The sequence below is a fragment of the Rana temporaria genome, chromosome 12 (genome assembly GCF_905171775.1).
Source record: "Rana temporaria chromosome 12, aRanTem1.1, whole genome shotgun sequence".
Taxonomy (NCBI): Eukaryota; Metazoa; Chordata; class Amphibia; order Anura; family Ranidae; genus Rana; species Rana temporaria.
In genome coordinates this window covers 139,407,655-139,479,743 of record NC_053500.1, presented here as the reverse complement: position 1 = coordinate 139,479,743, position 72,089 = coordinate 139,407,655, and the positions used below count along the sequence as shown (strand labels likewise).

Here is a 72,089-nt window from a genome sequence, read left to right as displayed (position 1 = left end):
ACCCACCTTCATTATAAATGACCGTACCTTGGACATTGGTACAGCAGGAATGCACAAGGACCAAAGTTTATTGGGCGGGGGGTGAGTTACTACAAACCCCAACACAGGGGTCCTCCTGTCGAGGCTCCAACTCTTCTACAAAATCAATTGTACAAGACATTTTTTTCCTTTCAACGTAAATTTGCTAATTTTTTTCTACCAACATGCACTGGACTCCACGGAGGGCTATATCCTTTGTATCTTCTTCAGCAAGATTTCAGTATGACGCTAATTTAAGCTGCTTCTATTGGACGGTCACTGACCAATGCTGGGTGTTAGGGGGTTGCTTTATATATAAGTTCCCTCCTCCCCCCCCATCTTTTCTTTTGCTGTGGCCTCTGCGCCATTTATGTGGCAGGGAGTGAATATACGAGAGACTCACTAAAGGGACCATTTAATTGGCATTAAATGGAGATTAATTTAAATTACATTCAATTAAATTAAAGAATGAGACAGAGATTAGTTTAAAATAAATTCGATTTAATAAAGAATTAAATAGAGATTTAGAGTGACCTAAAAAAAATGGACTACTTGGCAGCCTGCAAAAGACCAATTCTCAAGGGATATCCAACAAATTTTATTTTTGATATAACAGGAAAGGAGTTTTTTTTGCTGGCGGTGTCCCCATTGGTAAGATTTCTCAATTAATTTTTCCTGGTGGCTGCTGTGAAAGGAATGAGAAATCCAAAATGATGTGGTTGTCACCAGAACAAGCGCTGAGGATGGGAAATGGTGGTGAGGATAGACTATCCAATGGGAAATAATGGTGAGGTCAGATTATACAATGGGAACCAGTGATCAGGATAATTTATCCAGTGGTGACTCACTGGTGAGGATAGACTATCCTCACCACTATTCTCCATTGGATAAGCTATCCTCACCACTGGTTCCCACTGGATAAATTATCCTCACCACTGGTTCCCATTGGATAATCTATCCGTACCACCATTTCCCAGTTGATAGATTATCCAATGGAAACCAGTGGTGAACATAATTTATCTAATGGGAAATGGTGGCGAGGATAGATTTTCCAATGGGAACTGGTGGTGAGGATAATTTATCCAATGGGAAGCAGTGGTGAGGATTGATTATCCAATTGAAAATAGTGGTGCGGATAGATTATCCAATGGGAACCAGTGGTGAGGATAGATTATCCAATGGAAACCATTGGTGAGCATAATTTATTTAATGGGGACCGGTGGTGAGGATAATTTATCCAGTGGTGACTCACTGGTGTGGATAGATTATCCAATGGGAAATGGTGGCGAGGATAGATTTTCCAATGGGAACTGGTGGTGAGGATAATTTATCCAATGGGAAGCAGTGGTGAGGATAATTTATCCAATGGGAAGCAGTGGTGAGGATAGATTATCCAATGGGAAATGGTGGTGAGGATAGATTATCCAATGTGAACTAGTGGTGAGGATAATTTATCCAATGGGAACTGGTGGCGAGGATAGACTGTCCAATGGAAACCAGTGGTGAGGATAGATTATCCAATGAGAAATGGTGGTGAGGATAGATTATCCAATGGGAAAAGGTGGTGAGGATAGATTATCCAATGGGAAATGGTGGTGAGGATAGATTATCCAATGAGAAATGGTGGTGAGGATAGATTATCCAATGAGAAATGGTGGTGAGGATAGATTGTCCAATGGGAACTGGTGGTGAGGATAATTTATCCAATGGGAAGCAGTGGTGAGGATAGATTATCCAATGGGAAATGGTGGTGAGGATAGATTATCCAATGTGAACCAGTGTTAAGGATAATTTATCCAATGGGAACTGGTGGCCAGGATAGACTGTCCAATGGAAACCAGTGGTGAGGATAGATTATCCATTGGAAACTGGTGGTGAGGATAGACTATCCAATGGGAAATAGTGGCGAGGATAGATTATCCAATGGGAAATGGTGGTAAGGATAGATTATCCATTGGAAACCAGTGGTGAGGATAGACTATCCAATGGGAAATAGTTAAAAAAAAACTGTTTAGGCTGCCGGTCTGCATACCTTCTATTGCGATGTCCATAGATGCACATCGTTGGTGTTAGGGGGCGGGGGCCCGCAGCGGAACAGGTCCTACCTCTGTATCATTGAACGACAAAACAGCCACGACACACAATGCAGTTTGACCCAACGCTGGCCCCCATCTCTATATTCTCTGTATTCTTCCACTAGTGACATCAGTATCTGCAACACAGGAATTGACCTCTAACCTTCAGTGCAGGCACTTCTATAGGCGCCAATTCAAAAGTGATCTCATAATGTGTTTTGTAATCTAAGTGCTGATTTCTACTCTGAAAATCAATCCCCTTTTAAATATCAGATATGCAATGAGCGGGGGCTGGGGGGGCTGGATACTGACTGAGACTTTTGCAATCCTTGAACTCTGATCTACAATCCGGGGAGCTGCTGGGTTGACAAATGCCTTTGGAGGGTCTATTATACTGTTAGGCTGGGCGCACGGTCGTTCGCAGCCCCGCCTCTCCTTCGCCATGTTTTATTTTATTTTTTAAGGAGACGGATCAGAAGCTGGACAGAAGACAGAATTATTTATCTCTGTAGAAACATATTTTTCACTGTCTCTGTGTGCAAACCAGGGCTGGATCGGATGTGGGGGGTGCAGTACAAAATGTGAGGTGGGCAGAGGATGGGGGGTCAGCAGGGCAGTGTACAGGGGGGTCAGCAGGGAAAGGGATAGGGTCAGTGGTCTGAAAAGCAGTGTACAGAGACCATTGGTTGTCTGGAAATGTACAGGGGTCAGAAGGAGTGTGTATGGGGTCAGCAGGGCACTGTACAGGGAACCCCAGGACAGAAGACAGGGGCCAGCAGGGCTGTATACAGGGAACCACAGGGCGGCATTCAGGGGCAGCAGGGTGGTGTACAGGGGTCAGAAGAACAATGTATGGGGTCAGCAGGGCACTGTACAGGGAACCCCAGGACAGAAGACAGGGGCCAGCAGGGCTGTATACAGGGAACCACAGGGCGGCATTCAGGGGCAGCAGGGTGGTGTACAGGGGTCAGAAGAACAATGTATGGGGTCAGCATGGCAGTGTACAGTCTAGGGTGACCACATCTCCAAACTACCATTCAGGGACACCCTCCTTCCCAAAAATCAGCTTGTGCTGTAACGAATCACAGCACAGTGATTGGACACAAGAGGCGGGATTTATGATTTCGCCAGTCACAGGCAGGGGGCGGGGATTGTGCTCCTCCAGACAATCCCGGCCAGGAAAAGTACTGTCAGTAAGTAAAGTGGTGATGTGGCGTCCTATTTCGGGGGCATCAGATCTGCCCAGGGGGGGGGGGGGGTGGTTGTGTTAGTTTAATTCCGGGATACTGTATTGTCCAGCAATAAAGATACCCGGGACAGACCTGCAAAATGCGGGACTGTGCCGGGCAATCCGGGTCACGTTGGCTCCCTAGTGTACAGGGATCCCCAGGACAGAAGACAGTAGCGAGCAGGGCAGTGTACTCGGAACCAAAGAACAGATGAAAGGGGTCAGCAGGGCAGAGCAAAGGGTTCAGAAGGGCGGTATATGGGGTCGCAGGGCGGAGGAAAGGAGCCAGCAGGGCAGTGTACAGGGTTCTGCCTGGCAGAGGACACGAGTCCTCAGGGAGCGGGGAAAAACAAGGGTCTTCTGTACAGGGATCGGCAGGGTGGAGGACAGGGGGTCTTTGCTAACAGGGCGGAGAAAATGGTACAGAAGGGCACTTTACTCTGCAGGGTGGAGGAAAGAAGTCAGCAGGGTAGTGTACATGGTTCTGCAGGGCAGAGGACAGTAGTCATCAGGGAGTGGGGGAAAACAGGGGTCAGCAGGGCAGTGTACAGGGGTCAGCAGGGTGGAGGACAGGTGTCACTGCTAACAGGGCAGAGAAAAGGGTACCGAAAGGCACTATATGGGCTCTGTAGAGTGGAGGAAAGGAGTCAGCAGGGCAGTGTACATGGTTCTGCAGGGCAGAGGACAGGAACACAGGGGTCAGCAGCGTAATGTAAAAGGGTCAGTAGGGCGGGAGGACAGGGGCCACTGCTCACAGGGCAGGAGGCAGGGGTCACGGCAGAAGGCAGGGGTCACTTATGGCAGAGCGGAGGACAGGGGTTCTGCTGGCAGGCAGAGGTGGAGCACAACTGAAATCTTGGGGGGGAGCACCTACCCGAGCACCCCCCTAATCCGGCCATGGTGCAAACGAGGGATGGAGAAAGTATTTTTTTGGGGTGTCTGTGCTGTTTAAAAGATGACTACATTTTTGTCTAATTAGGTCCCCCCCCCCTCCAAAATAACTATGCAAATGTCTCTACTACCCGCCTTCCTTTTTAATTTTTAAAATGACTCGGGAGAGTTGACCCTGCGGACCACCGTGCGCACAAGCCCTCTTTTTTTTTTTTCTTACTATGCAACGATTTTACTGTGAATATCTGTGACCAGCATCTCAGAATGCGCGAATGGTTATTAGAGTCACGGAATGTGACCAGTCCCCCTGCACAAAGAGAGAAAGCTCAGAGCTGCGGTTGGTGTCTAGCAGACTCCACCCACTGCAGGCTTCCTGCAGGAAACTACAGGAGGGGGCGGAGGCTGTGGGAGGAGCCCAGCAGACTCCACTCACTACAGGCTTCCTGAAGGAAACTACAGGAGGGGGCAGAGACAAGACCAGTCCCCCTGCACAAGGAGAGAGAGCTCAGAGCTGCGGGTGGGGCCCAGCAGGCTCCACCCTCTGCAGGCTTCCTGCAGGAAACTACAGGAGGGAGCGGAGACTAGACCAGTCCCGCTGCACAAGGAGAGAGAAAGCAGAGCTGTAGGAGGGGCCCAGCAGGCTCCACCCACTGCAGGAAACTACAGGAGGGGGCGGAGACTAGACCAGTCCCCCTGCACAAGAAGAGAGAAAGCAGAGCTGCGGGAGGGTCCTAGCTGGCTCCACCCACTGCAGGCTTCCTGCACGAAACTACAGGAGGGGGCGGAGACTAGACCAGTCCCCCTGCACAAGGAGAGAGAGCTCAGAGCTGCGGGTGGAGCCCAGCAGGCTCCACCCACTGCAGGCTTCCTGCAGGAAACTACAGGAGGGAGCGGAGACTAGACCAGTCCCGCTGCACAAGGAGAGAGAAAGCAGAGCTGCAGGAGGGGCCCAGCAGGCTCCACCCACTGCAGGAAACTACAGGAGGGGGCGGAGACTAGACCAGTCCCCCTGCACAAGAAGAGAGAAAGCAGAGCTGCGGGAGGGTCCTAGCTGGCTCCACCCACTACAGGATTCCTGCAGGAAACTACAGGAGGGGGCGGAGAGAAGGGGCAGGCAAAACTTTTAAGAATTGCGCCAAACCCGTTGCGGTTTGGTGGCCGCGAATACGTTGTGTTTGCGGTGCCGTTAATTCACAGCACCCGTGCACGTTTAGCAAGGGCAGCACAATCCCGTGCTTCTTCCCGCTCCGCGATCCGGTGTGAACGGTCCCTGAATAACACGCTCATTGGACACATTATTTCATATCACCACGGCGCACTTTTGTTGAGGAAATCGCACCGTTTATTAGACAAAAGCCATGTGTTACAAATCACTTTTTCTTACACCTCATCTTAGAATTAGAATGTACATTAACCGGCACTGAGAGACTCGTCAGAACGAGCACTTGTATTGCGCCCCCTATCCCCGGGGAGGCATCACTGAATCTGTATTTCGGATCATTGGATGTCTGGTGTCTCAATTCACTTTGTATGTTTTGTATTAATCTTTTATTTTATTTTTCCTGTCCGCTGTCTTTTTATATAAATGAATTGAAATAAAGTAATTTTTGGTGATTCTTCTGGATGGAGGATTGTGGGAGTTTTGGAGTGAAAAATGTCTGCTAACTCCCTCATCGGATGTGGGATGTCAACTCACTTCCTGTCCCGGTGACACCCACAGGAAGGGAGAGGAAATCCAAGGTACTGGCTTTATCAAGCAAAAAGCATTGTATGGCTGAGGGGACTTTAAAGCTGAACTCCAGCTCCATATACAGCGCCTTGAAAAAGTATTCGTACCCCTTGAAATTTTTACACATTTCACCATGTTGCAACCAAAAAACGTAAATGTATTTTATTGGGATTTTATGTGAGGGACCAACACAAAGTGTCACATAATTGTGAAGTGGAAGGAAAATGATAAATGATTTTCAATTTTTTTTTACAAATAAATCTGTGAAAAGTGGGGGGGGGGGGGGGCATTTGTATGGCGCCCCCCGGAGTCAATACTTTGTAGAATCGCCTTTCTCTGCCATTAAAGCTGCAAGTATTTTTGGGGGCGTCTCTACCAGCTTTGCACATCTAGAGAGGGACATTTCTGCCCATTCTTCTTTGTAAAATATCTCAAGCTCTGTCAGAGTGTCCCCTTACATCAGGGTCCCCATCAGAAGAGGAGACCAAATGTTGCCTCTGCTCTGCTTAATCCTCAATCAGTGCACATACAAGAAACTCTAATGCCTTGTACACCCCCATCAGAGTTTTCCCTTACATCAGGTCACCATCAGACTTCCCTCCTACATCAGGGTCCTCACCAGGTTATCCCCACCTGAGTCCCCTCTTATATCAGATTCCCCATTGGAGTCCTCCCTTACATCAGGTTCCCCATCAGAGTCCTCCCTTACATCAGGTTCCCCATCAGAGTCCTCCCTTACATCAGGTTCCCCATCAGAGTCCTCCCTTACATCAGGTTCCCCATCAGAGTCCTCCCTTACATCAGGTTCCCCATCAGAGTCCTCCCTTACATCAGGTTCCCCATCAGAGTCCTCCCTTACATCAGGCTCCCCATCAGATTCGTCCCTGACATCAGGTTCCCCATCAGAGTCCTCCCTTACATCAGGCTCCCCATCAGATTCGTCCCTGACATCAGGTTCCCCATCAGAGTCCTCCCTTACATTAGGGTCCCCATTATAGTCCTCCATTACATCAGAAGAGGAGACCAAATGTTGCCTCTGCTCTGCTTAATCCTCAATCAGTGCACATCCAAGAAACTCTAATGCCCCGTACACACGATCGGAATTTCCGATGGAAAAAGTCAGACTGACCGTTTCCATCAGAAAATTCTGATTCATGTTTTTTACTAAACTGGTCGTCTCCTGGGAAGCATCCCGGAACCTATACTGTGCCCTCCTGATCCCAGTGTTGTGCCCTTCTTTATCCCCCCGTACTGTGCCCTTTGTGTTGACTAGTCTTTTATGGATTTTTTTCCTTTGTAAAATCAATTTTATTGAAAGTACTAATGAATATATGTTTAATTGTATCAACTATTTATACTTTATTTCTTGAAAGTAGGTGTGTAAATTGGGGTAAGCTGGTGAGGGCCCCAGTGCATTACTCTGCCCAGGGGCCCATGATGCTATTAAGATGGTCCTGCCAGTCACGGTTGGAGTCCTGAAATAAATCCAATTTTGTTTCCAATTTTGGCAATTTTTCAAATTCTCCTCAAGATTTTTTTGTGTAGAGAGCTGAAGAACGGTATAATTTTAGGAGTTCAGCAATGGCCGCCCCCATACTTCTATCATGACAGGTTGAGGTAGGTATTCTAAAAGAATGGACGACCCCTGAAGAAGCAGCCTTGATGAGTTTTCTTCCAACAGAGCTGTTGGTCCCTATTATGATGTTTGGGCGGAGTCTATTACCCAATGGCTCTGGTGAGGCAACTTGGGAACTTGAAGGCCCCTTAAGAAAAGACTGACACCAATGATGGGACACTATTCCTTTCACTGACACCAATGATGAGCACTATTCCTCCCACTAACACCAATGATGGGACACTATTCCTCCCACTAACACCAATGATGGGGCACTATTCCTTTCACTGACACCAATGATGGGATACTATTCCTCCCACTAACACCAATGATGGGGCACATTTCCTTCCATTGACACCAATGATGGGACACAATTTCTTCCATTGACACCAATGATGGGGCAATATTCTTCCCACTGACACAAAATATGGGGCACATTTTCTCCCACTGACATCAATGATGGGGCACTATTCCTTCCAATGACACCAATTATGGGCACTATTCCTCCTCCTATAGGTCACAGACACGGTGTATTTTCTTTTTTTACTTTTACCAATCACCAGGAATTTTTTACTCACACTGGCCACAGTTCAGTCCTTCTATAGTCTGAAGGACAATAAACTGGGCCTTGGTGTAAAAAGTTTGGAGACCCCTGGCTTAAAGTGACGAGTTTAGGATGAGAAGAGGGAACTTGAAGGAGTTTGGTGAATTGTGGAGAACAGTGGCCTATTCTTCTAAAGCCGGCTTGAGCCGTCGATCATGGTGACCGATCCTCGGATTGCATTGGCTTGGCATTCCAGATTTTTATAATGAAACTCTGATCTAGTCCAGACTCTAAAACCCATTTCAGTAGACAGTTGAAGATCTGTAGATCCTTTTATTGCTACACGGTGGTCAAACAAACTCTCTGTGTGGCTTGCCTAGCAATTCTAGATCTCCGCCACGCCGGTAGATTTAAGTACCATAATGGCGGCCATATGGCAAGGTTAGGCGGCTTTGCAACCCCCCCGGGTCTGTATCACTTGGCCTTGATGAGGGAATGGTAGATGGGCTTGATGATGACGTGGAGATGCAGAGAGTTGTCAATCAGATATTCTGAAGTGCGTTTCTGCAGGTCGGCGTGGGCCAGGAAGTCCGACACTTCGTCGGTGCTCTGGTGGACACTGTACACGTGCTTCACAAACACCTTGCCAAGCTGTCTCTTCACTCCAACAAGCACGGTTTTCTGGAACGTAACCCCGGCAAAATCTAGACCGCTCATGGCCGAAGTCACCACCAGCCGCGGTTTTCCTTCTTCGAGGCGGTTGGATTGGGAAGAGCTGGACACGGACTCTGAGTAGACTGGTCGAAGGCTGACGGGAAGCCAGCGTGGAGAAAAAAGCGCGTTCCAAGTGATTTTCTTGCTGGAGTCATGGTTGCTTGGCCCTAGTTGTGTCTGAAAGCTAAAGCTTCGGTCATCCCTGGCTGGATTGTTGATGATCCACTGGGAACCCCAAGAGGAAGACAGGTAATTCCGAGGAATGAACATGCTGCAGTTCACATCGAAATACTTTGCGAAATGTAGCGGAGACGAGGAATGGAACTGGAAGGCTTGAAAGAGAAGATCCTGGATCAAGCTCTGGTAGGTGGCCAGCAGGCCCGACTGTCTCTGCATCTGGAAGAGTTGGTTTGGCGGGATCATCGGATACCTGATGGACCTCAGAACCTTCTCGATAATGGAAGCGTTTGGGTTGCTCTTGGTGATCCACTCTTCCACAGCGCTGAACAGTTCTAGCTCACTCTGCAGAACCAGGTCGGAGCGCTTCACCAGGGACACCATGAGGTTGTCGCTCACCGTCGTCCACTCGCTGCTGCTCATCGCCGTGGAAAGGTTCCAGGCCAGAAACTTCAGGCAGCTCTCCTGAAGTATCTCATCGCTCATGGTTACTGCGTAATGGTACCAACTCACCACGTGGCCCTGGGAGGACTCGCTCGCTAGGTGGCTCTTCATATACTCCGTGACACCTCTCTGAAGAGCGGCAACGCGGTACTTACTGGCCAGCCGATGCAGCGCGATGGCTTGACTTAACTGGATGGAGATTTCCCCACAGTAAAAATACCTAAAAAAAGGACAAAGATAGATTACTGCATGAAGATCGAAAAAGAAAAGTTAGAACTGTATCTCATCAAATCAAAATTCACCACGATAATGTCAAGACAAATCCAAGATGGGCTCTGCTTGGTCGCTGTGGGTTAAAGTCAAGGCTGGTGCAAGGATTTTTGACACCCAAGGCGAAACCTAATTTTGCCGCACCCCTGACCCCACCCCTGACTCCATCCCCTTTGTCCTGCCCATATATACCCCATGAAGCACCCATCAAATGCAGCCTCGCCAGCGCCCATCAAATGCAGCCTCGCCAGCGCCCATCAAATGCAGCCTCGCCAGCGCCCATCAAATGCAGCCTCGCCAGCGCCCATCAAATGCAGCCTCGCCAGCGCCCATCAAATGTAGCCTCACCAGCGCCCATCAAATGCAGCCTCACCAGCGCCCATCAGATGCAGCCTCACCAGCGCCCATCAGATGCAGCCTCACCAGCGCCCATCAGATGCAGCCTCACCAGCGCCCATCAGATGCAGCCTCACCAGCGCCCATCAGATGCAGCCTCACCAGCGCCCATCAGATGCAGCCTCACCAGCGCCCATCAAATGCAGCATCCTCTAGCCCATCAATGAATGTTTGCTTCCTTCCATTCATTCAGGAGTCGGGACACAGACACAGCTCTCTGCCAGCAGCCAAATGGTCCGGGGGGCTGAAGTGGTAAAAAAATCTGGAAATTTACCTTATAAATTTCTCGAAGAGTACGGCGCAGTCAGCCGGCTCCTGCAGGGTCACCGCGCTCTGGTTGGCTAAGAGTCCCTCAAAGACGTCACTCTGCAGGGTGAGGAGCAGCTGGTGGGCTTGTATGACCTTCACCTCGTCGGAGCCGGGGGTGCGGATCCGGAGGGTGGCGTCGGTGGAGTTCCCATACTGCAGCAGTTCTTGCAGGCGTTGGATGAGCATGGAGGAGTGATTGAGGAGGGTGCTGGAGACGTCACTCCCCGCATCCGACTTGTGAGCTGCAGAAGGAAGAAGATATCAGTTGTTTGTCAATCTAAGTATTTTTACCAAAAGGAGGTAGTCACCAATGGTGGGGCACTATTCCTCCCACTGACACCAATGATGGGACGCTATTCCTCCCACTGACATTAATGATGGGGCACTATTCCTCTCACTGACACCAAAGATGGGACACTATTCCTCCCACTGACACAAACGATGGGGCACTTTTTTTTGGGCCACATTCATAGCTATACAAACCTGACCGGGGTGCCAGCCCTGCCCCACTTCATCCAATTTTTTTTTAAATGAGCTTTAGATACACTTTAGTTATTTGTTTTGTTTATAGCGGATTCCCCCTCCGGGGACGCGGCGGCGCCTCTCTCGGGATGTTTCCAGGACTGTTTGGTGTTATTTTGATGCGCAGACAATACGCCGGCCACACAAATCTCCTCCTAATCGTCTTTTAGAATCTCATTTGCGTCTTGTCAGTGACAACATGAAAAAGGCTTCACAGCCCAGCAACCGATGGCATTCAATGGCGGCCTTTCAGAGAAGACGGGACCCCCCGCCCCCGTCCCCCTCCTGCGCTGTTCCGCTCGCCTACAGTCTGCCTTTAGAAGTCAACTGGAGAACCTGACAAAGGCCCATTGAAGGTCTCATCCCGGGGAGGCAGCGAAACAAAACCCAAAGAGACGCACCGAACCCGTTCCAGGTCCTTTCACAACTCATTGAAACTGTTGGCAATACAACACAATGAGCTGATTGGCTAATCTCATCCCGGGGGAAACTCAGGCGGAAAGATGTAAAAAAAGAATAAAAAAATAAAAAAACTGCTACTGTGTGCTTCTGATAGAATTACATCTCCTTCATTCAGCTTGCTAAAGGACTTTGTATGACAACTGACAATTGTTTGTAATTAAAATTTGTGTTAGACTGCATGGTGAGATATACAGAACACCACTAGGGGGTGCAACTATACCGCCTGCCTTTATTTTGGAAGAAGAAGAAAGGAGGAAGAAGAAAGAACAAAGAAGAAAGGAGAAAAAGGAAGAAGGAAAAGGAAGAAAGGAGGAAAAAGAAAGAAGGAAGGGAGGAAGAAGAAGAAGAAGGAAGGAAGGGAGGAAGAAGAAAAACGGAAGAAAAAAGCAGGAAGGAGGAAGAATAAGGAAGAAGAAAGGAGGAATAAGAAGGAAGGAGGAAAAATAAGAAGGAAGGAGGAAGAAGGAGAAAGAAGGAAGGAGGAAGGTGGAAGAAGGAGAAAGAAGGAAGGAGGAAGGAGGAAGAAGGAGGAAGAAGGAGAAAGAAGGAAGGAGGAAGAAAGGAGAAAAAAGAAGAAGGAAGGAAAAAGAAGAAAGGAGGAAAAAGAAACAAGGAAGGAGAAAGAAGAAGGACAGAGGAAGAAGAAGGAAGGGAGGAAGGAGGAAGAAGAAAAACTGAAGAAGAAAGAAGAAAGAAAGGAAGGAGGAAGAAAAATAAGGAAGGAGGAAGAATAAGGAAGAAAAGAGGAATAAGAAGGAAGGAGGAAAAATAAGAAGGAAGGAGGAAGAAGGAGAAAGAAGGAAGGAGGAAGAAGGAGAAAGAAGGAAGGAGAAAAAAGAAGAAGAAGGAAGGAAAAAGAAGAAAGGAGGAAAAAGAAACAAGGAAGGAGAAAGAAGAAGGACAGAGGAAGAAGAAGGAAGGGAGGAAGGAGGAAGAAGAAAAACTGAAGAAGAAAGAAGGAAGGAAGAAGGAAGGAGGAAGAAAAATAAGGAAGGAGGAAGAATAAGGAAGAAGAAAGGAGGAATAAGAAGGAAGGAGGAAAAATAAGAAGGAAGGAGGAAGAAGGAGAAAGAAGGAAGGAGGAAGAAGGAGAAAGAAGGAAGGAGAAAAAAGAAGGAGAAGGAAGGAAAAAGAAGAAAGGAGGAAAAAGAAACAAGGAAGGAGAAAGAAGAAGGACGAAGGAAGAAGGAAGGGAGGAAGAAGAAAGGAGGAAGAAGAAAAAAGGAAGAAGAAAGAAGGAAGGAGAATGAAGGAAGGAGGAAAAGGAGGAAGGAAGGAGGAAGAAAAAGAAGGAAGGAGGAAGAATAAGGAAGAAGAAAGGAAGAATAAGAAAGGAGAAGGAAGGAGGAAAATAAGAAGGAATGAGAAAGAAGGAAGGAGGAAGAAGGAGAAAGAAGGAAGGAAGAAGGAAGAAAAAGAAAGGAGGAAGAATAAGGAAGAAGAAAAAAGAACAGAGGAGGAAGAAGGAAGGATGAAGAATAAGGAAGAAGGAAGAAGAAAGGAGGAATGAGAAAGAAGAAGAAAGAAGGAAGGAAGGAGAACGAAGAAAGGAGAAAGAGGAAATAAGAAAAGAGGAAATCAGAAAGAAGGAAGAAGAAAAAAGGAAGGAAGAAGAAAAAAGGAAGGAAGAAGAAAGAAGGAAGTAGAAAAAAAGAAGGAAGAAGAAAAAAGGAAGAAGGAAGGAGGAAGGAAGGAAGAAGGACACTGAAGAACACTCTGCACTTCTGCTGCTGGATCATATGTTATAAAGACATATTGTGATGTCATACCACACACACAGGGCAAAAAAATTATATTTCAAGTGTATTTTTTTTTTTTACATTTATTGGACTGTATTTAAAAAAGAAAATGAAAATAAGCCTTTGCAGTAACAAGATCATTTTGTACCAATACTCCTAAAATGACAGAGGACACTTCACATGCGTTTGTGAAAGCGAGGTGCTTTCTTGCTCCTTCAGGCTGGGTGACACAATCCCTCCCACTGACACCAATGATGGGGCACTAGTCCTTTTAATGACAACAATGATGGGGCACTATTCCTCCCACTGACACCAATGATGGGACACTATTCCTCCCACTGACACCAATGATGGGGCACTATTCCTCCCACTGACGTCAATGATGGGACACTATTCCTTCCACTGACACCAATGATGGGGCACCATTCCTCCCACTGACACCAATGATGGGACACTATTCCTCCCACTGACATCAATGATGGGGCACTATTCCTCCCACTGACACCAATGATGGGACACTATTCCTCCCACTGACACCAATGATGAGGCACTATTCCTCCCACTGACACCAATGATGGGGCACTATTCCTCCCACTGACACCAATGATGGGACACTATTCCTCCCAATGACACCAATGATGGGGCACTATTCCTCCCACTGACACCAATGATGGGACACTATTCCTCCCACTGACACCAATGATGAGACACTATTCCTCCCACTGACACCAATGATGGGACACTATTCCTCCCACTGACACCAATGATGGGACACTATTCCTCCCACTGACACCAATGATGGGACACTATTCCTTCCACTGACACCAATGATGGGACACTATTCCTCCCACTGATACCAATGATGGGACACTATTCCTCCCACTGACACCAATGATGGGATACTATTCCTCCCACTGACACCAGTGCTGGGGGATTTTTGTACTCCTGGTGGCCACAGTCCGGCCCCCTTAAAAGTCTGAAGGACAGTAAGCTTGCCTTTTGTTTAGAAAGTTTGGAGACCCCTGGGATAAAGCTAAAAAAAAAAAAAAAAATTGAGAAAAAAATACTGGAAAATATTTGCATCTCTTTATTTTTGTTGGCATTACAATTTTAAATAAAAAAGAGAAACATTTAAAAAAAAAAAAAGTAAAAAAGTACACATAATGCACATATATAAACATAATCTAGAATATCAAAACATATATCAATTGCATCAAATATCCACAAAAGTGTATATATATATATATATATTTGATGCAATTGATACAGTATATGTGTTTGATATTCTACATTATGTTTATGTATTTGATGTAATTTTTCATATGAGATTAGCACTAAGATTGAATATCGGGTAGCGCTCTTTATACATATGCTCTTTGCAGCAACCCCATTTGCGCTATATATTTGTTTTAAAAAAATGATTTACATAATTTTAATTCATCACTCAACCTAAACACGGGAATATATATATTGGTACAACAATCTATCTATCTATCTATCTATCTATCTATCTATCTATCTATCTATCTATCTATCTATCTATCTATATATATCTATATCTATATCTATATATATATATATATATATATATATATATATATATATATATCTCAATCAATATATAGCACTGCACCTCAAGGAAAAAGAAAATTACTGGAAAACATTTTATCTCCTTTCTTTTCTTTTTTTGTGGGCATTGCAATTTTAAATAAAAGAAAAGACGACAAGTAAAAAAACAAAAACAGAAAAAAAAAAAAAGGAGAAAATGCACATAATGCACATAGAGCACCTCCAAGGAAAAGAATTTGAGGAAAAAAATGACTGTAAGATTTAAATTTTTGTTGTGGGTATTGAATAAAAATAAATAAAAAGCTAAAAAAAAATTCTATATTTTTATAACAATAATATTAATACAAATAATAATAAATTATAATAAACTCTCAGAAAATATTGCCATGCCTTGTAGTGTTTTTTTTTTTTTTTTGTTATTCCTCTGGATAGAGGATATGGGTAGGTATAGGATTCTGTATATGGAAGTGTCATTTTTATATATATACACATTTTTTTTAAATAAATGGAATACATTTGTATTGGTTAAATTACATGGATTTGTGTTTTTTTTTTCACACTATGTAATAGAGCAGGGGTCTCCAAACTGTGGCCCGGGGGCCAGATGCGGCCCCTTGCTTGCTTTTATCTGGCCCTTGGGGCAATATTTCATCTTCTGACACCAACAAAGAGGCACAATTTCTCCCAATGACACCAACAAAGAGGCACAATTTCTCCCAATGACACCAACAAAGGGGCACAATTCCTCCCAATGACACCAACGATGGGTCACTACTCCTCTCACTGACACCAAAGATGGGGCATTGTTTACTACTGCTGATTCTGGGACATTTTTCTATTTCCAGTGGCCACAGTCCGGCCCCCCCCTAAAGTCTGAAGGACAGTAAACTGGCCCTTCATTTAGAAAGTTTGGAGACCCCTGTAATAGAGTGATAGGCAATCTGCAGACTATACAGTGTAGAACTAAAGTGCTCAGCACCACCACACTTGTAGGGTGCAAGCAATGAGCGATCCGTGCCAACCAATCAGAAGTTATCTTCTGACAGTTTTAAACTGAGAAGAATAGTTGCTAGAGGCTACTGCAGTTAGACTCAATATCAATCCCCCACTCTTGCACTAGTCCAGTCCACTTACCTGCTTGCACAGTGATGATCACAATGGTGAGTAAGGCCAGGCATTGCCTTCCCCAGCCAGGGCGAGGTCGGTGGGTCCTCTCCATCTTTCAGGGTGCACTCTGCACATTTTCTGATCGGGGGGGCTCAGGCTCCTCTCTTTATATTCAGGGGTCTGGTCCTCCCGGGCTGTCGCTGTTTGCTGATTGGTGCATCTGGAAAAGAGCCATTGCCATTGGAGACGGTGTTTATCCCCCCAGGACGCCACAAAGGTTGCATTGTCACCGCTGTTGGGACACAAGGAACAAATTAATGGAGTGGAAACATTTACACCCTCCGAGGAGATTAACACTCATCTGCATTAAAGAGACACACACATTGGCTGGAGGAATCAGTCAGACCGGTGAAACCCCGAAATCCTCGCAAACGCCACAATTTTCTTTTTTTTTTTAATTTCATTATTTTTATTATTTGTAGTACTAGTAGAAATAGTTGAATTAATTATTTTACATATTTTTTTTTTTTTAATAGTATAAAGAGTTGTATCGATAATAATGATTATTATTTTCAACACATTATTTGTAGTAGTGGTGGAAATAATAATTATTATGTATATATAATTTTTTAATAGTAAAAGAGTTGTATAGTAAATAATTATTCTTTTTAATATATTCATTGTAGTGGTGGAAATAATAATAATTATTATGTATATATATATATATATATATTTTTTTAATAGTATAAAGAGTTGTATCGTAAATAATGATCATTATTTTTAATATATTCATTGTAGTGGTGGGAATAGTTGAATGAATTAGTAGTATTGTTATTTGATTTATTTATTATCAATATACTGTATCGGGGGGGGGGGGGGGAGAGACAATTTTTGAGGGGTGGAGATCTACCTGAACAACATAAAAGAGATCAAAGATCACCGGAGGGCAGCCTCCCTGTTTTATTATAAGGAAATTACATAGCAAGACCTAATAGTAGGGAACATTTAGAAAAATATAATAAAACAAATGCCGCTGTAAAGATTATAAACTTAACACTACCTTAAAAGTGGATAGTGTAAGTGGGGAACAGGACGGTGTCAGTTGAACAGTGGATGGTGTCAGTAGAGAAGTGGACGGTGTCAGTAGAGCAGTGGACGGTGTCAGTAGAGCAGTGGACGGTGTCAGTAGAGCAGTGGACGGTGTCAGTAGAGCAGTGGATGGTGTCAGTAGAGTAGTGGATGGTATCAGTAGAGCAGTGGATGGTGTCAGTAGAGTAGTGGATGGTATCAGTAGAGCAGTGGACGGTGTCAGTAGAGTAGTGGACGGTGTCAGTAGAGCAGTGGACGGTGTCAGTAGAGCAGTGGACGGTGTCAGTAGAGTAGTGGACGGTGTCAGTAGAGCAGTGGACGGTGTCAGTAGAGTAGTGGACGGTGTCAGTAGAGTAGAGGATGGTGTCAGTAGAGCAGTGGACGGTGTCAGTAGAGCAGTGGACGGTGTCAGTAGAGTAGTGGACGGTGTCAGTAGAGCAGTGGACGGTGTCAGTAGAGTAGTGGACGGTTATTTCTAAACTCCACCGGAAAAAAGTCAGATGGGGCGCACACACACGGTCGGATTAACCCGGTGAAAAAATTCCGCCTGACTTTTTTCATCGGAAATTCCGATGGTGTGTACGCAGCATAACCGGTTATTTCTGTATTTTTGTGCTGACTAGCGGCGGCGGGAGGGCGGGGGGGGGTAGGTTTGCATTTCTCAGTGTGGCGTCCTGCCATTCGTTGGTTGCGATCGATCCGCGCCACTGGCGCTCGTTGCGCTGGCAGGAGATAAGTGGGTCACACAGCAATGGAGGAATAAAACGTATTGGTATTCTGATTGGTAAAACACCCCATAGGGCTCCTCCACAGGGGGTGGGGGGGCTCAGCTGGGGCCCCTGCAGACGGGACACATTAGCAGATGGAGAGCGGAGCCCCGGGGGTGGGTGGGGGAGGGGTCGGGTCACATCAGGGTTGGACTGAGACTGGAGCATAGTGTGGCCCCCGGGGGTGACGTCCATGTCCCTGGCTGGGGGCAAAGTCAAGCTCCTGCCATCAATTCCTTCTCCAGCAAGGCATGAAAATCCAATCCGATGTTCTCCGCACCATCACCCCCGACTGACAGACAACCCCCCCTCCCCCCACCGACATACATCCGTATGTGAGAAACCCCAGAAATCCCCATTGTACAGCCAGACCCGGAACTGGACCCCCCCCCCCCCCCCCAATAGGTAATAACCTAAAGAGGACCTGTCACAATACACAGTAACAGGATCATTCTTCAGAGAAATCTCCACCTTTTATCATTACAAAGCCGTTCCTGAGCTCCACCCAGTGACTTCACCTAAACTGAGATGATGTCATCAGTCTGCTGCAGGCAGGAGGAAGCATTTCCTCAGTCTCCCCTCCCCCCAGTGATCAGTGATCACAGGTGTCAAACACAAGGCCGAATCCGACCCTCCAGGCCATTTCATGTGGCCGTCGCACCTCTCCTGCAGCTGCAGGAGAGCTCCAGCCCTCCTCTGGTCCTCCTCCAGAGCCTGTACTTTCTGCTTTCAAACAATCCCCGCCCCCTGCTTGTGATTGGAGAAATCATAAATCCCGCCTCTTGTGTCCAATCACTGTGCTGTGATTCGTTACAGCACAAGCTGATTTTTGGGAAGGGGGGGTGTCCCTGAATGGTAGTTTGGGAATGTGGTCACCCTAGTGAGAAGCTCACAGTGTGCAGTGAATTCAGAGGAAGCCGTTTCAGCCCAGGAGGAGGAGCCGCGACAACTGCGCAAGAGTGAAGAGGGGGGTAGGGAGGGGGCACGGAGGATTTAAAGGCTGAAATGCACCCAAAATCCTTCCTGTTGCGATATTCTGCACACACTGGCCCAGATTCAAGAAGCAATTGCGCCTGTGTAACCATAGTTACGCAGCGCAATTGCTTACTTGCCCCGGCGTAACGAGTGCTCCTGATTCAGGAACCTCGTTACGCCGACTGCAGCCCAAGATCTGCGCGGCATAAGGCTCTTATGCCCGCATATCTTAGGCTGCATTCTTGCGATGGCCGCTAGGTGGAGTTCCCGTTGTGCTCAGCTTATAGTATGCAAATTGCATACTAACACCGATTCACAATGTTGCGCGAGCCCTGCGTACGCAGTTTACTTCGTTTCCGTACGGCGGTTTTCGCGTAAGGCTGCCCCTGCTATTAGCAGGCGCAGCCAATGTTACGTATACCCGTCGTTCCCGCGTCGCAAAATTAGAAATTTACGTACTTTGCGTAAGTGATTCGTGAATGGCGCTGGACGCCATTCACGTTCACTTTGAAGCAAATGACGTCCTTGCGACGTCATTTGCCGCAATGCACGTCGGGAAAGTTTCCCGACGGAGCATGCGCTCTACGATCGGCGCGGGAACGCGCCTAATTTAAATGTTTCCCGCCCCCTACGGGATCATTTAAATTGTGCGCGCTTACGCCGGGCATTTTGCCGGCGCGCCCGCGCAATTTACGAAGCTTCTGCTCCGTGAATCGAGGGCAGCGCAAAAAAATTGCGGGGGCGCAGGGCAAAAACGTTGCCCTGCGCCTCCGTAAAAAAAGCGCAATTGTTACTGAATCCGGGCCACTGTGTGTGTTGGTGCAACGCAGCTGCCTTCTGGACATGCGTTGGGCGGCCATTTAATAGAACTGGCATTGCAACACACGCATGCGCGGTACTCTGCTGCGTGTTGCAGTGACACACACGAGTCTAATGTGGATGAGCCCCAGACAAGCAATACGGCCGATTTCCACATCTTCAGCTACAGACCTTTAAGCACACGAAGAGTTAATTGTCCTCCGCTGTCCTCTGTCTGGCATGTAAGCTCCCCGATCGATCGGGGGACCGTCAGCTGTGCCAGCTGCAACCCGGAGCAGACAGCTGATCCCATCCTCTGCCTATAGGGGGAGCCCACACAGCCTCACACCCTCTCCCTGTTCTTACATATGACAGAGGTAAAGGAACATGCTTCCTGCCCGCTATAATCACATGTCCTTGCGTGACCTCAAAACGGAAAGATCGGCGTTGCCAACAGCGACCGCGTTCCTGCCGGCAATTTCAGTGACCACCGCTGGGGCCCCAAAACACTTTGGCCCAGATTCTCAAAGGGCTTACGACGGTGCAGCGCCATGTGCGCCGTTGTAAGTCCTAATCTGGGCCGTCGTATCTATGCGCCTGATTCTTAGAATCAGTTATGCATAGATATCCATTATATCCGACCGGCGTAAGGCTCTTACGCCGTCGGATCTTAAATGCAATATTTTTTTTGTCCGCTAGGTGTTGCCTCCGTCGTTTTCCCCGTCGAGTATGCAAATTAGCTAGATACGCGAATTCCCGAACGTACGCGCAGTCAACGCAGTGAAGTTACGACGTTTACGTTAGCCTTGTCCCGGCGTAAAGTTGCCCCTGCTATATGAGGGACAACCAATGTTAAGTATGGCCGTCGTTCCCGCGGCGAAATTTAAAAATTTACGTTGTTTGCGTAAGTCGTCCGCCATTTACGTTCACGTCGAAACCAATGACGTCCTTGCGACGTCATTTGGAGCAATGCACCCTAGGATATTTTTTACGGATGGCGCATTCGCAGTACGTTCGGCGCGGGAACGCGCTTAATTTAAATACTACACGCCCCCTACCCGCCGAATTTGAATTAGGCGGGCTTGCGCCGGGTGATTTACTCTACGCCGCCGCAACTTTACACGCAATTGCTTTGTGAATAAAGCACTTGCCTGGAAAACTTGCGGCGGCGTAACGTAAAGGACATACGTTACGCCGCCGCAGTTTTACGCCCATCTACGAGAATCTGGGCCTTAGTGCATGACGTGCAACAGGAAAGCTCAGTCCATATTACACAACACGGCAAATTCTTCTGCCTCTCCGCCTGATCGTGTGCCGGTCTGTCCCGGGGGCATTCATTCCAGGACAACACAGTGTCCCGGAATGAAACTGACACAGACACTCCCCCGGGCAGGGCCGCCATCAGGGGGGTACAGGCAGTACACCTGTAAGGGCCCCAGAGGGCAACCCCCCCCCCTTTTTTTTTTTTTTTATATATATATATTTTTATATATATATATATATATATATATTTATTATATAATTATTATTATTAAAGGGCCCAGAGGTCCCCAGGGCCCCGGATGGCAGCCACCCCCCCTTTTTTTTATAAAAAAATTTAATTTTTTATTTTATTTTTATTTTTTTTAATTACATTTTTTTATATATATAAAAAAATGTAATTAAAAAAAATAAAAATAAAATAAAAAAATTCAATATATATATATTTCTTTCAGCCTGCTGGGTTGAAAAAAACCTCCCTGTCTGTACCCGGAAATTCCTTTCTGTCGCCATCAGATCAATTTATTCCTTATCTCTGTCATTGTGATAAAAGAGAGCGCAATGCCAAGCGCTGGAGTGCAGTCTTCTTCCAGGTCACCTCTAGATGGCGCTATCTCCTTGTAAAACAAAAATCATCACCCTGCAGGAACAACCCTCTGCAGAGGTCATTCGTGTAAATCCAGATTTGCGCTTTCCATTTAGAAGTAAAATCTTAAAAGTGAAAGTAACCACCACGACGGACATTGTTGAAGGGGTTGTAACCCCTCGTGTTTTTTTCACCTTAACCACTTAAAGGACCCCCTACCGACGATATACATCGGCAGAATGGCACGGCTGGGCACAATCACGTACCTGTACGTGTCTCTTTAAGGCCCAGCCGTGAGGTCGCGAGCGCGCCGGTCCGAAAGCTCCGTGACCGCCCCCGTAGGACCCGCGGACCCGATCGCCGCCGGTGTCCCGTAATCGGTCACAGGAGCTGAAGAACGGGGAGAGGTGAGTGTAAACACACCTTCTCCGTTCTTCATTGTGGCGCCGTCATTGATCGTCTGTTCCCTGATATAGGGAACGACGATCACTGACGTCACACGTCCAGCCCCGACCCCTACAGTTAGAAACACAGATGAGGTCACACTTAACCCCTTCAGCGCCCCCTAGTGGTTAACTCGCAAACTGCAATTGTCATTTTCACAGTAAACAGTGCATTCTTATAGCACTTTTTGCTGTGAAAATGACAATGGTCCCAAAAAATTAAATGCGTCAAAATTGTCCGCCATAATGTCGCAGTCACGAGAAAAAAAAAATCGCTGATTGCCGCCATTAGTAGTCAAAATAAAAATTTGCAATAAAACTATCCCCTATTTTGTAAACGCTATAAATTTTGCGCAAACCAATCGATAAACGCTTATTGCAATTTTGTTTATACCAAAAATAGGTAGAAGAATACGTATCGGCCTAAACTGAGGGAGAAAAAACGATTTTTTTAAATATATTTTTTGGGGAATATTTATTATAGCAAAAAGTAAAAAATATTGAATTTTTTTCAAAATTGTCGCTCTATTTTTGTTTACAACGCAAAAAATAAAAACCGCAGAGGTGATCAAATACCACCAAAATAAAGCTCTGTTTGTGTGGGAAAAAAAAGAATGCCAATTTTGTTTGGGAGCCACGTCGCACGACCGCGCAATTGTCAGTTAAAGCGACGCAGTGGCCTGGTCCTTTAGCTACAAAATGGTCCGGGGCTGAAGTGGTTATTGCAGGGATCCTCAAACTACGGCCCTCCAGCTGTTGCAGAACTACACATCCCATGAGGCCCCATTGTAACACACTGACATTCACAGACATGACTAGGCATGATGGGAATTGTAGTTCCTGAACCGTAGTTTGAAGACCCATGGGTTAAGGTGTCAGCACACCAGGACATTTTGGACAATTTCATGCTCCCTACTTTGTTCATAGGTCCATAAAGACATGGATGAGCGAGTTTGGGGTGGAGGAACTTGGCTTGGCCTGCACAGAGTCCTGAACTCAACCCGATAGAACACCCTTGGGATGAATTACAGCGCACACAGGCTTTCTGAAAAATAAAAACACTACAGGTAAGAATAAAAAAAAAAAAAAAAAAATAATAATTTTCTGTTTTGGCTGCAATTTTGTAACATTTTGTTACAATTTTTTTGTCATTGTGTCTCGCTGGGCTCTGGACGGAGGGTGGACGGAGGGTGGACTGAGGGTGGACGGAGGGTGGACGGAGGGTGGACGGAGGGTGGACGGAGGGTGGACGGAGGGTGGACGGAGGGTGGACGAAGGGTGGACGGAGGGTGGACGGAGGGTGGACGGAGGGTGGACGGAGGGTGGACGGAGGGTGGACGGAGGGTGGACGGAGGGTGGACGAAGGGTGGACGGAGGGTGGACGGAGGGTGGACGAAGGGTGGACGGAGGGTGGACGGAGGGTGGACGGAGGGTGGACGAAGGGTGGACGGAGGGTGGACGGAGGGTGGACGGAGGGTGGACGGAGGGTGGACGGAGGGTGGACGGAGGGTGGACGGAGGGTGGACGGAGGGTGGACGGAGGGTGGACGAAGGGTGGACGGAGGGTGGACGGAGGGTGGACGGAGGGTGGACGAAGGGTGGACGGAGGGTGGACGAAGGGTGGACGGAGGGTGGACGGAGGGTGGACGGAGGGTGGACGGAGGGTGGACGGAGGGTGGACGGAGGGTGGACGAAGGGTGGACGGAGGGTGGACGGAGGGTGGACGAAGGGTGGACGGAGGGTGGACGGAGGGTGGACGAAGGGTGGACGGAGGGTGGACGAAGGGTGGACGGAGGGTGGACGGAGGGTGGACGGAGGGTGGACGAAGGGTGGACGGAGGGTGGACGAAGGGTGGACGGAGGGTGGACGGAGGGTGGACGGAGGGTGGACGGAGGGTGGACGGAGGGTGGACGGAGGAGAGCAGATTTAAAGTGGAGGATCCCTTTAAAATGCATTTATTCCTCTGCAGAGCCGTGGATTGGCTGTCAGTCTTCGCTGTATCTGCCCCCCTCAGGCAGGAAATGTGAACAGCCAAATTCCCGGCAAGGGACTGGCCACAGGTGCAGCTGCATCCCATCTGCGGTGTGCGTCTGAAGAGCGCGCATATTCCACAGTTGGCGATGGTGAAGTCGGCAGGCCAGATGCGCTCTGATTTGCTCGGAGCCACGTCAGGCGTATATACAGTATATATCTGGTGCCAGCCGGGTCTCTTATTGAACACCAAACTGATGGAAATGGCCGAGAGTTCCCGTTGCCTGAAATGGTCAATTTATTTATTGCGAATGGCGCCCCAACGCGCCGCACAGTGGCAGCTAATGCACAAAAAAGGGAGTCATTCACACAGGTGTATATATGTACATTCACGTCGGCCCCTCGCATCCCATCAGAGGTCCCCCTGTCCCATCAGAGGTCCTCCTATCACATCAGAGGTCCCCCCCATCACATCAGAGGTCCTCCCATCCCATCAGAGGTCCCCCCATCCCATCAGAGGTCCCCCCATCCCATCAGAGGTCCCCCATCCCATCAGAGGTCCTCCCATCACATCAGAGGTCCCCCCATCACATCAGAGGTCCTCCCATCACATCAGAGGTCCTCCCCATCACATCAGAGGTCCCCCCATCACATCAGAGGTCCCCCCATCCCATCAGAGGTCCTCCCATCACATCAGAGGTCCCCCCATCACATCAGAGGTCCTCCCATCAGAGGTCCCCCCATCCCATCAGAGGTCCCCCATCCCATCAGAGGTCCCCCCCATCCCATCAGAGGTCCCCCCCATCACATCAGAGATCCCCCCATCACATCAGAGGTCCCCCCATCACATCAGAGGTCCCCTCCCATCACATCAGAGGTCCCCCCATCACATCAGAGATCCCCCATCACATCAGAGGTCCCCCATCACATCAGAGGTCCCCTCCCATCACATCAGAGGTCCCCCCATCACATCAGAGATCCCCCCATCACATCAGAGGTCCCCCCATCACATCAGAGGTCCTCCAATTACATCAGAGGTCCCCCCATCACATCAGATGTCCCCCATCCCATCAGAGGTCCCCCCATCACATCAGAGGTCCTCCCATCACATCAGAGGTCCCCCCATCACATCAGAGGTCCCCCCATCACATCAGAGGTCCCCTCCCATCCCATCAGAGGTCCCCCATCCCATCAGAGGTCCCCCCATCACATCAGAGGTCCTCCCCATCACATCAGATGTCCTCCCATCCCATCAGAGGTCCCCCCATCACATCAGAGGTCCTCCCCATCACATCAGAGGTCCCCCCATCACATCAGAGGCCCCCTTCCATCCCATCAGAGGTCCCCCATCCCATCAGAGGTCCCCCCATCACATCAGAGGTCCTCCCCATCACATCAGAGGTCCCTCATTACATCAGAGATCCTCCTGTCCCATCAGAGGTCCCCCATCCCATCAGAGGTCCCCCCATCACATCAGATGTCCTCCCATCCCATCAGAGGTCCTCCCATCACATCAGAGATCCTCCTGTCCCATCAGAGGTCCTCCCATCCCATCAGAGGTCCCCCCATCACATCAGAGGTCCCCCCCCCCTGATATCAGAGGTCCACCATCACATCTGAGGTTCCCCTTCACGTCAAAGTCCCCTCCCCTTTACAATTTTTTCGAATTTATTAATTGCAATCATAAGGAATTTCCCCAAAAAATAAAATCCCGAGTTTTGTACGATCTTACCCTTTAAAAAGTTTGCTGCGCTGATCCCTCGTGCTGGAAAACATTCGCTATTCCTTTGCTGCTGGACCTTATCCTAAGGGTCAAAGTTGGGCCCCGCCCCCAAAGAGAGCTTTAGCTAACATGTGTCCATTGACTTGCAGATTCTCTCTGGAGACTTGTTGTGGCCAATCACGACTGATGTCCAACTCGAAAAAAAAAAAAACCCCAAAACAATCAAATCGAACGTCGAGCAAGCGAGAAAAAAGTGACAGATAGTGACGGCTTCGATCCACCCAATTTGATTGGTTGTGGCAGAAAATAATTGATCACACAGGATCGGGTGATGGTGTTTGTTTAATGGTCTTGGAGGGTGTGGGGGGGGGGGGGAGGGGGTATTTAATTACACATGGATCAATCAAAGGTAATTCACACGGGGGAGACACAAACACCATTGATTAGCCTTGTGAGATTGTTTTCTCTCACAACTGATTGAGTTGGGATGATTGATCCCGTCGTTATCTATCGATCATCGCTCAGCTGTGCCATCCCGCCTGATTGATGCCCAATTTGATCGTTTTGTCAGTCCATGTTTGTTAAGGATAAACCCCTCCCCCCTCCGGGTGATCTCTGCACATTGCAGGGATTGTAACAAACTTTCTAGCAGATTCCCCCCCCCCCCCCCACCACCCCAAATTTCCCCTCCTAGAACAATTCGTACCCCCTGTTACCCCCCAAATTCCCATCTCCTCACAGTGCCCCCCCTCACATCATACCACAGTGCCCAGGGCAGCTGTCCCTCCTGCCCACCCCTTGTTCTGGCACCTGAAGAATCCCCCCCCCCCAATAATAATAATATTAACACTGCTAATACTTCTACTACTAATAATAATAAAAATTATAATAACAACAACAATATTAACACTACTTCTACTACTACTACTACTAATAATATTAACACTACTTCTACTACTAATAATAATCATAATAATAATAATAACAATATTAACACTACTTCTACTACTACTAATAATAATAATAATAATAATAATAATAATAACACTACTACTAATAATAATAATATTAACACTACTACTACTACTACTACTACTAATAATAATAAACAATATTAACACTACTTCTACTACTACTACTACTAATAATAATAATAATAATAATAATAATAATAATAATAATATTAACACTACTACTACTACTACTACTACTACTACTACTACTACTACTACTACTAATAATAATAATAATAATAATAATAACACTACTACTACTACTAATAATAATAATATTAACACTACTACTACTACTACTACTAATAATAATAAACAATATTAACACTACTTCTACTACTACTACTACTAATAATAATAATAATAATAATAATAATAATATTAACACTACTTCTACTACTACTACTACTAATAATAATAATATTAACACTACTACTACTACTACTACTACTACTACTACTACTACTACTACTACTACTACTACTACTACTACTACTACTACTAATAATAATAATAATATTAACACTACTACTACTAATAATAATGATAATAATAATAATAATAATAATAATAATAATAATATAATAATATTAACACTACTTCTACTACTACTACTAATAATAATAATGATAATAATAATGATAATAATAATAATAATAATAATAATAATAATAATAATAACACTACTTCTACTACTACTACTACTACTACTACTAATAATAATAATAATAATATTTACACTACTTCTACTACTACTACTACTAATAATAATAATAATATTAACATTAACACTACTTCTACTACTACTACTACTACTACTAATAATAATAATAATAATAATAATATTAACACTACTACTACTAATAATAATATTAACACTACTACTACTACTAATAATAATAATAATAATATTAACACTACTACTACTACTAATAATAATAATAATAATATTAACACTACTACTACTACTACTACTACTACTACTAATAATAATAATAATAATAATAATAATAATAATAATATTTACACTACTTCTACTACTACTACTACTAATAATAATAATAATAATAATAATATTTACACTACTTCTACTACTACTACTACTACTAATAATAATAATAATAATATTAACATTAACACTACTTCTACTACTACTACTACTACTACTACTAATAATAATAATAATAATAATATTAACACTACTACTACTAATAATAATATTAACACTACTACTACTAATAATAATAATAATAATATTAACACTACTACTACTACTAATAATAATAATAATATTAACACTACTACTACTACTACTACTACTACTACTACTACTACTACTACTACTACTACTACTACTAATAATAATAATATTAACACTACTTCTACTACTACTACTACTACTTCTACTACTAATAATAATAATAATAATAATAATAATATTAACACTACTTCTACTACTACTACTACTACTTCTACTACTACTACTAATAATAATAATAATAATAATAACACTACTACTAATAATAATAATAATATTAACACTACTTCTACTACTACTACTAATAATAATAATAATAATAATATTAACACTACTACTACTACTACTAATAATAATAATATTAACAACACTACTACTACTACTACTAATAATAATAATAATATTAACACTACTACTACTACTAATAATAATATTAACACTACTACTACTACTACTACTAATAATAATATTAACACTACTTCTACTACTTCTACTACTAATAATAATAATAACAATAATAACACTACTTCTACTCCTACTAATAATAATAATAATAATAATAATAAATAATAATAACACTACTTCTAATCCTACTAATAATAATAATAATAATAATAATAATAATAATAATAATAAATAATATTAACACTACTACTACTACTACTACTAATAATAATATTAACACTACTTCTACTACTACTAATACTAATAATAATAACTACTACTACTGCGCTCTTGCTCTGGTTTCGCAGCGCGGCGGGTCGCTGGCAGCCATACAAGTAACCTGCAATCTGCGGCTCCCACCTGCCGTTACGCCGATGTCACCGCGGGGAGTTATTACTTTAATTAAAGTCCAGGCAGCTGAGAGGAAGAAAAATCGCACCCAGGAGCCGAACGGAGGGGAGATCTGGCACAGGGGCTCCGAAAACCAATCATTGCAGAAAACTGTCCGCCTGCGCACAGCACAGCCCGTGGGTGCGTCCCGCGCGTTTCGAGCTGCCGCTGCCCACATGTTAAATCTCGAATTATTATACATAACGCGGCTCTCCAGAAAGTGTCAGATTCTGGATTACTGTTACAATGTAACAATATGTATATATATGTGTATATGTGTATGTTCGAGGAGCGTGCTTCCGATCGACCACAAGTCGTGAGATCTTTCTGCGGCGAGGAGAACGGGCGCGTATGCAAATGAGGGGTTCACGCTACAGATATTAGCTACAACTCTGGGCACAATGAGCCCTTCAAGTCCGAAGTCTACAGGCCCCCCCATACATAAAAATGCATGAGGTGTCCCCCAAATTCTATGCCAGACCCTGAAATGGATTTTTAGGGAAAATCCTATTAAAAAATTAAATAAAAAAAATGCATGACCCCCCCCCCCCAGCAAAAAGGGGAACCCAACAATAAATGCATGAGTTCCCCCAAATGCTATACCGGACCCCTCGGGTCTAGTATGGATTTTAACCGCTTGCCGACCGGCAATATACGTCGGCAGAATGGCACGGCAGCGCAAAGCAATGTACGGCTTTGAATTTTCCCGCCGAGCGGGTGTGCGCGCTCTCTGCCCGTGCCCGCGGGACCCGCAGACTCAATGTCCGCCGGTGTCCCGCGATCGCGTCACGGAGCGACAGAACGGGGAGGTGCCCTTGTAAACAAGGCATCTCCCTGTTCTGCCTAGTGACAGGACAGTGAGCTACTACTCCCTGTCATCGGGAGCGGTGATCCGTGACGTGTGTCACAGTAAGCCCCGCCCCCCACACAGTTAGAATCACTCCCTAGGACACACTTAAAGGGGATTGTAAAGGTAAAATTTTCTCCTGTAGTCCAAGGGAGGGAGGCGAGCACGACGCTCCACACCAGGGAGAAAGCCTCGCATTACTGTGTGGAGTTACAGACAGAAGAACAGGAAGTGAGGATTTCTCAGAAGAAATAAGGACATTTAAAAGCAAAATGGAAGGATGAGGTAAGTGAAGGAGGACTGCACTGAGGTAAAGGAAGCTATTTAGGGGAAAAAAATTGTACCTTTACAACCCCCTTTATCGCCCCCTAGTGGATAACCCCTTCCCTGCCAGTGTCATTTACACAGTAATCAGTGCATTTTTATAGCACTGGTCGCTGTATAAATGACAATTGTCCCAAAACAGTGTCAAAAGTGTCCGATGTGTCCGCCGCAATGTCGCAGTCTCGATAAAAATCGAAGATCGCTGCCATTACTATTAAAAAAAATAAAATGCCATAAAATTATCCCCTATTTTGTAGAAGCTATGGGCCAGATTCACGAAAAATTACGGCGGCATAACGTATGTCCTTTACGTTACTCCGCCGCAAGTTTTCATCGTAAGTGCTTGATTCACAAAGCACTTGCGTGTAAACTTGCGGCGGCGTAGCGTTAAGCCGTCCGGCGCAAGCCTAATTCAAATGGGGCGGGGACCATTTAAATTAGGCGCGTCCCCGCGCTGGACATACTGCGCATGCTCCGTTTTGAAATTTCCCGCCGTGCTTTGCGTGAAATTACCGCGCCCCGACGTGATTTTTTGAACGTCGACGTGAGTTACGTCCTTTCCTATTCACGGACGGCTTACGCACAAAAAAAAATTTAAATTTCGACGCGGAAACGACGGCCATACTTTAACATGGGCTGTCTATTGTTACACCACCTAAATAGCAGCCATAACTTTGCGACGCGAAAAGCCGACTAGCGACGACGTAAGAGAATGCGACGAACGCGCGTACCTTCGTGGATCGCCGTAAACAGCTAATTAGCATACCCGACGCGGAAAACGACGCGATCTCCACCCAGTGGCCGCCGAAGTATTGCATCGTAAGATCCGAAGGCGTACGCCTGTCGGATCTTAGCCAAAAGCCGTCGTATCTTGGTTTGTGAATTACAAATAAAGATACGACGCGGCAAATTTGAAAGTACGCTGGAGTATCTGCAGATACTCCGGCGTACTTATTCTGTGAATCTGGCCCTATAACTTTTGCGCAAAACGATCAATAAACGCTTATTGCATTTTTTTTTTTTTTTACCAAAAATATGTAGAAGAATACGCATCGGCTTAAATGCATATTTTCAGGGGGGGAAAATGGTAAAAAATGATAGATTAGGTTGCGTCGAGTAAATAGATACTAAACATGTCAGATTTTAAAATTGTTACAACCAAAAAACATAAATGTATTTTATTGGGATTTTATTTTACATCGGAGCCACTTCCGGGAAAAGCCGCTCTCCCTGTGTAACCCGCGGCTTTGATAGATCACATGACCCGTCCCCATTCCTTGACCGGCTACATCTTCCTTCTGCTGCAAAGTGACAGTTTAAAAAAAAAAAAAAATCGTCGCGCCCCCGCGCCTGCAGCTTGCTAATAATAGAACGTGTTTACTCCACCGTAAAATCCGCCTCCAAAACATCTGTTTGCCGTAACGCGATTACATGGCCGACTGCCTTCAGCGAGCTAATGGAAGCCCGGCGTGTGGAAAGCGGGCGATTGTGTTTTCTGCGCAGATGGAGAAAGATAACGCTAAGTGCTGGACTTCAGCCGCCATCAGACGCCGATATCGTCGTCCAGGGGTTGCTCCGCCCCCATCAGCTGATCGACTAATGGTCCTGAGTCTGAGCCCTCAGCTGACGCTGACATGTGACTGCGACTTATATGTGGAGACAAAGACCGCCGGATGGGGCACCCCTTATACACTCTATAGTCAAAAGTATTGGGACACCCCTCCAAAATCATTGGATTCAGGCGTTCCAATCACCTCCGAGTAAAATAGAAAGGTAAAAACTACGCTAAGGCTCCATTCACGCTAAGGCTCCATTCACGCTAAGGCTCCATTCACGCTAAGGCTCCATTCACGCTAAGGCTCCATTCACGCTAAGGCTCCATTCACGCTAAAGCTCCATTCAGGCTAAAGCTCCATTCACGCTAAGGCTCCATTCACGCTAAGGCTCCATTCACGCTAAGGCTCCATTCACGCCAAGGCTTCATTCACGCTAAGGCTCCATTCACGCTAAGGCTCCATTTACGCTAAAGCTCCATTCACGCTAAGGCTCCATTCACGCTAAGGCTCCATTGACGCTAAGGCTTCATTGACGCTAAGGCTCCATTCACGCTAAAGCTCCATTCGCGCTAAGGCTCCATTCGCGCTAAGGCTCCATTCGCGCTAAGGCTCCATTCACGCTAAGGCTCCATTCACGCTAAGGCTCCATTCACCCTAAGGCACCATTCACGCCAAGGCTCCATTCACGCCAAGGCTCCATTCACGCTAATGCTCCATTTACAAATGCGTTTTTTGATGCATTTTGCAGAAATGCAGGGAATTTTTTTAACATGGTTTCCTATGGAACATGTTCACATCAATGCTTTTTTGTGCCTCTGCGTTTTTGGAAAGGGTCGGGGACTTTTTTCTCCGCAAAAAACAGCGTTTCGCATGTAATATAATTCAATGGACCCGCATCCAAAACATTTTGGCGCGATTTGCAATTTGCGTTTTTTTTTCTTTAACCTGTTTATAGCTGGTTGTTAAAGGAAATGAAAAAATGAAATAAATGCCGGCCAAAAAAAAAAAAAAATAATAAAAAAAAGATGCAAATCGCGGTAAAAACGTGTGTCGAAAAACGCAGCAAGCACGGCAAAAAGCGCTGCAAAAACGCTCAAAAGCAACATGCATAGGTGTGAATCGAGCTTCGACACCCGTTTTTACCGCGATTTTTCGTGTTTTTTTTTATTATTTTTTAGCCAGCAATTTTTATTTTTTTACATTTTCTTTAACAACCAGCTATAAGCAGTTAAAAAAAAAACGCAAATCACGGTAGAAGCGCGGTAAAAACGTGTGTCGAAAAATAAAGATTGGCGGCTAAAAAAAAACAATTAATAAAAAATATGTAATGTGTTTAATGTGTATTTCCTATGATCATTAGCACCATCTAGGGACTATAATGTGGTATTTTCCTGGTTGAGGTATTTAAGAAAAATACTGAATTGTGGCCACTAGATGGAGATGATGATCATAGAAAATACACATAGTAGGCACACTATGGGGATTATTGCAATGTTTCAGGAAAATACTGCATTATGGCCGCTAGATGGAGCTGATAATCATAGAAAATACACATATTAGACACATTGCAGTGTTTCAGGAAAATACTGCATTATGGCCACTAGATGGAGCTGATAATCATAGAAAATACACATATTAGACACATTGCAGTGTTTCAGGAAAATACTGCATTATGGCCACTAGATGGAGCTGATAATCATAGAAAATACACATATTAGACACATTGCAGTGTTTCAGGAAAATACTGCATTATGGCCACTAGATGGAGCTGCCCCACCTTTGGAGAACAAGCAAACATACTCTTAAAAATGATGCATGAGAAATCGTGGCGTTTTATTGATATAAACATAAAATAAAATAAAGAGTTCCGGGGTGAGCTACATGCAGAGTTCCGGGGTGAGCTACATGCAGAGTTCCGGGGTGCGCTTGGTACAGAGTTTCGGGGTGCGCTACGTGCAGAGTTCCGGGGTGCGCTTGGCACATAGTACAGAGTTTAGGGGTGAGCTATGTGCAGAGTTCTTGGGTGTGCGTGGCACATAGTACTGGGGTGCGCTTGGTACATAGTACAGAGTTCAGGGGTGCGCTATGTGCAGAGTTATGGGGTGCGCTTGGCACATAGTACAGAGTTTAGGGGTGCGCTATGTGCAGAGTTATGGGGTGCGCTTGGTACATAGTACATAGTTTAGGGGTGCGCTACAGAGATCTGGGGTGCGCTTGGTACATAGTACATAGTTTAGGGGTGCGCTACGTGCAGAGTTCCAGGGTGCGCTTGGCACATAGTACAGAGTTTAGGGGTGAGCTATGTGCAGAGTCCTTGGCTGCTCTTGGCACATAGTACAGAGTTTAGGGGTGCGCTATGTGCAGAGTTCTTGGGTGTGCGCTATGTGCAGAGTTCCGGGGTGCGCTTGGTACATAGTGCAGAATTTAGGGGTGCGCTATGTGCAGAGTTCCGGGGTGCGCTTGGTACATAGTACAGAGTTAAGCGGTGCGCTATGTGCAGAGTTCTTGGGTGTGCGTGGCACATAGTACAGAGTTCAGGGGTGCGCTATGTGCCACGCACACCCAAGAACTCTGCACATAGCGCACCGCTTAACTCTGTACTATGTGCAGAGTTCCAGGGTGCGCTTGGTACATAGTACAGAGTTTAGGGGTGCGCTATGTGCAGAGTTCTTGGGTGTGCGTGGCACATAGTACAGAGTTTAGGGGTGCGCTATGTGCAGAGTTCCGGGGTGCGCTTGGTACATAGTACAGAGTTTAGGGGTGCGCTATGTGCAGAGTTCTGGGGTGCGCTTGGCACATAGAACAGAGTTTAGGGGTGCGCTATGTGCAGAGTTCCGGGGGGGGGGGGGGTTGGTACATAGTGCAGAGTTTAGGAGTGCGCTATGTGCAGAGTTCGGGGGTGTGCTATGTACGAAGTGCAGAGTTCAGGGATGTGCTACCTGAACCAGAGGTGGTGGAACTGAGTGCCTTCCAGCTAGAATAAAAGCCCTGCTGTTGGGGTATTAGATTGTGACCTCTTGTGCTCAGGGGCCATTGAAAGTGCTGACTATGCAGAACTTGCTGCTGCTTCAGTAGAACGGTCTTCTGGTCGCCGGGGTTACGTTTTCCTCCTGGTGATCAATATAGAGTAGAAGGAAGATTGGGATAATATCCTGATTGTGGCGCCCCCTTCCCCGGTGAGTGATCAGATCTCTATGGAGCGTGCACAGAGCCCCATACACAAGCAGAGAGAGATAAGCAGCACACCTCCCTCGTCAGGCTCTCCGTCCTCCTCCTGATCCTGGCTCTCCTTCACATCTCGCCTGCTCTGGCAGTATCCTTGGAAATGCTCGGCACGCAGTCCTCCTCCAGAACTGGCACCCACCACCGATGTGACGCCGGGAAGGACTACAAGAGGTAAGCTCCATCCTCCAGTACCGTTATTTTTCCTTCCAATCTCCGCAGGATCACCGAAAAAACTGCGCCAAGGTCAGCAAACCCGGCGTCGGCGTCGAGTTAACCGATTTACAAATCAGCCAAATCGACCAATTGTTTTATAATTCACCGGGAGGTCTGTGTAACGAACGTTATGGGGTCCTGGAAATTACACTATCTTCGCGGCAGGGAACGTTATGGGATCCGGAACTGCGCCGTCTTCGCGGCGAGGAAAGTTATAGGATCCGGAACTGCGCCGTCTTCATTCTATGGGATCTGGAACTGCGCCGTCTTCGTGGTGAGGGACGTTATGGGTTTGGGAATTGCGCCGTCTTCGTGGCGAGGAATGTTATGGAATCGGGAATTGAGCCACCTTCGCGGCGAGGAACGTTGTGGGATCTGCAACTGCGCCGTCTTCGCGGTGAGGAACGTTATGGGATCCGGAACTGCGCCGTCTTCGCGGCAAGGAACGTTATGGCATCGGGAATTGCTCCGTCTTTGCGGCGAGGAACGTTATGGGATCCGGAATTGCGCCGTCTTCGCGGCGAGGAACGTTATGGGATCTGGAACTGCGCCGTCTTCGCGGCGAGGAACGTTATGGTATCTGGAACTGCGCCGTCTTCGTGGCGAGGAACGTTATGGGATCTGGAACTGCGCCGTCTTCGCGGCGAGGAACGTTATGGGATCCGGAATTGCGCCGTCTTCGCAGCGATGGGTTGCCACCTTGGCGAATAAGCATAGGGTTTGGTGTTTGCCCGCTTTACTCTTGGTCTAAGGGCAGGCTCCAAAATTTCCAATCGATGAGAATAATTTAAGGGTTATTCCCGATAGTCGGACGCTGACCAGAGGCGTTGCTAGGGGGGTGCGGTCCCCACCGGGTGAGACCCGCTAGAGGGGTGACACCATCCGTTTTTTTTTTTTTTAGCTGACATGCCCAGCCTGCCCTGTGCAATCCCAGCCTGCCCTGTACCACCCCAGCCTGCCCTGTACCACCCCAGCCTGCCCTGTATCACCCCAGCCTGCCCTGTATCACCCAGCCTACCCTGTATCACCCCAGCCTGCCCTGTACCACCCCAAACAGCCCTATACCACCCCAGCCAGCCCTGTACCCCCCAAACAGCCCTGTACCACCCCAGCCTGCCCTGTACCACCCCAGCCTGCCCTGTACCACCCAGCCTGCCCTGTGCTACCACAGCCTGCCCAGTAACACCCCAAACTTTCCCATGCCACCCCAACTTGCCCTGTGCCACCCTAACTTGCCCTGTGCCACCCCAATCTTCCCTATGCCACCATAACTTGCCCTATACCACCCCAACCTGCCCAATGCCACCCTAACTTGCCCTGTACCACCCCAACCTTTCCCATGCCATCCCAACATGCCCTATACCACCTTAACCTGTCCTATACCACCCCACTACACCAACCTGCCACTATACCACTCTATACTACCCTAACCTGCCACTATACTGCCCTATACTATCATTTACAGGGGATGGTTTGGGGTGTGCCCATGCGCTGCCTGCTTGGAGCTGGGCAGCCTAGGCAGAGGGGGGTGACACCATGTTTTACCGCACCGGGTGACACCAACCCTAGTGACGCCACTGACGCTGCCTAATTGGCGGACAAGAATTGACGCGCTCCTCGCAACATTTGACGCATGGCTCAAGGAACCAAACCATATGACTCTCTATTGATCCAGAGACCTCCCGGTGTGTTGGGTAATCTGAAGGATTGCCAATCGTTCCCTTTCTGACATAAACGTTCGTTGGGCCATGTGCGCAGTGCGGCTGAAAGACCGCAGCCGTCTTCGGTGGTGCCGCAATCGTCAGGTTGGTAGAAGGGACCCCCCCGTCTGATAATCTTAGGCGTGCTTAAAGTGAACTGGTCAGGGGGGGGGGGGGGCGTTCGTTTCCAATGTTTTTTTTTGGAAGCACAGGATAGAGCCAGAGGCTCTAATAGGCTTCGAAAAAGGGTGGGCTATTGTGTAACAATAGCGAATGAATATTCGCTATTATCCTCCTGATTCTCCTCCCGGCCAATCAGGAAGCGGGTCCTGAGACTCGTCACCCGATTGGCTGAGGAGAAGCAATCCTTTTCTCTCTACCCTTTTTTCTCCTCTTTCCCCCTCTCCCCCCCTCCCATTTTTTTCTTTCCTCTTTTCTTTCCCTCTTTTTCTCTCCCTCGTTTTCTCTCTCTCCCTTTTCATTATTTTCTTCTTCCTCCCTCTCTCCCTCTTTTTTCTCTTCTTTCTCTCTCTCCCCCCCTTTTTTTCTTCCCCACTTTTCTCTCCCTCTTTTTCTCTCTCTCCCTTTTCATTATCTTCTTACTCCCTCTCTCTCTCTTTCTCTCCCCCTCTCTCTTGCTCTCCTCTATCCCTCTATTCTCTCTCTCCTTTTCTGTCTCCCCCTTTTCCCTCTCTCCTCCCCCCCCCTTTTTCTCTCTCCCCTCTTTCTTTCTCTCTCTTTTCTCTCTCCCTCTTTTTTCTCTTCTTCTTTCTCTCTCCCCCCCCCCCCTTTTTTTCTTTCCCACTTTTCTCTCTCTCCCTTTTCTCTCTGTCTCTCTCCCTTTTCATTATCTTCTTACTCTCTCTCTCTCTCTCTCTCTCTCTTTCTCTCCCCCTCTCTCTTGCTCTCCTCTATCCCTCTATTCTCTCTCTCTCCTTTTCGGTCCCCCCCTTTTCCCTCTCCCCCCCCTTTTTCTCTCTCCCCTCTTTCTCTCTTTTCTCTTTCTATTTTCTCTTTCTCTCTCTCTCCCCCCCTTTTTTTCTTTCCCACTTTTCTCTCCCTCTTTTTCTCTCTGTCTCTCTCCCTTTTCATTATCTTCTTACTCCTCTCTCTCTCTCTTTCTCTCCCCCTCTCTCTTGCTCTTCTCTATCCCTCTATTCTCTCTCCCCTCTCTTATCTCTCCCCCTTATCTGTCTTCCCCCTTTTTCTCTTACTTCTCTCTCTTTTCCTCTCTTCACCTCTTTTCTCTCCCCCTCTCTTCTCTCTCCACCTCTTCTCTATCCCCCCTTTTTTCTCTTCCTCCTTTTTCTCTCTCCCTTCTCTCTCTCCTTTTTTCTCTCTCTCCCTGCCTCTCTCCCAATAAAATTATTAATAATATGTACGGACCTATTATTTTATTAATTGATTAATTTTATTTATTTATTTAATTTCACATATTCACTGACAGTTAGTTTTTACCTTCCCCTTTATCCATCATTAATAATAAATTGAATTTCTGCCCCGAATGCCCAAATCCAGAATGTTTCCTCCAATTTCTCCCCTTCAGTCACCCTCTCCGCGCTCCTCCCGCCTGTATATAGAGAGGTGTATATACCGCTCCCCTCCCCCCACATGGTTCTGATGATGAGCGCTCTATACATCGCACTCAGCGAATACACCGACATTAAGATTCAATCACCCCCAATAATAAAAGGAGAACAATCCATCTCTGAGGATTCGCCAGCACTGAGTCTGTGCGTAGCGCTGGGCTCCTCGTGGCGGATGATCGCCGTGTCAGCAATATCGTCAGCGAGTATAAAATTTCACGCAACGTCGATTCTCTGAGATACGCGACCCAACATTATCGCCGTGTGCTGGGAATATAATGAGGTCATAGATAACGGAGCGATGTCACCGGAGGACTATCTGGTTTCCCATCCGTGTTCATGGAACGCGCTGCGGGCAGGGCCGGACTTACCATTGGCCTTGACTGGGCTCAAGCCCAGGGGCCCCACCCAATAGGGGGCCCCCTTTACAAAAAAAAAAAAAAAAAAAAAATTTTTTTTTTTTTTTTTTTTTTTTTTTTTAGGGGTCCGGAGGTCCCCAGGGGCCCCCAGGGCACCGGACGGCAACCCCCCTTTTTTTATTTATTTTTTGTAAAAAAATGTTTTTTTTTTATATATTTTTTATTTTTATATATATATATATATATATATATATATATATATATATATATATATATATATATATATATATATATATATATATAATTATTATTATTATTAAAGGGCTCAGGGGTCTCCAGGGCCCCCGGACGGCAACCCCCCTTTTTTTTATTTATTTTTTGTAAAAAAATGTTTTTTTTATATATTTTTTATTTTTATATATATAATATATATACATATGTATATACAGTATATATATATATATATATATATATATATATATATATATATATATATATATATTTTATTATTATTATTAAAGGGCCCAGGGGTCTCCAGGGCCCCCGGATGGCAACCCACATTTTTTATTTTTTTTTATATATATATATATATTTTTTTTTATTAAAGGGCTCAGAGGTCCCCAGGGCCCCATGTGGCAACCCCCCCTTTTTTATTTTTTTTATAAATGTTTATTTTTTTATTTTTGTTTATTTTTTTATTTTTTATTAAAAGGCCCAGAGGTTCCCAGGGGCCCAGAGGTCCCCAGGGCCCCCGGGTTTGGCAACCTCCCTTTTTTTATGTATTTTTTATAAATGTTTTTTTTTATTATTATTAAAGGGCCCAGAGGTTTATTTTTTCTTTTTATTAAAAGGCCCAGAGGTCCCCAGGGCCCCGGATGGCTACATATATTTATATATATTTGTTTTCTTCTTTATTTCTTCTTTTTTTTGTAAAGGCCCCCCCGCTTCTCAATTTGTGGCAGCCCCCACGCTTCTCAATTTCAGGCGGCGGCAGCACCCCCACCCCCCCTAGGTTCTCTGCTTCAGGGGGCCCATGCCTTAAGCTGTGCAAGGGGCCCCAAAATTCCTGATGGCGGCCCTGCGCATACGCACGGATTCTGTGGGACTTTCCCGCACAGACAGCTTCTTCCCGCAGGGTTAATTTTCCCGCACTGCAAGAGGAGGCAGCACGGAAGCAGGAGGAACCGGAGTGGTGTGTGGAGGACTGTGGCTGCTGAAGGGAAGAAAGTCGACAGCCGGGCTAATGACAGTCTGTGGCCCCGGCTGTTGGCACAGGTGAGAGGCACTCCCCCCCTCAACAACTGCCAAAATCCCCCCCCGCTCAACAACTTTAATGCGCTCCCCCCCGCTCAACAACTTCGATCCCCCCCAATTCTCGGCTCCAGGGGGCCCCTTCAACACTCAAGCCCAGGGGCCCCCACCACCCTAAGTCCTGCCCTGGCTGCGGGAGACGAGATTACCTCCGAACCGCGAGAGCGCCGTATCCCTCACCTGTGTGCCTGAAATGGGGACCCAAAGGCAAACGTTATCTTTTCATTTTATCAAACAATCCGTATAAAGATCAAACAGAGAGTGAACAGGGAGTATACAGGAGACACATAGAGAGTGAACAGGGAGTATACAGGAGACACATAGAGAGTGAACAGGGAGTATACAGGAGACACACAGAGAGTGAACAGGGAGTATACAGATCAGACAGAGAGTGAACAGGGAGTATACAGGAGACACACAGAGAGTGAAAAGGGAGTTTACAGATCAGACAGAGAGTGAACAGGGAGTATACAGATCAAACAGAGAGTGAACAGGGAGTATACAGATCAAAGAGAGTGAACAGGGAGTATACAGGAGACACATAGAGAATGAACAGGGAGTATACAGGAGACACACAGAGAGTGAACAGGGAGTATACAGATCAAACAGAGAGTGAACAGGGAGTATACAGATCAAACAGGGAGTATACAGGAGACACACAGAGAGTGAACAGGGAGTATACAGATCAGACAGAAAGTGAACAGGGAGTATACAGGAGACACACAGAGAGTGAACAGGGAGTATACAGATCAGACAGAAAGTGAACAGGGAGTATACAGGAGACACACAGAGAGTGAACAGGGAGTATACAGGAGACACACAGAGAGTGAACAGGGAGTATACAGAATGAACATGGAGTATACAGGAGACACACAGAGAATGAACAGGGAGTATACAGAATGAACATGGAGTATACAGGAGACACACAGAGAATGAACAGGGAGTATACAGAATGAACATGGAGTATACAGGAGACACACAGAGAATGAACAGGGAGTATAAGGAATGAACATGGAGTATACAGGAGACACACAGAGAATGAACAGGGAGTATACAGATCCGACAGAGTGATTAGGGAGTATACAGGAGACACAGAGAATGAACAGGGAGTATACAGGAGACACACAGAGAGTGAACAGGGAGTATACAGATCAGACAGAGAGTGAACAGGGAGTATACAGATCAGACTGGCCTGCACAGAGTCCTGATCTTAACCCGATAGAACACCTTTGGGATGAATTAGAGCGGAGGCTGTGAGCCAGGCCTTCTCGTCCAACATCAGTGCCTGACCTCACAAATGCTCTTCTGGAAGAATGGTGAAACATTCCCATAGACACCCTCCTAAACCTTGTGGACGGCCTTCCCAGAAGAGGTGAAGGTGTTATAGCTGCACAGGGGGCGGGGCCAACTTAATATTGAACCCTACGGACTAAGACTGGGGGGGCCAATAAAATTCATGTGCGTGTAAAGGCAGGCGTCCCAATACTTTTGGTAGTATAGTGTATATTCATCCTGTATGTAGCTGGAGTGTTTGAATTACTGCTAACTCTAACCCTAAGGTGTGACTTTGGACACAAAGCTGCGGAAAGCTCTTCCCTGCGCAGTAGCTGTGCTCGGCGGCGGCGGAGGGGTTAAGGTTCCCCGGAGCTCTGATCGCACTTGAAAAGATGAAAATATATTTAATTTATTTGTCCCCGTGGGCTGCTTCTGGAAGCGGAGAGCCAGAATGCGCAACAGATTAACAACGTCAATTATTGCTAATGTCTTTATTTACTTCAAGCGATCGATAATAATTTGTGTTTAGTTTTTAATGAAATCAGCCAAGTGCAGCTCCCCGCGTGCCGCCATTAACCGCTTCCTCCCCGCCGCCTGGCACACTTCTCTCACATGCAAGAACATCGCTCACCCAACAGAAGACCTTCGTATACCTGTTAGGGACGTAGATAAGGGGGGGGGAGGGTTTGAGGGCCTGCTATAATGCAAATTCGCTTTCTCCTGAAGGCTGCCTGGGTTTGTCTCGATCATTGGGTGAGGTCATGACTACACAACACTAAAACAACGCTACTATTACTCCCACTAACATCAATGCTGGGGGGTAATTACTGCTTCCACTGACACCAATGCTGGGGGTAATTGCTGCTGCCACTGACAATGATGGGGGTGGGGGGGGGGGGTTAGCTCCCACTGACCACCAATGCCAGCAGTTTTTATTGTGGCTACTAACACCAATGATGTAAGTTACTACGATTCCCACTGACACCAATGCTGGGGGGTAATTGCTGCTCCCACTGACAACAATAATGGGGAGGGGTAATTACAGCTGCCACTGACACCAATGCTGGGGGGTAATTACAGCTACCACTGACACCAATGCTGGGGGGTAATCATTGCTTCCACTGACACCAATGCTGGGGGGCAATTACGGATTACAGTAACAACAATCCTGGGGGGTAATTACTGCTCCCACTGATACCAATGCCGGGGGGTAATTACTGCTCCCACTGACACCAATGCTGGGGGTAATTATTGCTTCCATTGACACCAATGCTGGGGGGCAATTACGGATTACAGTAAGAACAATCCTGGGGGGTAGTTACTGCTCCCACTGAGACCAATGCTGGGGGGTAATTACTGCTCCCACTGACACCAATGCTGGGGGGTAATTACAGCTGCCACTGACACCAATGCTGGGGGGAAATTATGAATCCCACTAATAACAATGCTGGGGGGTTATTACTGCTCCCACTGATACCAATGCTGGGGGTAATTGCTGCTCCCACTGACAACAATGATGGGGGAGGGGTAATTATAGCTTTCACTGACACCAATGCTGGGGGGCAATTACGGATCCCACTAACAACAATCCTGGGGGGTAATTACTGCTCCCACTGAGACCAATGCTGGGGGGTAATTACTGCTCACACTGATACCAATGCCGGGGGGTATTTACTGCACACACTGACACCAATGCTGGGGGTAATAATTGCTTCCACTGACACCAATGCTGGGGTGTAATTACGGATCCCACTAACAACAATGCTAGGGGGTTATTACTGCTCCCACTGATATTAATGCTGGGGGGTAATTATTGCTCCCACTGATACCAATGCTGGGGGGTTATTACTGCTCCCACTGAGACCAATGCTGGGGGGTAATTACTGCTCCCACTGAGACCAATGATGGGGAGGGGTAATTATAGCTGCCACTGACACCAATGCTGGGGGGTAATTACAGATCCCACTAACAACAATCCTGGGGGGTAATTACTGCTCCCACTGATACCAATGCCGGGGGGTAATTACTGCACACACTGAGACCAATGCTGGGCGGCAATTACGGATTCCACTAACACCAATGCTGGGGGGTAATTACTGCTCCCACTGAGACCAACGATGGGGCTTATTTAACTTCCACTCCCTCTTTAGGTTACCCCCCCAGGCCCTATTATGTCTAAAGCATAGAAAAGCAAAGGGGGAAAGTCGCATGCAACACTACAAGCCATGTGCCGTGAAGCGACATTGGCGCATCGCGTAATTTTCACAAACCGGTCTGGTCGCCCCGCAGTGCACCAACGTACGTGCAATAATGTGCGTTGTGTCAAGCGTTGATGTGCGCTGCGTTGTTGGGCAGCCTGTTCATTTGAAGGGCTGCCCGACAAACTACAACACAGCAAAAACTGCGCATGCCGCATCTTCAGCCACGCAATGCGTTGTCGCGCGTCGCTGCGTGTTACCCCCAACGTCATGGCGTGATTGGATCATTATCCTGGAATGTATCTTCTAGATTCCTTACAAATTTTCCAATTTGCAAAGTGCTACAATCCCCTCAAGCTTCAATGTCCTCCAATATCCACCCCAACCGGTCACACAGCCAGGGGGGGGGGGGGGCATCGCAGGGTAGAAGCTCTACGCCAACTATGAAGAAGATAATTAAAAGTCATGTGACATGTTCTGACGGCTCCCCGCGGGGACGTGTCACATGGTGCAGGATCAGGACTCATCAATGGGGACACACTGCTGCGTAATGGTTAATTAGAACGCGGAGCTCGGCGGAATAAAGCGGCTTATTGAGAGACTAATGACTTGGTGGAATGTTCTAATGATAAGGGTGACGGGGGGGAAGTATGTCGATCATTAGGATAGATACTGCGGGTACCGCGGATCCCCGATCCCCTGAGCCCTTTAGGAACTGACCATATAGCCATCTACTAGCCTTATTGCTGCCTGCAGGTTTGACTGATATCATTTTTTTTAGGTGCACCAACAGTACCACTGTGCCCCAACGATAGCCAGGTGAAGAGTTGGGATTTAAAGCAGATCTTCACTACACCACAAACCAAAAGACCGCCTAGGCAAATTAGGCGGTCGCCTAAGGCCTCACACTCACGCTGCTGTGCTCAGGCAGCATTAAGAGCCCAGCGTCCCTAACATCCAGTGAATATCGCTGACACCACCCCTTGTGACGTCAATGACCCAGCATGCCCTCAGTCAATGACGTCACAAGAGGGCGGGTTCACCAGGTGACCTCACACCAGGTGACCCCCCCGCCCCTTAGTTATTAAAGAGCAGGATCTGGGGGACGCCCACATTTATCTTCTCGTTCCCTCATTAATGAATGACTTCACCAGTCCCCAGTCATGGACGTGTGCCAGCGACCTTTCACATAGACTCCTCCACGTCTGATGGTTGGCGACCATTGAGCCATAGAACAGATGGTAGGAATAGGAAGAGCAAACACTCCCAGTGCGCTGGTGGAGGGCTCCGCCTCTAACGCATTTGGGGAAGCATGAAGAATGGATTACATGTTACAGTAAACCTGAAAACGAAATAAAATTACTTTTTTTTTTTTTTTTTAGGAAACTTCTACCAATCAAGATGTGACTCCATCTTCAAGCCTCTAGTTCCAAAAGGTAATGTGAAGTGGAGATTTCAGTTTCCTTACAAGTCTGCATGAATGAATGACTATGTGGCACAGCTGCATATATTTCAGGTTTGGATGGACGAATTAAAAACAGTTCCCATGTATTCCATCTGTGTATTTAGCTGTTTTCCTGGAGTTCATCCTTGGTATCCCAGAAGGTTTCCTCGGTCTCCTCGCCCCCAGTCATCCCATAGAACCCAACATTGTAACAAGGGCCCATTAGATCGGCGGTCAGTGGGAAAGGGACCTTCTTATAATGGTGGAGAAGGGCCCTCCTATATTGGTGGTGAGTGGAGAAGGACCTTCTTATATTGGTGGTGAGTGGAGAAGGGCCCTCCTATATTGGTGGTGGGTGGAGAAGGGCCCTCCTATATTGGTGGTGAATGGAGAAGGGCCCTCCTATATTGGTGGTGAGTGGAGAAGGACCTTCTTATATTGGTGGTGAGTGGAGAAGGGCCCTCCTATATTGGTGGTGGGTGGAGAAGGGCCCTCCTATATTGGTGGTGAATGGAGAAGGGCCCTCCTATATTGGTGGTGAATGGAGAAGGGCCCTCCTATATTGGTGGTGAGTGGAGAAGGACCCTCTTATATTGGTGGTGGGTGGAGAAGGACCCTCTTATATTGGTGGTGGGTGGAGAAGGGCCCTCCTATATTGGTGGTGGATGGAGAAGGGCCCTCCTATATTGGTGGTGAATGGAGAAGGGCCCTCCTACATTGGTGGTGAATGGAGAAGGGCCCTCTTATATTGGTGACGGATGGAGAAGGGCCCTCCTATATTGGTGGTGAATGGAGAAGGGCCCTCCTATATTGGTGGTGAATGGAGAATTGCCCTCCTATATTGGTGGTGGATGGAGAAGGACCATCTTATATTGGTGGTGGATGGAGAAGGACCCTCTTATATTGGTGATGGGAGTAGAAGGACCCTCTTATATTGGTGATGGGAGTAGAAGGTTCCTCTTATATTGGTGCTGGGTGGAGAAGGACCCTCTTATATTGGTGATGGGAGTAGAAGGTTCTTCTTATATTGGTGGTGGGTGGAGAAGGACCCTCTTATATTGGTGATGGGAGTAGAAGGTTCCTCTTATATTGGTGGTGGGTGGAGAAGGGCCTGCTTATATTGGTGACGGGTGGAGAAGGACCCTCTTATATTGGTGGTGGGTGGAGAAGGACCCTCTTATATTGGTGGTGTGTGGAGAAGGACCCTCTTATATTGGTGGTGGGTGGAGAAGGACCCTCTTATATTGGTGGTGGGTGGAGAAGGGCCCTCTTATATTGGTGGTGGGTGGAGAAGGTTCCTCTTATATTGGTGGTGGGTGGAGAAGGACCCTCTTATATTGGTGATGGGAGTAGAAGGCTCCTCTTATATTGGTGGTGAGTGGAGAAAGACCCTCCTATATTGGTGTTGAGTGGAGAAGGACCCTCCTATATTGGTGGTGGGTGGAGAAGGGCCCTCTTATATTGGTGGTGGATGGAGAAGGGCCCTCTTATATTGGTGGTGGATGGAGAAGGACCCTCTTATATTGGTGGTGGGTGGAGAAGGACCCTCTTATATTGGTGGTGGGTGGAGAAGGACCCTCTTATATTGGTGGTGGGTGGAGAAGGACCCTCTTATATTGGTGGTGTGTGGAGAAGGACCCTCTTATATTGGTGGTGGATGGAGAAGGACCCTCTTATATTGGTGGTGGGTGGAGAAGGACCCTCTTATATTGGTGGTGGGTGGAGAAAGACCCTCTTATATTGGTGGTGGATGGAGAAGGACCCTCTTATATTGGTGGTGGGTGGAGAAGGACCCTCTTATATTGGTGGTGGGTGGAGAAGGACCCTCTTATATTGGTGGTGGGTGGAGAAGGACCCTCTTATATTGGTGGTGGATGGAGAAGGACCCTCTTATATTGGTGGTGGGTGGAGAAGGGCCCTCTTATATTGGTGGTGGGTGGAGAAGGTTCCTCTTATATTGGTGACGGATGGAGAAGGGCCATCTTATATTGGTGGTGGGTGGAGAAGGGCCCTCTTATGTTGGTGGTGGGTGGCGAAGGACCCTCTTATATTGGTGGTGGGTGGAGAAGGACCCTCTTATATTGCTGACGGATGGAGAAGGGCCATCTTATATTGGTGGTGGGTGGAGAAGGACCCTCTTATATTGGTGATGGGAGTAGAAGGTTCCTCTTATATTGGTGCTGGGTGGAGAAGGACCCTCTTATATTGGTGGTGGGTGGAGAAGGACCCTCTTATATTGGTGGTGGATGGAGAAGGGCCCTCTTATGTTGGTGGTAGATGGAGAAGGACCCTCCTATATTGGTGGTGAGTGGAGAAAGACCCTCCTATATTGGTGTTGAGTGGAGAAGGACCCTCTTATATTGGTGGTGGGTGGAGAAGGACCCTCTTATATTGGTGGTGGGTGGAGAAAGACCCTCCTATATTGGTGTTGAGTGGAGAAGGACCCTCTTATATTGGTGGTGGGTGGAGAAGGACCCTCTTATATTGGTGCTGGATGGGGAAGGACCCTCTTATGTTGGTGGTGGGTGGAGAAAGACCCTCTTATATTGGTGGTGGGTGGAGAAAGACCCTCTTATTTTGGTGGTGGGTGGAGAAGGACCCTCTTATGTTGGTGGTGGGTGGCGAAGGACCCTCTTATATTGGTGGTGGGTGGAGAAGGTTCCTCTTATATTGGTGACGGATGGAGAAGGGCCATCTTATATTGGTGGTGGGTGGAGAAGGTTCCTCTTATATTGGTGGTGGGTGGAGAAGGACCCTCTTATATTGGTGGTGGGTGGAGAAGGACCCTCTTATATTGGTGGTGGGTGGAGAAGGACCCTCTTATATTGGTGACGGATGGAGAAGGGCCATCTTATATTGGTGGTGGGTGGAGAAGGTTCCTCTTATATTGGTGCTGGGTGGAGAAGGACCCTCTTATATTGGTGGTGGGTGGAGAAAGACCCTCTTATATTGGTGGTGGGTGGAGAAGGACCCTCTTATATTGGTGGTGGGTGGAGAATGACCCTCTTATATTGGTGGTGGGTGGAGAAGGACCCTCTTATATTGGTGGTGGGTGGAGAAGGACCCTCTTATATTGGTGGTGGGTGGAGAAGGACCCTCTTATATTGGTGGTGGGTGGAGAATGACCCTCTTATATTGGTGGTGGGTGGAGAAGGACCCTCTTATATTGGTGGTGGGTGGAGAAGGACCCTCTTATATTGGTGGTGGGTGGAGAAGGACCCTCTTATATTGGTGGTGGGTGGAGAAGGACCCCCTTATATTGGTGGTGGGTGGAGAAGGGCCCTCTTATATTCTTTTCTCTTTACAGCGCTGCACTGATGTCGACTGACAATGATCCCTCTACAGAACACCAGCGACACTCCACCTCTGGGGGACGAGGGGGAGGGAGGGAACACGGACCCCTCTTCATGTGTGTTGGGCTACATCCCTGTGATTTATTACAGCATCCTTCTCGGGCTTGGTCTACCAGGTAAGTCTTGGCATAAAGTAACAAAAAATGTATAAAAAAATTAATAAAAGTACCGTAAAAGAAAAAAAATAATTGACAAAAAAAATGACTTGATTGGTCCACAGTCATAAATCTCTGCCTTGTTCTGGGTCAAATCCTAACCATATCTCCGATGTAAGAAAGAACAATTCGCCGCAAGATCACCGTTATCGGCGGCAGGAGAGGGCCCACCCCCCCTCCCGCGCTCCTCCGCCGCTTACCGGAGCCGTCGGTAGCGGCGGAGGCGATCGGGTCCTATCTGTGGCTGGGTATGGATACGAGTGAGGGGGGAAGATGGCCCCCACCCGTCTCCATACCATAGCATGGCGGAAGCGACTTTAAAAGGTCACTCCAGCCCATGCGTCTTAAAGGGCCATTTTATTTTTGTAATTTTTTTCAATACTTATTATTTTTTTTATTTTTTTTTATTGCATTTTAGTGTAAATATGAGGTTTGACGTCTTTTTTGACCCCAGATCTCACATTTAAGAGGACCTGTCATGCTTTTTTTCTATTACAAGATGTTTACATTCCTTGTAATAGGAAAAAAAAGTGACACAATTTTATTTATTTTTTTAAAACAGTGTAAAAATAAATAAAATCAAGTAAAATAAATAAGAAAAAAAATGAAATTTATTTTAAAGCGCCCCGTCCCGACGAGCTCGCGCGCAGAAGCGAACGCATACGTGAGCAGCGCCCGCATATGAAAACTGTGTTCAAACCGCACATGTGAGGTGTCGCCGCGATCGTTATGGCGAAAGCGATAATTCTAGCCCTAGACCCCCTCTGTAACTCAAAACATGCAACCTGTATCATTTTTTAAACATCGCCTATGGAGATTTTTAAGGGTAAAAGTTTGACGCCATGTCTCAAACGGGCGCAATTTTGAAGCGTGAGATGTTGGGTATCAATTTACTCGGCGTAACGTTATCTTTCACAATATGAAAAAATAAATTGGGTTTAATAAAAAAAAAAAAGTGAATTTTCTCCCAAAAATAGTGCGCTTGTAAGACCGCTGCGCAAATACGGTGTGACAAAAAGTATTGCAACGACCGCCATTTTATTCTCTAGAGTGTTAGAAAAAAAACGTATTTAGCCAGAATCATGAAACTTACGACAGGTGTATCAGTAGATACGCCGTCGTAAGTCTGAATCCGCGCCGTCCTACATTTAAGCGTATTCTCAAACTGAGATACGCTTAAATGCTGCTAAGATACGACCGGCATAAGTCTCCTACGCCGTCGTATCTTGGCTGCCTATTTACGCTGGCCGCTAGGGGCGTGTACACTGATTTACGCCTAGAATATGTAAATCAGCGAGCTACGCCTATTCACGAACGTACGCATGCCCGTCGCAGTAAAGATACGCCGTTTACGTAAGGCGTTTTCAGGCATAAAGATAAACCACCATAAATATGGTGCAGCCAATGTTAAGTATGGACGTCGGAACAGCGTCAAATTTCTCACGTTTTACGTTGTTTGCGTAAGTCGTCCAAGAATGGGGCTGGACGTAAATTACGTTCACGTCGATAGCATTGAGTTTTTGCAGTGTAATTTAGAGCATGTGCACTGGGATACGTCCACGGACGGTGCATGCGCCGTTCGTTCGAAGCGTCATTTACGTGGGGTCACAATTAATTTAAATAAAACACATTTGAATTAGGCGGGCTTACGCCGGCCAAATTACGCTACGCTGCCGCAACTTACTGAGCAAGTGCTTTGTGAATACTGCACTTGCCCATCAAAGTTGCGGCGGCGTAACGCAAATTAGATACGATACGCCCGCACAAAGTTACGCCGCCCTACTTGAATCTGGACAATAATGTTTGGGGGTTCAAAGTAATTTTTTAGCAAAAAAAATAATTGTTTTTAACGTGTAAAACACAGAGTCTGAAAAACAGGTTAAGTCCCCGGAGGGCTCATCACCCCGGCAACCTGGGCTGACACAGCCGCGAGGCTGATTACGCTGGGAGAGCTGCTAATTATCACATTACTCTTAATTCGGTTATCAAATGCTCGTAAAACGATTGAGGAGCAGAGCGGGCGTAGAACGCGGAGGATTATCTGGCACTTTGCGCAGGAAGCACGGATCATCGGCCGGGCCATTATTAACCCTCATAAAAGGGGCGATAGGGGACGTTTAACCTTCCATCAGAGCTTAATGAGCCCGAGGGCCACGCATGAAATATTCAGGAGCCGCAAGACGCTCCGCACATGAGTAATAGCATATCAAGGAAGCAAAAAAATAAAATATGGGAGTTCTTAAAGGGGAAGTATACCAGAAATACAGTGCCTTGAAAAAGTATTAGGACCCCCTTGAAATTTCCCCCATGTTGTCATGTTACAACCAAAAACGTAAAGGATTTTTTGGGGATTTTATGTGAGGGACCAACACAAAGTGGCGCATAATTGCGAAAGGAAAATGATGAATGGTTTTTAACCACTTGCCGCCCGCCAATGACAGATTGACGTCGGCAAAGTGGTTGTAGAATCCTGACTGGACGTCATATGACGTCCTCAGGATTCTGAGCCGCTGCGCACCACCGGGGGCGCGCATCGCGGCGATCGTTGTTGCAGGGTGTCAGTCTGACACCCCGCAACACCGATCTCGGTAAAGAGTCTCTCACGGAGGCTCTTTACCACGTGATCAGCCGTGTCCAACCACGGCTGATCACGATGTAAACAGGAAGAGCCGTTGATGGCTCTTCCTCACTCGCGTCTGACAGGCGTGAGTAGAGGAGAGCCGATTGGCGGCTCTCCTGACAGGGGGGGGGTTCGCGCTGATTGTTTATCAGCGCAGCCCCCCCTCGGATCGCCACACTGGACCACCAGGGAAGGGCAAACAAAAAAAAAAAGTCTGGAAAAAAAAAAAAAGCATTAAAAAATAAAAGATGCCAATCAGTGCCCAGAAATGGGCACTGACCGGCAACATTGGTAAATCAGTGCCACCCCACAGTGTCCATCAGTGCCACCCCACAGTGTCCATCAGTGCCACCCCACAGTGTCCATCAGTGCCCAGTGCCCATCTGTGCCACCCATAAGTATCCATCAGTGCCACCCATAAGTGCCGCCCATGAGTGCCCATCTGTGCCGCCTATGAGTGGCCAGTGCCGCCCATAAGTGCCCATGAGTGCCGCCCATGAGTGCCCATCAGTGCCGCCCATGAGTGCCCATCAGTGCCGCCCATGAGTGCCCATCAGTGCCGCCCATGAGTGCCCATCAGTGCCGCATACCAGCGCCGCCAATCAGTGCCACCTCATCTGTGCCCGTCAGTACTACCTCATCGATGTCCATCAGTGCCATCTCATCAGTGCCGCCATATCAGTGCCCGTAATTGAAAAGAGAAAACTTACTTATTTACAAAAAAAATAACAGAAAAAAAAAAAACGTAATTTTTTTTTTTACATTTTCAGGTCTTTTTTTTAGTTGTTGCGCAAAAAAAAAAATTGCAGAGGTGATCAAATACCACCAAAAGAAAGCTCTATTTGTGGGGAAAAAAGGACGCCAATTTTGTTTGGGTACAGTGTAGCATGACCGCGCAATTGCCATTCAAAGTGCGACAGTGCTGAAAGCTGAACATTGGCTTGGGCGGGAAGGTGCGTAAGTGCCTGGTATGGAAGTGGTTAAATAAATGTGTGAAAAGTGTGGGGGGTACATTTGTATGCCCCCCCCCCCCCCGGAGTCAATACTTTGTAGAACCCCCTTTCTCTACAAGTCTTTTTGGGGATGTCTCTACCAGCTTTGCCCATCTAGAGAGGGACATTTCTGCCCATTCTTCTTCTTTGTAAAATATCTCAAGCTCTCTCAGATTGGATGGAGAGCGTCTGTGATCAGCAATTTTCAAGTCTCGCCACAGATTCTCAATGGGATTTAGGTCTGGACTGTGACTGGGCCATTCTAACACATGAATAGGCTTTGATCTGAACCAGGGGTCTCCAAACTTTCTACTTTCAACAAAGGGGCGGGCATCTGAATTACAGCATATTTTTTTTTTTTTTGGAAGCGCCTGATTTGAGCCGCAGGCTCGAATAGGCTTCAAAATTGATAAATAGCGGGCGCAATGCTGTGCGTTCGCTGTTTTCACAGTGTTGTGTTAAATCGCTTCCCTAACACTGACCCGCCTCTCAGCCAATCAGGTGCTCGGGTCTGGTTACCCTGTCACCTGATTGGCTGAAGCGTCCAATCATAGCAGAGATGACGGGAAGAGGACGGGAGAAGACATGGAGGACTCAGAGCGTGGAGGACAGCGCCGAGACAGGTAAGTGCCGGGCGGGGGGAGGCACACTGGCAGCATTTGATGGGGCACAGTAGTGGCAATTGATGGGCACACTGGCAGCAATTGATGGGGCACACTGGCAACAATTGATTGGGCAGAGTGGTAACAACTAATGGGCACAGTGGTGGCAATTGATGGGGCACACTGGCAGCAATTGATGGGGCACACTGGCAGCAATTGATGGGGCACACTGGCAGGATTTTATTGGGTACAGTGGTGGCAACTGATGGGCACAGTGGTGGTAATTGGTGGGCACACTGGCAGCAATTGATTGGGTACAGTGTGGCAACTGATGGGTACAGTGGTGACAATTGATGGGGCACACAGGCAGCAATTGATGGGGCACACAGGCAGCAATTCATGGGGCACACAGGCAGCAATTCATGGGGCACACAGGCAGCAATTCATGGGGCACACAGGCAGCAATTCATGGGGCACAGTGGTGGCAACTGATGGGCACACTGGCAGCAATAGATAGGCACACTGGCAGCAATTAATTGGGCACACTGGCAGGATTTTATTGGGCACAGTGGTGGCAACTTATGGGCACAGTGGTGGCAACTTATGGGCACAGTGGTGGCAATTGATGGGGCACACTGGCAGCAATTGATGGGCACACTGGCAGCAATTGATTTGGAACAGTGGTGGCAACTGATGGGCACACTGGCAGAAATTGATGGGCACACTGGCAGCAATTGATGGGCACACTGGCAGGATTTTTTGGGCACACTTGCAGCAATTGATGGGGCACACTTGCAGCAATTGAGGGGGCACACTTGCAGCAATTGATGGGGCACACTTGCAGCAATTGATGGGGCACACTTGCAGCAATTGATGGGGCACACTTGCAGCAATTGATGGGGCACACTTGCAGCAATTGATAGGGCACAGTGGTGGCAACTGATGGGCACACTGGCAGCAATTGATGGGCACACTGGCAGGATTTTATTGGGCACAGTGGTGGCAACTGATGGGCACAGTGGTGGCAATTGATGGGGCACACTGGCAGCAATTGATGGGCACACTGGCAGGATTTTTTTGGGCACAGTGGTGGCAATTGATGGGCACACTGGCGACAATTGATGGGTACAGTAGCTGCGTTTGATGGCGCAGTGGTGGCAATTGATGGGCACACTGGCAGTAATTGATTGGGCACAGTGGCAGCAATTGATTGGGCACAATGGTGGCAACTGACGGGCACAGTGGTGGCAATTGATGGGCACACTGGCAGCAATTGATGGGTACAGTCAGGGCCGAGACAAGGGGTGGCTGCTCCTGGCGCAATGGTTTATTGCAGGGATGGGGCATCCTGACCCTAACCCTAAAGGAAAGGAGGGGTGCAGAATGGCATCTTTGCCCTGGGCGCTGGAGGACCTTGAGCCGGCACTGGGTACAATAGCTGCGTTTGATGGCGCAGTGGCGGCAATTTATGGGCACAGTGGCTGCGCTTGATGGGGGTTTTTTTTCAGTTTGTTTGCATCAGCCACCACTGCATTTACTAGAACGCTTTTTCTCGAAAAGGATTTAAGGGATTTATACACATTCCAATTAATGACGTCTTGAGATTGGTAGAAGCTTGCCGATCGGCACAGAAAATCCACTTAGCTGGAAGAGGGACAAGAACAGCACAGGCCTGGGGCAGCGGGAGACGAAGGCGAAAGCTTTATTGTCTTCTTACGACACAAGTAGGAAGCCGCGTTCCTTCCGCTGACGCCGTTTACTCAAAATAATGAGGTTACAGGACGTCATCTTGTATTGTTTAGGTGCCGGCGTCACCAAAGGGGTCACTACAACCGCCTAACTAAGCAACCAATGAGAAGACAGACCATAGCAACATGTGATAAAACATGGAGATCCAGCAATCCTACTCATAGCAACAGTTCTTTTTTTTTATTATTATTGATAAACCCACAATGCTAAAACTGATACGAGCAGGGCAGTAAGCCCCCCCCCCTTCCCTTGACTCCGCCCCGTACCCACCTCCGAGCACCGTTCCTTGGGTCCAACCCATACCCACCTCCCAGTACTGCTCCTTTTAGAGAATACAGAGCCAAGTACTTTGTATGGAATCTGTTATTGATATCAAGAAAGGCAGTAAAATAGATCTAGACACCCCAGCGACAATAGATCCCTTCCAGCAACAATGCATACCCAACAGCCAGCATCAATAGACCCTTCAGCAGCAAGCAACATTAGACTCCCTCCCTCAACAGTAGATCTCTCCCAGCAACGATTGACCCTCAAGCAAAATAAGACCCGCCCCCAGCAACAATAGACCCCCCCTGCAACAAAAAAAAATACATCCAGCAACAATAGATTCCCCAGCAGCCAGCTACAAAGACCCTTCCCTCAGCAGTAGATCCCTCCCATCAATGATTGACCCCCCCCCCCCTCCTGCAACATAAGACCCACAGTGGTGGCAACTGATGGGTACAGTGGCAGCAATTGATGGGCACACTGGCAGCAATTGATGGGCACACTGGCAGCAATTGATGGGCACACTGGCAGCAATTGATGGGCACACTGGCAGGATTTTATTGGGTACAGTGTGGCAACTAATGGGCACAGTGGTGACAATTGATGGGGCACACTGGCAGCAATTGACGGGCACACTGGCAGCAAGCCGTCGTATCTTAGATATGTTTAAGCGCATCTCTGTTTGAGCATACGCTTAAACATAAGTCGGCGTAGATTCTGAGTTAGGTCGGCTTATCTACTGATAAGCCAGCCTAACTCTTTCTGAATCTACCTAGACCGTGCGTACGCGGCATAACAGAAATTCCCAAAACACGGCCTGTTGGAGGTACTCGAGGACCGGGTTGAGGACCGCTGCTCTAGAGAATTCAGGTACATGTGCAGCAGGTAGAGGTGTCACCTGGCCTGCCGCCATACGTTGCTTACGATCCTCTAGCGGGCGCCCAGCGCGGTGCGCTGTGGGGTTATCAGTGTGTGTATTTGCTTTAGGGAACATGGAGATTGTGCCATAGCTGCATCTCCATAGTGAATGTAGGAAGACGTGACTCTGAGCACTGAGCAGAGAGCTGGTCTATGTCAGGAGCACCGTAAGTAATTTCTCATTGCGCGGACATGGCGGTGGACAGCTGGAGAGGAGTCGTTGATATTACTGCTTGGACACACACATACATCTTACACTAATTGGCTGCGTGTCATTCGCAGCTGTTATAAGGGTCGCTGCCTGCGGCAAACATCTTTTCTTTTTCCGGCGCAGCCAATATCGGCGTCCCCTGTGCTGTGTGATTGCTGTACTCTGAACAGCACACAACCGTTTTCTAAGATCGTAAATACGTCTGTTCATCCTTATCAAAGCCCCCCTTACATCCCCAGCAAACTGCCCCCTTTCATCAATTACCCCTTTAAATCATTTGTCCCAATCGGTGTGCCCCTTACACATCAGTTGCCCCCATCAGAATTCCCCCGTACAATAATTGATTGCCCCCATCAGAATCCCCCCGTCCAATAATCGATGGTCCCCATCAGAGTGGCTTCTTACATTACAGGCAGTGCAGAATTATTAGGCAAATTAGTATTTTGACCACATCATCCTCTTTATGCATGTTGTCTTACTCCAAGCTGTATAGGCTCGAAAGCCTACTACCAATTAGGCACATTAGGTAATGTACATCTCTGTAATGAGAAGGTGTGTGGTCTAATGACATCAACACCCTATATCAGGTGTGCATAATTATTAGTCAACTTCCTTTCCTTTGGCAAAATGGGTCAAAAGAAGGACTTGACAGGCTCAGAAAAGTCAAAAATAGTGAGATATCTTGCAGAGGGATGCAGCACTCTTAAAATTGCAAAGCTTCTGAAGCGTGATCATCGAACAATCAAGTGTTTCATTCAAAATAGTCAACAGGGTCGCAAGAAGCGTGTGGAAAAACCAAGGCGCAAAATAACTGCCCATGAACTGAGAAAAGTCAAGCGTGCAGCTGCCAAGATGCCACTTGCCACCAGTTTGGCCATATTTCAGAGCTGCAACATCACTGGAGTGCCCAAAAGCACAAGGTGTGCAATACTCAGAGACATGGCCAAGGTAAGAAAGGCTGAAAGACGACCACCACTGAACAAGACACACAAGCTGAAACGTCAAGACTGGGCCAAGAAATATCTCAAGACTGATTTTTCTAAGATTTTATGGACTGATGAAATGAGAGTGAGTCTTGATGGGCCAGATGGATGGGCCCGTGGCTGGATTGGTAAAGGGCAGAGAGCTCCAGTCCGACTCAGACGCCAGCAAGGTGGAGGTGGAGTACTGGTTTGGGCTGGTATCATCAAAGATGAGCTTGTGGGGCCTTTTCGGGTTGAGGATGGAGTAAAGCTCAACTCCCAGCCCTACTGCCAGTTTCTGGAAGACACCTTCTTCAAGCAGAGGTACAGGAAGAAGTCTGCATCCTTCAAGAAAAACATGATTTTCATGCAGGACAATGCTCCATCACACGCGTCCAAGTACTCCACAACGTGGCTGGCAAGAAAGGGTATAAAAGAAGAAAAACTAATGACATGGCCTCCTTGTTCACCTGATCTGAACCCCATTGAGAACCTGTGGTCCATCATCAAATGTGAGATTTACAAGGAGGGAAAACAGTACACCTCTCTGAACAGTGTCTGGGAGGCTGTGGTTGCTGCTGCACGCAATGTTGATGGTGAACAGATCAAAACACTGACAGAATCCATGGATGGCAGGCTTTTGAGTGTCATTGCAAAGAAAGGTGGCTATATTGGTCACTGATTTGTTTTTGTTTTGTTTTTGAATGTCAGAAATGTATATTTGTGAATGTTGAGATGTTATATTGGTTTCACTGGTAAAAATAAATAATTGAAATGGGTATATATTTTTTTTTTGTTAAGTTGCCTAATAATTATGCACAGTAATAGTCACCTGCACACACAGATATCCCCCTAAAATAGCTAAAACTAAAAACAAACTAAAAACTACTTCCACAAATATTCAGCTTTGATATTAATGAGTTTTTTGGGTTCATTGAGAACATGGTTGTTGTTCAATAAAAAAAATAATCCTCAAAAATACAACTTGCCTAATAATTCTGCACTCCCTGTAGTTGGGTTGTCCAAAAATATCTGGCTTCTTACATCAATTGCCTTGATCAGAGTGCCCCTTTACATCAAGTACCCCATTTACATCAATTGTCCCAATCAGAGTGCCCCCTGCATCAAGTTAGCCATCAGAATGGCTCCTTCCATCAATTGCCCCTGCCAAAATGACCCCTACAATAAATGCCCCATCAGAGTGGCTTCTTATATCAATTTCCCCCATCAGAGTGCCTTGTTTCATTAAAACCCCCACCAGAGTGGCATCTTACATCAGAATGCCCCCTTAAATCAAATGACTGCATCAGAGTGCCCCCTTACATCAATTGGGCTTTCCAAAAATGTCTGGCTTATTACAATAATTGCATTTACTCCGCACCTCAGGCCAGACGCGGTATGGCACACGGCTTTGGCCTGAATCCTGCTCCTTTTGCGAGACAACACTCGCAAACCGAGTCAGGATATTTCAAAATACAGCGACCGTGTTGCAAAACGCTTGTTAACCGCGTTACTCGCAATCCGAGGTTCCACTGTACTCTGACTGTATGCTCATTCCCAGTATGTTGTGCAACAAAGTTTAGGATATAGGGGCCAGATTCACAAAAGAGATACGACGGCGTTTCTCCTGATACGCCGTCATATCTCTGTTTCTATCTATGCGAATCATAGAATCAGTTACGCATAGATATCCCTAAGATCCGACAGGTTACACTGTCGGATCTTAGGATGCAGTACCGCGGCCGCCGCTGGGGTGAGTTTGCGTCGTAAACCAGCGTCGGGTATGCAAATTAGGAGTTACGGCGATTCACAACGGATTTTCACGTTCGCTACGTTGCCGCTAGTCTAGTTTCCCATCGCAAAGTTAGTTGTCGTTTTTGGTGCCTTAACTTTACACAGCAATCGTATTGCTGTATAAAGTATGGCCGTCGTTCCCGCGTCGAAATTTAAAAAATAACGTTGTTTGCGTAAGCCGTCCGGGAATACGGAATTACGCTACGCGCGTCGCCGCTCGAAAAAATGACGTCACTTTGCGCAAAGCACGGCGGGAGTTCGGAAACGGAGCATGCGCGGTAGGTCTGGCGCGGGAGCGCGCCTAATTTGAATGGCACACGCCCATTTGAATTGGCCCGCCTTGCGCCGGAGGCCGCCGGCGTAGTTTTCATCGCAAGTACTTGGTGAATCAGGCACTTGCAATGAAAAATTGCGGCGGTGTAACGTATCAACGATACGTTACGCCGCCGCTCACCTACGTGAATCTGGCCCTAAGTCCCTAAGAACGAGACAACAATTTCTCATATTTCTTTGCTGACAGGTTCTCTTTAACATACACAAGAGTCATAAGTATGTACAATGAACATTTTGGTCTTTTGTCTCCTTCCAACAGTCAACATCTTGACAGCTGTGGCCCTCTCTAAGTTGGCATCCAGGACTAAGAAGTCGTCCTACTGCTACCTCCTGGCCCTGACTACCTCCGACATCCTGACCCAGATCTTCATCATCTTTGTAGGCTTCATCCTGCAGACGGCCATCCTCCATCGCAAGGTGCCCAACGCCTTCATCCACATGGTCAGCGTCCTTGAGTTTTCATCCAATCACGCCTCCATCTGGATCACCGTCATCCTCACAGTTGACCGATACATAGCACTTTGTCACCCGCTTCAGTATCGCTCCCTTTCCTACCCAGAACGCACCCGCAAAGTCATCATGATCGTGTTCCTCTCGGCTTTTGTGACCGGAATTCCATTCTACTGGTGGAGCGACATTTGGAGGGACCCCCGAGCTCCGGGATTGTTGGATCGATTCCTCAAGTGGGTCCACTGCTTTATCATTTACTTCATCCCATGTACCATCTTCCTCCTCACCAACACGGTCATTGTTCTGAGGCTCAGGAGGAAGTCCGAATCCAAGCGCTATCGGGTCCGCATCGGCAAGACCACGGCCATCCTTATGAGCATCACCACGGTCTTTGCCGTTCTCTGGGCTCCCAGGACCGTCGTCATCATCATTCACATGTACGTGTCTTCGGTCCACAAGGACTGGAGGGTCCACCTGGCCTTGGACATCGGGAATATGTTGGCCCTCCTGAACACGGCCGTCAATTTCTTCCTGTACTGTTTCGTGAGTCGCCGGTTTCGGGACACGGTGAGGGAAATCCTAGGTATGCAGAGGCCCTGCCGCGTGGTGGAAGGGAAGAAGAGCCACAGCGACTTCTCCGACTCCTTGAAGGCGGCGGAGATCCCACAGGCAACAGTTATCTGAGTCGAGAGAGAGACGCCATCAAGAGAAATTGTGTTTCCTCCCATGTTTGATAATTGCACCGTTCTGTTTTGATTGCATGTGTTCTTGCGTGCATGAAGTCTATACTAACTATAAAAACCAAAATGGCGTCTTCTTCAGTCATTAAACGTTATCCAAAAAAAAAGTCTTCTCGGGAATTTAAAGGGGTTGTAAAGGTTCGTTTTTTATTTTCTAAATAGGTTCCTTTAAGCTAGTGCATTGTTGGTTGGCATTTCTCACTTCCTGTTCCTCCTCAGTAAGCTTGCCCCCATCATCCCAGCCGGTCTGGCTGGGGGTTAGTCAGCGTGCTCGCCCCCTCCCTTGGGACTACATCCCTGCAGGGAGACAGCGTTTCCCTGCAGGGATGTAGTCCCAAGGGAGGGGGCGAGCACGCTGACTAACCCCCAGCCAGACCGGCTCGGATGATGGGGGCAAGCTTACTGAGCGTCTCCCTGCAGGGATGTAGTACCAAGGGAGGGGGCGAGCACGCTGACTAACCCCCAGCCAGACCGGCTCGAATGATAGGGGCAAGCTTACTGAGCGTCTCCCTGCAGGGATGTAGTACCAAGGGAGGGGTAGGGTGACCACATTTCCAAACCACCATTCAGGGACACCCTCCCTTCCCAAAAATCAACTTGTGCTGTAACGAATCACAGCACAGTGATTAGACACAAGAGGCGGGATTTATGATTTCTCCAATCACAAGCAGGGGGCGGGGATTGTGCTCCTCCAGGCATTCCCGGCCAGGACAAGTACTGTCAGGGAGTAAAGCGGTGATATGGCGGCCTTTTTTGGGGGGCATCAGTTCTGCCCGGGGGGGGGGGGCTGTGTCTGTGTCAGTTTAATTCCGGGACACTGTATTGTCCTGGAATAAAGGTACCCGGGTCGGACCTGCAAAATGCGGGACTGTCCCGGGCAATCCGGGACACTTGGTCACCCTAGGGAGGGGGCGAGCACGCTGACTAACCCCCAGCCAAGAAAATAAATGGAATACCCGCGCTTAGGATAAGAGGTGGGAAATGTAAATAATGTAAATTATAAGACTGCGGCCCCTCTTTTGTATCCCCAAGAGGATACAAATAAAAAAGGAATAAATTGGGGTGTGGGGGTAGTGGCGCTGTCTGTTCAATAGCCACTGGCTAAAGAAAAAGAAAAAAAGAGACACACGGCAATATATATGCAGTAATGCACACTAGTTCCACCAGAGATGGCGTCCACCAGCCTGGAATTATGATATAATGCTAGGCACAGCTGAGTGTATCTAAACCAAAATATGAAGCAGCATCTAAAACAAAGTAATGTAACTATATGGTGAGTCACCAGAGTGGAAAACTATTGCTAGTTAGACCAAACATACTATGTGGATAAAAATAGGCGCATATGTGTGAAATAGATCCAAATAAAAATAAATTGAATTGAACTAGAACTCCGCTAGCAAAATACAAATATATGTGAACCTAAAGTGAGATAAAGTCCTGTGATGCCCGTAACATAATAGTTGAATATAAATATAGTGGCCCAGATTCAGGTAGAATTGCGCGATATTTGCGGGGGAGCAGGGCAACGATTTTGCCCTGCGCCCCCGCAAATATTTTGCGCTGCCCTCGATTCACGGAGCAGTAGCTCCGTGAATTGCGAGGGCGCGCCGGCAAATTTGCCCGGCGTAAGCGCGCGCAAGTTAAATGATCCCGCCGGGGGCGGGAATCATTTAAATTAGGCGCGCTCCCGCGCCGAGCGTACAGCGCATGCTCCGTCGGGAAACTTTCCCGACGTGCATTGCGGCAAATGACGTCGCAAGGACGTCATTTGCTTCTAAGTGAACGTGAATGGCGTCCAGCGCCATTCACGTTTCACTTACGCAAACGCCGTGAAATTCAAATTTCACGGCGCGGGAAGGCCGGCTATACTTTAGCATTGGCTGCCCCTACTATTAGAAGGGGCAGCCTTGCGCTAAAAGTACCAGTACGGAAACTCCGTACCTGGCTTGCGCGGGGCCCGCGCAAGCTTGTGAATCAGTGGTAGTATGCAATTTGCATACTACACGCTGATACACAATGGGAGCGCCCCCTAGCGGCCCCCGCAATAATGCAGCCTTAAATCTGCGAGGCATAAGAGCCTTATGCCACGCAGATTTTAGCCTGCAGTCGGTGTAACGAGGTTCCTGAATCAGGAGCACTCGTTACACCGGAGCAAGTAAGCACTTGCGCTGCATAACCTATGGTTGCACGGGCGCAAGTGCTTCTTGAATCTGGGCCAGTATGCGCACAATTGTGCAAAAAACATCAGCATATATCACCAAAAAGTATTGAATCCTGTGATAACCAGAGTTGGATATAAGTACCCAACTGTGTTATATAATGAAAAGTGTAACACAAAAACACCAAAAAGTGAAACCAAAAAGTCATAAAGTCAATCCAAAAGTATGTATAAAAAATGTCACAAAAATCAGCAGTAAAGTGATGAATCCTCAAACAGTTAATTGAAATTCAACTTGAGTGCAGTAATCAGCTTGAACCAGTGCTTCTTGCTGTGCTGGGCGATCACACTATGCAGTTTGTGTAAGCGCGGTGGTCCCGGTGCTCCCCCACTTGGGTCCCCACTCACCAGAAGCCCCTCACCCCTGCAGGGATAGGGTGCAAAACACGCTGCGATGTCTCTCCATCCCAATCCTTCCTTCCCTGAGCTCTCTGGGAACGAATTCCACCAGGTGGCAAAGATCTTCCTAATCGTCCAGACTCCTCCAGAAAAATAGACAGGCTCCCATAGCGTGATATGTAAAAACCAGGGTAAGCTTTATTGCGCTGCCACTAAGAGCTTGGCGTGCTAAATAAAATATGAGCGTGTACAAACAGTGTATAGTATTGCCCATACACTAATCAGGACAAGGATAATTAAAAATAAAATTGAATAAAAAATAAAAAAGTTGAAAAAATAATAAATAAAAGATGAGCTGTCTGCGATGATCGCAGGTGTGCAGACACGGCACTATCAGTCCGGTATGTATGTGGTAGCAGCTGCCGGACGCCGTGCGTTCCACTGAGCTAGTTAGCTGTTCCCCCGGAAGTGCGCGTACGTGTAACCGCTTCCACTGAGCTAGTTAGCTGTTCCACCCGGAAGTGCGTGTAACCGCTTTAAAGCGGTTACACGCACTTCCGGGTGGAACAGCTAACTAGCTCAGTGGAACGCACGGCGTCCGGCAGCCGCTACCACATACATACCGGACTGATTTTTTTCTTTAGCCAGTGGCTACTGAACAGACAGCGCCACTACCCCCACACCCCAATTTTAACCCCCAGCCAAACCGGCTCGAATGATAGGGGCAAGCTTACTAAGCGTCTCCCCGCAGGGATGTAGTCCCAAGGGAGGGGGCGAGCACGCTGACTAACCCCCAGCCAGACCTGGTCGGATGATGGGGGCAAGCTTACTAAGCGTCTCCCCGCAGGGATGTAGTACCAAGGGAGGGGGCGAGCACACTGACTAACCCCCAGCCAGACCTGGTCGGATGATGGGGGCAAGCTTACTGAGCATCCCCCCGCAGGGACATAGTCCCAAGGGAGGGGGCGAGCACGCTGACTAACCCCCAGCCAGACCTGGTCGGATGATGGGGGCAAGCTTACCGAGCGTCTCCCTGCAAGGATGTAGTCCCAAGGGAGGGGGCGAGCACACTGACTAACCCCCAGCCAGAACGACTCGGATGATGGGGGCACTGACACCATCAATTCTTTCCATTGACACCAACGATGGGGCACTAGTCCTCCCACTGACACCAAAGATATGGTATTATTTACTCCCACTGGACACCTAGACATTTTCTACTCCCAATGGCCATAGTCTGCCCCCCCCCCCCCCCCCGCCTAAAATCTGAAGGACCGTAAACTGGGTTAGAGTATGGAAGGATTAGGACCCCTGTCATGGGGTTAGAGCAGTGGTTCTCAACCTCGGTCCTCAAGTACCCCCAACGGACCACGTTTTGGAAACTTCCTTTGGATATCAATACCTAGAAGAAAAAATTAACGTATTTCAATGAGCCCACCAGTGTGTTTTTTTTTTTGTCACCTGCATTTTAAAAAACTGTACAGCTCTCCGTTGTCAGTTTCCAAACATCCACTAGGGGGAGATGTAAGCAAAGGTTTGTATTCCATGCACTGCTGTGAGAAGGGTGACAGCGCTGGTCATGCGCTCTTCCCATCCGCCTTCCTCTCATTGTTGCCACCTCAAAGGGTCTGTCAGTAGAATTTTATTTTCAGTTTATATTAGGAGACCCCTTTAAAAGAAATTTAAAGACCCCTTTATTTTACTGTGCCTAAGATTGATTTGGTCGGTCCACCAAAAACTATGAAAACGAATATTTCAATGTTTGGTTGATGCTGTAAATTTAAAGCCCCTGACAACCTCTTCTATCTCCCAGAGACGCCATTGGTGAAATCCTTGTGCTGAGCTGTACACCCGCTGTGCCCCATCATGAGAGGTTCCCACCATCCCTGTGCTGAGTTCCCAGGTCTGTACACCCGCTGTGTCCATTATGAGGCGTTTCCACCATCCCTGTGCTGAGTTCCCAGGTCTGTACACCTGCTGTGCCCATTATGAGGGGTTCCCACCATCCCTGTGCTGAGTTCCCGGGTCTGTACCCCCCGCTGTGTCCATTATGAGGCGTTTTCACCATCCCTGTGCTGAGTTCCCAGGTCTGTACACCCGCTGTGCCCATTATGAGGGGTTCCCACCATCCCTGTGCTGAGTTCCCGGGTCTGTACACCCGCTGTGCCCATTATGAGGGGTTCTCACCATCCCTGTGTTGAGTTCCTGGGTCTGTACACCCGCTGTGCCCATTATGAGGGGTTCCCACCATCCCTGTGCTGAGTTCCTGGGTCTGTACACCCGCTGTGCCCATTATGAGGGGTTCCCACCATCCCTGTGCTGAGTTCCCGGGTCTGTACACCCGCTGTGCCCATTATGAGGGGTTCCCACCATCCCTGTGCTGAGTTTCCGGGTCTGTATACCCGCTGTGCCCATTATGAGGGGTTCCCACCATCCCTGTGCTGAGTTCCCGGGTCTGTATACCCGCTGTGCCCATTATGAGGGGTTCTCACCATCCCTGTGTTGAGTTCCCGGGTCTGTACGCCTGATGTGCCCATTATGAGGGGTTCCCACCATCCCTGTGCTGAGTTTCCGGGTCTGTACACCCGCTGTGCCCATTATGAGGGGTTCCCACCATCCCTGTGCTGAGTTTCCGGGTCTGTATACCCGCTGTGCCCATTATGAGGGGTTCCCACCATCCCTGTGCTGAGTTCCCGGGTCTGTATACCCGCTGTGCCCATTATGAGGGGTTCTCACCATCCCTGTGTTGAGTTCCCGGGTCTGTACGCCTGATGTGCCCATTATGAGGGGTTCCCACCATCCCTGTGTTGAGTTCCCGGGTCTATACACCCGCTGTGCCCATTATGAGGAGTTCCCACCATCCCTGTGCTGAGTTCCCGGGTCTATACACCCGCTGTGCCCATTATGAGGGGTTCCCACCATCCCTGTGCTGAGTTCCTGGGTCTGTACACCTTCTGTGCCCATTATGAGGGGTTCTCACCATCCCTGTGCAGAGTTCCCGGGTCTGTACACCCGCTGTGCCCATTATGAGGAGTTCCCACCATCCCTGTGCTGAGTTCCCGGGTCTGTACACCTTCTGTGCCCATTATGAGGGGTTCCCACCATCCCTGTGCCGAGTTCCCGGGTCTGTACACCTGCTGTGCCCATTATGAGGGGTTCCCACCATCCCTGTGCTGAGTTGCCGGGTCTGTACACCTGCTGTGCCCATTAAGGGGTTTCCGGGTCTGTACACCTGCTGTGCCCATTATGAGGGGTTCCCTCCATCCCTGTGCTGAGTTCCCGGGTCTGTACACCCGCTGTGCCCATTATGAGGGGTTCCCACTATCCCTGTGCTGAGTTGCCGGGTCTGTACACCTGCTGTACCCATTATGAGGGGTTCCCACCATCCCTGTGCTGAGTTCCTGGGTCTGTACACCCGCTGTGCCCATTAGGAGGGGTTCCCACCATCCCTGCTGGATTTTATATTACAGAGGAGATAACATGCGGAATGGTTACACGAAGGTGGACAGGAAAAGTGACGGAAAGTTGTAGCCGGTTCCCATAACAGCCCTCTGAAGGACGATACACAAACACGCCGCTCCTTCACACTTGAATGACAACCATTAAAGCTGACTTGCCCTTCACTCCCTTTCTAAGCAGACAATAGTGCTGTGTGTACAACGGGGACAATGCTAAAAGTCAACACATTGTAAGGAAGACCATGGGAGCCATAAACACCTTCCTGCTGAGGTCAGTGGGAAGACTTTTATTACAGACAATGTGGACAGATAGGATAAAATGATGTCATACTTTCCCGGTGACTCGCAAATTTTTATTGTCTGGTTGAATTTTGGGACAACCCCATGTGTAGGGTAGGGGCGCTGGATGTGACCTGTTGTCGTTCCCTTGGCTGACCACTAGATGGGGGCGTGCGCTTTTGATTTTTACAATTCGGCGGGGCTAAGGGGGGGCAGCTCTGCCCTGGTTTGGTGGCACCATGGGTAGGAGGTTATAGATATACGAGCTTGGCAGGAAGCTGGTAGAGCAGTGGCCCTCACTGGGACACGTGGTCACCCCTCGCCGCATTTCCCTGCGGTTGGATCAGGGCCATCTTTAATATTGATTGGACCACGGGCAAAGATATTCCCTGGAACAATCCCAATTTTGGGACCCTAGTTGGCAACTATGTGAGAAGAACCATTGGTGTCAGTGGGAGGAATAGTGTCCCATCATTGGTGTCAGTGGGAGGAATAGTGTCCCATCATTGGTGTCAGTGGAAGGAATAGTGTCCCATCATTGGTGTCAGTGGGAGGAATAGTGTCCCATCATTGGTGTCAGTGGGAGGAATAGTGTCCCGTCATTGGTGTCAGTGGGAGGAATAGTGTCCCATCATTGGTGTCAGTGGGAGGAATAGTGTCCCATCATTGGTGTCAGTGGGAGGGATAGTGTCCCATCATTGGTGTCAGTGGGAGGAATAGTGTCCCAGCATTGGTGTCAGTGGGAGGAATAGTGTCCCACCATTGGTGTCAGTGGGAGGAATAGTGTCCCATCATTGGTGTCAGTGGGAAGAATAGTGTCCCATCATTTGGTGTCAGTGGGAGGAATAGTGTCCCATCATTGGTGTCAGTGGGAGGAATAGTGTCCCATCATTGGTGTCAGTGGGAGGAATAGTGTCCCATCATTGGTGTCAGTGGGCAAATAGTGTCCCATCATTGGTGTCAGTGGGAGGAATAGTGTCCCATCATTGGTGTCAGTGGAAGGAATAGTGTCCCATCATTGGTGTCAGTGGGAGGAATAGTGTCCCATCATTGGTGTCAGTGGGAGGAATAGTGTCCCATCATTGGTGTCAGTGGAAGGAATAGTGTCCCATCATTGGTGTCAGTGGGGGGAATAGTGCCCCATCATTGGTGTCAGTGGGGGGAATAGTGTCCCATCATTGGTGTCAGTGGGAGGAATAGTGACCCATCATTGGTGTAAGTGGGCGGAATAGTGTCCCATCATTGGTGTCAGTGGGAGGAATAGTGTCCCATCATTGGTGTCAGTGGGAGGAATAGTGTCCCACCATTGGTGTCAGTGGGAGGAATAGTGTCCTATCATTGGTGTCAGTGGGAGGAATAGTGTCCCATCATTGGTGTCAGTGGGAGGAATAGTGTCCCATCATTGGTGTCAGTGGGAAGAATAGTGTCCCATCGTTGGTGTGAGTGGGAGGAATAGTGTCCCATCATTGGTGTCAGTGGGAGGAATAGTGTCCCATCATTGGTGTCAGTGAGAGGAATAGTGTCCCATCATTGGTATCAGTGGGAGGAATAGTGTGCCGTCATTGGTGTCAGTGGGAGGAATAGTGTCCCATCATTGGTGTCAGTGGGAGGAATAGTGCCCCATCATTGGTGTCAGTGGGAGAAATAGTGACCCATCATTGGTGTAAGTGGGCGGAATAGTGTCCCATCATTGATGTCAGTGGGAGGAACAGTGTCCAATCATTGGTGTCAGTGGGAGGAATAGTGTCCCATCATTGGCGTCAGTGGGAGGAATAGTGTCCCATCATTTGGTGTCAGTGGGAGGAATAGTGTCCCACCATTGGTGTCAGTGGGAGGAACAGTGTCCAATCATTGGTGTCAGTGGGAGGAATAGTGTCCCATCATTGGTGTCAGTGGGAGGAATAGTGTCCCATAATTTGGTGTCAGTGGGAGGAATAGTGTCCCACCATTGGTGTCAGTGGGAGGAACAGTGTCCAATCATTGGTGTCAGTGGGAGGAATAGTGTCCCATCATTGGCGTCAGTGGGAGGAATAGTGTCCCATCATTTGGTGTCAGTGGGAGGAATAGTGTCCAATCATTGGTGTCAGTGGGAGGAATAGTGTCCAATCATTGGTGTCAGTGGGAGGAATAGTGTCCCATCATTTTGTGTCAGTGGGAGAAATAGTGTCCAATCATTGGTGTCAGTGGGAGGAACAGTGTCCAATCATTGGTGTCAGTGGGAGGAATAGTGTCCCATCATTTGGTGTCAGTGGGAGGAATAGTGTCCAATCATTGGTGTCAGTGGGTGGAATAGTGTCCCATCATTGGTGTCAGTGGGTGGAATAGTGTCCCATCATTGGTATCAGTGGGTGGAATAGTGTCCCATCATTGGTGTCAGTGGGTGGAATAGTGTCCCATCATTGGTGTCAGTGGGTGGAATAGTGTCCCATCATTGGTATCAGTGGGAGGAATAGTGTCCCATCATTGGTGTCAGTGGGTGGAATAGTGTCCCATCATTGGTGTCAGTGGGAGGAATAGTGTCCCATCATTGGTGTCAGTGGGAGGAATAGTGTCCCATCATTGGTGTCAGTGGGAGGAATAGTGTCCCATCATTGGTGTCAGTGGGAGGAATAGTGTCCCATCATTGGTGTCAGTGGGAGGAAAAGTGACCCATCATTAGTATCAGTGGGAGGAATAGTGTCCCATCATTGGTGTCAGTGGGAGGAATAGTATCCCATCATTTGGTGTCAGTGGGCGGAATAGTGTCCCATCATTGGTGTCAGTGGGGGGAATAATGTCCCATCATTGGTGTCAGTGGGAGGAATAGTATCCCATCATTTGGTGTCAGTGGGCGGAATAGTGTCCCATCATTGGTGTCAGTGGGAGGAATAGTGTCCCATCATTGGTGTCAGTGGGAGGAATAGTATCCCATCATTTGGTGTCAGTGGGCGGAATAGTGTCCCATCATTGGTGTCAGTGGGAGGAATAGTGCCCCATCATTGGTGTCAGTGGGGGGAATAGTCTCCCATCATTGGTGTCAGTGGGAGGAATAGTGTCCCACCATTGGTGTTAGTGGGAGGAATAGTGTCCCATCATTGGTGTTAGTGGGAGGAATAGTGTCCCGTCATTCCTCCAGATCAAATATAGATTATTTTGGTGAATTTCAAGTCCATCCAAGTTCCATTCTTATAGGCCCAGATGAAGGGGGGGGGGGGATTTTTATGTTTATACTTGGGGGGGGGGGGGGGAATCACGTCCTTTGTTTTCCTTCTATTGTGTTACAGAATGTTCTTCAGAAACAATGAGAGATAAAACAATGGCATGAGAAGAAGTATGAGAAGTATTGAAATCGCATCACCGAGGAGAAGGAAAGTTCTCGTGGACAATTGGAGACAATGGGCAGAAGACAATTGATGGCTGATAATTGGGCAATGGAAGGTATTGTTCTGCCACGGTGACCGCAATGCCGGCTGGCAGCTCCTTCCCACCCAGAGAGAATAACCTCAGACACTCCCTGGCTTGCCGCCCGGCCCGGTGAAGAGGAGAGGTAATGACCCGGTCATGTGTACAGAGGACGGCACACCTTGTATGAACGCAGAGCCAAGGAATGACAGATGTCATGTCGTCTCTCATTGACATCAACAACACAGCAGTCTTGGATTTTCCGAATGTCACCAATAACATTGCCAATAAGGGCATGCTGCGTCCCATAGACTTCAATGCCAAAATCGCATCCCATCCCAATTACTGTAAATCAGTGCTGTTTTGTTATATAATAAAAAAAAAATCTAATAAATTGTAAGTGCAGCAATCTCTCTCTTGGACTTTATTTTTCTATATGGCCGGTGGGATAAAAAAAATGTGGGAAAAAAAATTAGGAATTTTTTTTTTAATAAAAAATAAAATTAGGGGGGAAAAAAATAATCGAAAATAACAGAATTAGAAAAAAATAACAGAAAAAAAAAAAATATAATGAAAATGATAGAATTAGGAAAAAATTACAATTAAAAAAATATTTTTCAAAAATAATAAAATAATAATAATAGAATTAGGAAAATAACAATAATAATAATAATAATAATAATAAAATATATATAAATAATAGAATTAGGAAAAAAATAATAATAAAAAGTAAGATTAAAAAAATGTATAAAAAATAATAATATTAGTAAAAAATATCGAAAAATTTATTAAAAATAGAATTAGGAAACAATCATTTAATATTTTTTTTTTAAATAATAGGATAAGAAAAAATAAATTACATAAAAATATTAAAATTAGGAAAAAAAAAGTCCGTACTTAGAAAGTCTAAGGTGTATCTAAAGTCAAAGGGGCAGATCCACAAAAGGATTACGCCGGCTTATCTACTGATACGCCGGCGTAATTTTAAATTTCCCGTGTCGTATCTTTGTTTTGTATCCACAAAACAAGATACGACGGCATCTCGGATTGATCCGACAGGCGTACGTCTTAGTACGCCGTCGGATCTAAGCTGCAATTTTTCGGCGGCCGCTAGGTGGCGTTCCCGTCGAAATCCGCGTTGAGTATGCAAATTAGCTAGTTACGGCGATCCACGAACATACGTCGGCCCGGCGCATTTTTTTACGTCGTTTGCGCTTGGCTTTTTCCGGCGTATAGTTAAAGCTGCTGTTATGAGGCGTGCTCAAAGTTAAGTATGGCCGGCGTTCCGGCATACAATTTTTAATTTTTTACGTCGTTTGCGTGAGTTGTTTGCGAATAGGGATTTGCGTAGAATGACGTCACCGTTGTAAGCATTGGCGTGTTCCGGGTTAATTTCGAGCATGCGCACTGGGATACCCCCACGGACGGCGCATGCGCAGTTAAAAAAAAACGTTGTTTACATCGGGTCACAACATATTTACATAAAACACGCCCCCATCATTTCTATTAAAATTCCGCGCCCTTGCGCCGCAATAGATACACTACGCCGCCGTAACTTACGGCGCAAATTCCTTGAGGATTCAAACCAATAAAAAGTAAGTTACAGCGGCGTAGTGTATCTTAGATACGCTACGCCCGGCGCATTAATGCACCGCGCTACGTGGACCTGCCCCAAAATGTTTTAGTTTGTCCAAAGAAGGGAGGGGTCAGATTTACTGTTTTCCACTTCACCCAGAACTTATTATGTATTTATATATATACACAGATAGAGAGAGAGAGAGAGATGTGTGCGTGTATTGTGTATATATATATATAATGAAAAGTTCTGGGTGAAGTGGAATATATATATAATTAGTAGAACAAAATAATACAAAAATTAGGGGGAAATAGACTAAATGAATAAGGAAAAAAATTATAATAAAAAAAAATTAGGGGAAAAAATTATCAAAAAAATAACAGAATTAGGAAAAAAATAACAGAAAAAATATATAATAAGGAAAATAATAACATTTTGAAAAAATTACAATAACAAAAATAGAATTAGGAAATTAATAATTTCAAAAATACTAAAATAAGTAAAAAAAAGAAGAATAATATGAGGAAAATACAATAATAATAATAATAATAATAATAATAATAAATATAAATATATAAATAAATAATAGAATTAGGAAAAAATAATAATAATAAAAAATAAGACTAAAAAATTACGAAAAAATAATAACATTAGTAAAAAAAAAATTAATTAGGAAGCAACAATTAAAAATATATATATTAGAAATAAATATTTAAAAAATAATAGGATTAGGGAACAAATCTGTACTTAGGAAGTCTAAGGTGTATCTAAAGTCGAAATGTTTTAGTCTGTATAGAGAAGGGAGGGGTCAGATCTCCTGTCAGGTTTTCATTACCCGAAGCTTGGTCTGGCACAGGGGCCCTCGGGGGCCCTCAGGGGCCACTGGGTGTCTGTATTGTGGATGGTAGAAGAGGTAAATTGGATGTATTGTCTGTCATAGACAAGTGTGGGCAGGATGATGGCCGGAGGGCGGATGACTCAGAGCTCATTAATATTCAGAGAAGAACGAGGAAGATTTATTGGAAAACTCAGAGCTCAGGGATAAAGAAAAAACAGACTATGAGAAATACTCCCAACACCTTTCCCATCCCCCATCCCCATCTTCTGCCCCAGGATGCACACTGTGAGC

General features: G+C 47.1%; 3 protein-coding genes across 3 annotated transcripts in view; 2 read left to right on the top strand and 1 right to left on the bottom strand.

Moving 5' to 3' along the window:
* Positions 1 to 1,922, top strand: part of KIF19 (kinesin family member 19) — a 63,626-nt gene extending 61,704 nt beyond the window's left edge. The window contains exon 20 of the mRNA XM_040330979.1: positions 1 to 1,922. This exon is cut by the window's left edge and continues 651 nt beyond it. The gene's annotated coding sequence lies outside the window, so the exon portion shown is untranslated.
* A 6,486-nt stretch (positions 1,923 to 8,408) lies between these two features.
* On the bottom strand, positions 8,409 to 16,088 carry BTBD17 (BTB domain containing 17). The gene is made up of 3 exons (XM_040330977.1): positions 15,837 to 16,088; positions 10,376 to 10,652; positions 8,409 to 9,655 (listed from the first exon to the last, which is right to left on the bottom strand). The coding sequence occupies exons 1-3, from the start codon at positions 15,919 to 15,921 to the stop codon at positions 8,575 to 8,577; spliced, it is 1,443 nt and encodes a 480-aa protein (XP_040186911.1). The 5' UTR covers positions 15,922 to 16,088; the 3' UTR covers positions 8,409 to 8,574.
* An 18,390-nt stretch (positions 16,089 to 34,478) lies between these two features.
* Positions 34,479 to 59,830, top strand: GPR142 (G protein-coupled receptor 142). The gene is made up of 4 exons (XM_040330978.1): positions 34,479 to 34,648; positions 44,502 to 44,555; positions 47,871 to 48,032; positions 58,779 to 59,830. Exons 3-4 carry the CDS (start codon positions 47,894 to 47,896, stop codon positions 59,651 to 59,653), a joined length of 1,014 nt encoding a protein of 337 aa, XP_040186912.1. The 5' UTR covers positions 34,479 to 34,648; positions 44,502 to 44,555; positions 47,871 to 47,893; the 3' UTR covers positions 59,654 to 59,830.
* Positions 59,831 to 72,089: the final 12,259 nt, after the last annotated feature.

Excerpts from the sequence above, each read along its gene's own strand:
- BTBD17 (XM_040330977.1), bottom strand. The coding sequence starts at position 15,921 with ATGGAGAGGACCCACCGACCTCGCCCTGGCTGGGGAAGGCAATGCCTG. Across the intron at positions 10,653-15,836 it reads GATCATCACTGTGCAAGCAG|CTCACAAGTCGGATGCGGGG; the intron begins GTAAGTGGACTG and ends TTCCTTCTGCAG. Across the intron at positions 9,656-10,375 it reads CTCTTCGAGAAATTTATAAG|GTATTTTTACTGTGGGGAAA; the intron begins GTAAATTTCCAG and ends TCCTTTTTTTAG.
- GPR142 (XM_040330978.1), top strand. The coding sequence starts at position 47,894 with ATGATCCCTCTACAGAACACCAGCGACACTCCACCTCTGGGGGACGAG. Across the intron at positions 48,033-58,778 it reads TCTCGGGCTTGGTCTACCAG|TCAACATCTTGACAGCTGTG; the intron begins GTAAGTCTTGGC and ends TCCTTCCAACAG.